At 49.3% G+C, this 60,948-nt stretch overlaps 1 protein-coding gene across 2 annotated transcripts; it reads right to left on the bottom strand.

Annotated features, from left to right (window-relative positions):
* Positions 1-1,827: 1,827 nt before the first annotated feature.
* Positions 1,828-21,932, bottom strand: RHOBTB2 (Rho related BTB domain containing 2). 2 transcript variants are annotated; one of them, XM_081237494.1, is made up of 11 exons: positions 21,377-21,932; positions 17,118-17,319; positions 16,381-16,484; positions 15,688-15,873; positions 14,014-15,032; positions 13,605-13,723; positions 10,848-10,998; positions 7,188-7,276; positions 6,258-6,363; positions 4,826-5,044; positions 1,830-3,242 (listed from the first exon to the last, which is right to left on the bottom strand). In XM_081237494.1, exons 2-10 carry the CDS (start codon positions 17,307-17,309, stop codon positions 4,827-4,829), a joined length of 2,184 nt encoding a protein of 727 aa, XP_081093620.1. In that variant the 5' UTR covers positions 17,310-17,319; positions 21,377-21,932; the 3' UTR covers positions 1,830-3,242; position 4,826. The 2 variants fall into 2 exon arrangements, with proteins under 2 accessions (XP_081093619.1, XP_081093620.1); XM_081237493.1 differs by having other exon boundaries at positions 1,828-5,044.
* Positions 21,933-60,948: the final 39,016 nt, after the last annotated feature.

Genomic DNA, 60,948 nt, shown 5'->3' with positions numbered 1-60,948 from the left:
GGCTGTCCAGAGGCTAGTGAAGGCTTCCTGGAGGGCAGGGCCCATGCCTGCCCACGGGCGGGTGGAGCTGGGTCTTGGCCCTCTGGTGGGCAGTGCCATGTCTGGAGGCACGCCTACAGGTGTCTGTGGGCTCAGGAAGTCTTTAGGCAGCTTGTCTGCTGACGGCTGGGGCTGTGTCCCAGCCCAGTTAACTGTTTGGCCTGAAGCATCCCAGCACTGGTGCCTACAGGCTGTTGGGTGGGGCTGGCCACCCCCACCCAACTCATTAGCTCTTGGGGCTCATGAGCTAGAGGGAGGATCCCACAACGATGCCTATCAGCACCAGTGGCCAGCAGTGGAAGGAGCTTCTAAGTATGGCTGCTACCAGTGTCCATGTCCCCAGGGTGAGCCGCACCCACGCCCTGCCTCTCTGGCATGTGCTCTAAGACCAGCAAGTAGGTCTGGCCCAGGCTCCTATCAAATTACTACTTTTGCCCTAGGTCCCAGTGCATTTTATGAGATTTTATGCGTGCCCTTTAAGAGTGAAGTTTCTATTTCCCCCAGTCCTTTGGGACACCCAAAATTATGGCCCTGCATGCCTTCAAAGCCAAATGCTCTGGGGGCTCATCTTGCTGGTGCAGGACCCCTGGGCTGAAGAGCCCGATGTGGGGCTCAGAACTCTCCTGTGGAAGAACCTCTGCAATATAACTCTCGAGTTTGTGGGTTGCCCACCTAGGAGTATGGGACTTGATTATACTGTGAGTCCGCCCCCTCCAACCCATCTCACTGTGGTTCCTTCTTTATGTCTTTAGTTGCAGAAGATCTATTCTGGTAGGTTCCGATCTTTTTCATCAATGGTTGTTTTGCAAATAGTTGTAATTTGGGGTGCCTGTGAGAGAACACGAGCTCAGGGTCTTTCTACTCTGCTATCTTGGTCAATCTCTATATTGCAATCTTGTTTTGAGAATAAAGGCTTGCAAGCTGGCTTCTCTTTGTGATTCTTCCTCTCCTCCATCTGCCCCTCCCAGCGCTTGGTGGGAGGTTTCCTCACTTGACTACTCTGCCTAAACAAGGAAGATGCACGGCAGCACCCTCAGCTGAGGGGTGGTAGACCACTTTCTCTTACTTTAAAAAATATTTTGGGGCTTCCCTGGTGGCGCAGTGTTTGAGAGTCCGCCTGCCGATGCAGGGGACACGGGTTCGTGCCCCGGTCCGGGAAGATCCCACATGCCGCGGAGCGGCTGGGCCCGTGAGCCATGGCCGCTGAGCCTGCGTGTCCGGAGCCTGTGCTCCACAACGGGAGAGGCCACAGCAGTGAGAGGCCCGCGTACCGCAAAAAAACCCAAAAAACAAACAAACAAACAAAAAAAATATTTTGTAACCACTTCAGCCCTCTTTCCACCCTACCTATCTCTGTAGTATTCCAGTCGTGGCAAGATAATGTTATGGAAGTAATAATTCTCAGGTTTTTGGTCTTTTCCATCTCAGAACGTCGTGTGTCCAAGAGTGGCATGGCTGGGCCCAAACTAGAATTGGCTGAGTATTTAGACATGTTCAGGGCATGGTGTTCTAGTGGAGTTTCGTAGGGGTCCTACCTCGGTGGCATTGGTGCGGCAGCCCTTTCCCTGTTCCTTCCAGAAGTCACACTTTGCTGCCCCTCCCTTTCCTGGAAGTCAGGCGTTTCCTGCCTTTGCTGTTCCATCTGTGTAGGACACTCTGCATTCATCTTCAGAGGGAGAAATAAATGAATTATTGCCAATCACGCTTCACCTCACTTGTTCCTTTCTTGGAGGACTTCCTTAGGTGTCCATCTAAAGTATTAGCCTTGTCAGTGTTTGTCATGTTTATTTATTTAAGGTAAGCTGAATGAGAGCATGAAGTTGTCTTTTTTGTTTTATATCCAGTCCAAATAGCACCTGACCCACGATAGGCACTTAATAAGTGTTCCATTAGTGGTTGGGTATCTTTTCATGCTCCTCTCCATTGGAAGTTCCCACCTTGGAAGAATTTGTTGGAAATATCAAACAATACAAGAAAGGCCATTAGGTACAAAATATTCATGTGTTTATGAATTCATGACCAAATTAAATATGCAATTTTATATAAAAAGAGGCATGTGTGTGTGTGTGTGTGTGTTTCCTTCCCCCATCCTACTGTTCTCTGGAGCAGTGCTGAGTGACCCGGGTGCAGGGGTGTGTGTTCTTGCTGTGTGACCCGCTCCATCCTTCTCCCTTTTATGCCTCGGGCTCAAGCTTGCCCTGCATGGGTGTGTCTCCTGCTCTGACTCATGGATTTCTGGGCGCCAGGTTCCTGGGGGACTGGAGTCCAGCCCCTCCTCCCTCCCTCTCCTCCCTGCCCTTCCCCTGGGGGAGGGACCCCAGCCTGGCCCGGCTTCCCCACAGCCTCCGCAGGTGATGTCTCTGGGCCACACCTGGGCCTGCTGGGCTCCCTTGAGGTGCAGACCGGCTCTGACAGAGCTGCTGGGAAGGGGGGGGGGTGGGGCCCTGCTTGCTGGGGTCATTCTGTGACCCCTCACCTGGGGGCCTCCTGCAGCTCCTGGGCCACCACCCCCCCCCCTTTCTGTCCCCGCTGGCCTTTCTGCATCCTCATCAGTGGGCCCAGTGGCTCAGCCCTGCGACCTCTTGGAGCCCCAATTCCCTTCCCCTGGACCTTAGGGTCTGGCTCTCCCACCCACCTAGAGCTCCCAGGAGGCCCCCCGGCCCCTCCTCTGTCCTCCCCAACAGTGAAGGTGCTGGGGTCAGAGCTGCACCCCCCCCCCCACCTTGGAGGCTCCCCTTCTGCCCCGCCCATTGCTCCTCAGGCTCGCCCCAGCTCAGCGGCAGGGAGCTAACCGGCCACTAGAGGGCAGCACACGTCTGCTTTCCCAGCCCGCCACCAGGAGAAGGACTTGGAGGGGAGGCAGCCATGGCCTCCAAGTCTGGGGCTCCGACAACACGGGGCACAGCCACTCTAGACCCGCTTGACCTGCCACCTCCTGCTCCTTCTCTGGACGAGGACTTAATTTCAAATCCCTAGGTCTTGGCACCAAAAAACTGATGCAGAGTTTCCACTGTTTGTGGGTTTGCTCTATCCCAGACCTAAAGCCAGCCTCTTGGTGGTGGAGCCCACCTAGGGCCCTGGGACCGAAAAACCAGTTCCTCTTCCTAAAGCATCTTTCTTAGACGAGGTGACTCCTGAGCTCTGAGGCCAGGAGCTCAGTCTCTCTGGCTCCACCTTCATCAGAAGGGCTCCGTCTTCTAAATCTACAAAGGGTGTGGGGAGTGAAATACGAATCAGGATTAGAAAATGCGGAGAGGGTCAGTTGCAACCCAGCTTTTCCCCAATGGGGCTGCAAGCTACTGTCTTAATCCTCCAGTCCTCCAGTCTCCTCCCTCCTCTTCTCTGGACTGACCTTGGCTTTGCTCCTGTTCAATTCCCCCATTTTTTCTCCTTCCCTTTTATCACCAGCCAGCACTGAGTAAGGTCATGTGCTACGATCCTTCATTACAGGGTCTCCTATTCTCCATGTCAGTGCCTTTCTCCTGACCTTTGACCCCCACCACACCCCACCCCTCCAACACATTCATATGTTATGGAGTTACCCGATGAAGGTGAGGATAGCCTGATTCTCATGACGGGCGAACACACGGCTCCAACGCCACAGCGATTCCTGAGCCCACCCTCCCCCCACCCCAAACCTCATCCCCAGCATGCTGAAGGCATGCAACGTGCTGCCCAGGGTCAACCAGCAGGGCCGGAGCGTCCTCGGTCACAGCCGGTGACACTGCTTTCCTGAAAAGCACTGGAGTCATCTCTACCGCCTCAACCATTGCCTCATCCACACGGGGAACCCTGTTTGGCTTTATAGAAATGTAAGCCATACAGGGTCTTTTTCTGTTTTTCTTCCTTTGAGGGGATAGAGGCGACAATGTTTTTGTTGGTGGTGAGTCTGTTCATTGTTGTTTGGGGTTTTTTGCTAAATTTACCCCATGAGAAGCCGTGCTAACCAGAGGCAGGGGGAGGAGCCCAAAGGCTCATGGGATTGCTGTACCCAGGCCCCCATCACTGCCTTCCTTCTCTCCCCCTGTTCCAGCTGTTTCCTTTGGTTTCCATCTCCAAATCTGAGCGGTGAAGGAGGGGGGAGGAAGTGTCTCACTGCACCAAGAGGCGCTGCTTCTAGGCCTGCAGCTCTGAGCAACCTCTGCCGCCCTTCTCAGGCCTGGACGCCCACAGCCCTGGGAGGGATACTGGCAGAGGGCCAGCCTTCCACTTGCGGCCTCTGGCAGCTGCACCCCAGGGGTGGAAACCTTGAGTTGGGTTCTGAAGGCTTAATTTCTACCCTGACTTCTCCAGTGAGGATTTGAGTAGGTTCCACGTGCAAATGCCCACAAAACATTTGCAACCCTCCAAGTCCACTGATGCAAACACACGATCAACAGAGGTAGGACCCTGCCTGCTCACGGCCGCTCACGGGGAGAAGGCTGCCTCCGCAGACCAAGACACACGGCCTCACGGCTGGGGGAGTTTCCCTTTGATTCAAGGGCTCTCCGACCCAGAGACCAGAGGCCACAGCCCTCAGCCCTTTCCCCGCTCCCCACCTCCCAGGAGCCGTCTCCTGCCCTGCTGTGGAATCGGGACCTCTGCCCGGGCGCCTGTTCCGACCCACGAGGCCCGGCTCCTTCCTCTCTCTGCTGAGCTATGCTGGCTGGTGAGAGCAGCTCCTCCCCGTAGGGTCCCGGTTATGTGAGTCCTTTGTCCCTGGAAGGTGGAGGGGGCGATGCACAAGAGCAGAGGGGCAAGAACAAGTGGGGGCAACAGCAGCAGGGTCAGAAGAGGGTGGCAGCACCTCAGACCACAGCCGAGGAGGAAGATGGGGATGACGAGGACGTGGCTGAAGAGGACGGTGAGGAAGGACTGTTCCAGAACAGCCAGCGCCGCTTGGGCTGCCGTTTCAGGTGGAGATAGTCCTCCTTCTCACGCTCCTTCCGGGCCCGCTGGTAGTGATCTTCCTCCTTCAGGTACCAGACAGGCGGCCACCGGTGCTTCTCAAAATACTCCTGGTTTTCTGGAGCAGAACGCAGTAGGGCTTGATGAGGAGGGTGTCAGGAGAAGGGGCAGGAGGGACTCCCACCCCTGCCCTGCTGCCAAGGGACCTGCAGACGGCCTTCGGTCCTGCAAGGACCACATCCCTTCACAGAGCCCCCTAAAGAGAGTCAGGTGCCCAGGGAGTGGGGCCGATGGTACGTGCCGGGGAAAGGCATTCCCACTTGTGTGTTATTCTTCAAAGACAGAGGGAAGATCTACACAGGGCTTTAGTGTGTGCGGAGAATAAAGTAGGCTGAGGCAAAGGATGGGGGAGAAAGGGCAAGCAAAGCTGTCGGCGAGAAGATGCTCGGCTTGGCTGGGGCGACAGCAGAGGTGGCTGGCAGAGCTGGGGTTTCCGAGGCAAGTGGGCGTGGGGGTGTTGCAGGAGGTCAGACGGGAGGGGAGGCTGGACTGAGGGCTTTGGACCTATTCTGGAAGGCCGGCGGGGCACCACGGGAGTTTGGAACCGGGGGAGTGGTGCGATTGGAGCTGTGCTTTAGAAAGAAAATGCTAGAAGGGTGAAGAGGAGAGAATGGGGGTGGGAGAACTGGCAGGGTACAGCGAGAAGCTGTCAGCGGGGAGGGGGTCACAGCAGAGTGGAGGGCGCCCAGTGAAGACCTCAAGACGGAGCGGCAGGAACTCGGGGAGGCCAGCGACACCTCTCCCTGGACTCCATATGCTTCCTGTGGGCCCCAGGACCTGAGACATCAATTAAGCAGAGGCCAAGCTGCTGGGACCCCAGAGGATACCCAGACCTGTGCTGTCCAGGCTGTGACTTGTGCCCACTCCTAGGTTATGAAATTAATGTCATGGGTCATGAGCAGCATTAAAAACAATTGAGATATATTTCTATATGTGTACTGGGTCACAAGATAAAATGTATTGCTTATTGGGGAGTCTGATCCAAAAAGGTCTGAAAAATACCAACTCTAGTCTGACTGTTACTTATGAGAAACAGAAGCCCAGAGGGGCAAAGTGAGTTGCCCAAGGTCCCCGAGGGAGCCCTGCCCTCCACGCCAGCACTTTTCCCGGGCCCCCCTCTGCTTGGCTGGATGCACCTCTGCAGGCTGCTCCCCACCCACAAGGTCAAGTTAGGCCCAAGGGTCTTTGGCAGTCTCCGGGTGCCCTGGGGTCAGGTCAGAGATTTGGACCCAAGCAGACGGAGGAGCACAGGTGCAGCCGGGGGTGCTCACCTGGGGACATGGCCTTCATGTCTCGAGGGAACTTGCGACACACGTTGTTGTAGTTGGTGCAGATGTGGTGGAGACACCAGTCAGCCAACTGATACGCGCAGTGGAACTGGGAACAGATGGGAGCGCATCTGTGCTGGGACCCCAGGGGCGGGGTCTGCACACAGACATCTACAGTTGCCTTCGGAGCCAAAGCTTTGGCGCAGGTGGGCAAAGGCCCTGAGTCATAAGGACTCGAGAGGCACCTCGAGAGGCAAGGCCACACAGAACCATAAGGGAATGACGCTGGATTTGCTCCTTGGCACTGCCACGACCACCACCTCACCTCTGACCTGTCCCCGGCAGCCCCAGAAATCCACATTCCTATGTGGCGGCATCCTGCTGTGTCTGCCCTGCTCAGATATGACCCCTCGTCCTCCCCACTGTCAGGGACCAAAGCAGCCTGAACTAAGGTGCTGACAACCAGGCTTAGAAAACTGACTTCCCAGGTGTGTCTGCCATGCTTTAACTTCGTAAACTAACCTTTACTGGTAGAATTTCTGGCACCCTGAGGGCCAGTGTGGGAGATTTTGCTTGCCTGTTTGGGAAAATGGAGGCGGGAAGTTCATTTTAGATGGAGAGTCCACAGTGTGCCTTAACTGACCTCGGCAGGCAGCAACCACGTCTATACATGATTCTGGGCTTCCCTCCCCTGTCCTACGGTTTCCTGAAGTCTCCGTCCCTTCCCCCCATGGCCAGCCTCTCCTCTGGGCGGGGTAGGGTGTATCCTCTGGCCTGGAGGATGAGATGGGCTCTGCCCACTCTGGGCACCAAGTCTGACCATGGGTTCCCTTCCTACCCACCACCTCCCAGCCCCTCCCCATTCGCTGCCAAATGGGCAGACAGAGCCCAAAGCTGAGAATGTTGGAGAGATTCCTCCCCCTGCCATCCTACCTGAGCCAGTTCCAGGAACACAAGGACGTCCCCATCGATGTCTACCATCATCTGAGTTGCTTCCATCAGCCCGGTCACTGTGTATTGCTCTGTGACACACACACAGCCAGGAATGGGCTGAAGAACCACAGGAGTGGACAGGCACTTGCTTATCCCCCCTGGCAGGAGCCCATTGCAGGGCAAAGGGGTAAGTCCAACAGGCCAGGAAAGGCCACAGGAGATATGTCTGCTCCTACCAGTGAGGAAACTGGGATTAGAGCAAGACTTTCCAGGTGGAGTGGAGGTGGGAAGTGAAGGCGATCAGAATCACCTAAAAGGATTTTTCAAGCTACATATGTTGCACCAAGTAGTTACATAGGTGGGGTGAAAGCCTCCACCCGCCAGAGCAGCCACAGAAACTGATGGGCGAGGGTATTAAACCTCAGGTTTGCTGAGAACTATGAATTAGAACTAAGGATTAAACCAAGTTGTTCGTATTGATTTAAATTCGGTAACAAATTGTGTACTAACCTTGCATTTCATGTTAAAACGTTTCTATGGAAGAAGTAAACACTCTTAGTCCTGAATTTTAACTGTATCACTATAAACTCATAAATTATTTTATCTTTAAAAATATATTTCCCAGCTCAGTCCATGGAAAAGACCTAGAAACAAGAGCCATCCCAATAGCAAAAGCATCTCTAATGCACAGAGTGCAGCCTTGAAATCCATTTCCGACTACAAGAAACCAGGACGTCTTAAAGAAATGGCTGATTCCAGGTCTGGGGCAGGAAATGTACAAGAGGAACCTGGAACATCTTGTCATTCCAGATAATCAGAAAGCTCAGAGACTCTGCAGCCAACTTGAAGAGACTCCTACAGGCTAAGGGAGCAGTAGGGTATTTGAGCTTCCATAAAGCTAATTGCAGTTATTTGAAACCAACTGAGCATGTTCAAATCTGAGAGTTCATAAGCATACTTAATAATAAGAAACTAATTGGTCACTCTCAAAGGATGGTAGGAAAACAAATGTATCTTGAAAACTGGTAAATAAAAGAATCAAGCATTCACCTGCCTGTTCTACATGAACTATACCACTGGGTAAATGAACAGTAGGTGAGGGCAAGTTTCTCTCTTTTTAGAAGTATCCCAACAGATAAAGAAAAAAATGACTGAATTGGAATATTACCATTTCACAACACCTAATAAATTAACGGATCCAGGCAATGACATTCAATGGTTGCTAATGTCCCAAAAAGAGAGAAAAGCAGACAATCTATGCTTCTTGATGAAAAACAGAAACAATGTATGAAGTAGTCTTGCCAAAAGAAAACTGAACGTGAATCTGATCTAGCCTCTAGATCCAATGGCCAGTTTACAGGAAATATGGTGTACTATAGAAACGCAGTCAGTAAAAAAAATCTAGATTTCCTAGATCAGTGGGGTTTTTCCAACAAGTTGCAAGGGAAAGTTTTCTTCATGGATAAGGTACTTATAGATTAAAAAAGAAAAAACTTAAAGGATATATAAAAAAGAAAATCATGCTATAGTGTTTAAGGATGCACATTTGGATGATAAAACTATGGGGAAGTGTAAGGAAGTGAGGCCATAAAAAAGAGTAATAGGCAGAGTGGTTCCTCCTGGGGACGGGGGAAGGGCCTGTGGTTGGGAGGGACAGGTGAAGGGCTTCTGGTATGGCCGGCAAGGGTCCCTTTGCTTTGTAATACTTCATTAAGCTGACCATATATTATGTGTATTTGTGTCATATTTAACATTAAAAAAAATTTAAGCTTGGGACTTCCCTGGTGGTGCAGTGATTAAGACTCCATGCTCCCAATGCAGGGGGCCCGGGTTCGATCCCTGGTCAGAGAACTAGATTCCACATGCATGCTGCAGCTAAGAGTTCACATGCCACTGCTAAGCCACAACTAAGGTGCCCATGTGCCATAACTAAGGAGCCCACCTGTCACAACTAAGACCCAGTGCAACCAAATAAATAAATAAATGTTAAAAAAAATTTAAAGCTTGAATTAATAACTTCATAGGAAGCATATATCACTAAACACAAAGCACCACTTATTACACCATACTTGGCATTTTCCACTGATCTTCGACAAGGTACATACACAACACATTTTTAAAATATGTTTCTTGGCACGTATGGAGCATTTCACTGGAAAAGTCATTCAGTGTTATTTTCTATAAGCCTTTCCACGCAGCAGTGATTAACATTTTTAATCGCTACCTTGTGAAAATTACCCATGTGTGCTTAACCCATGGTGCCTATTTGACTTGTTTCTGATCGCCTGCCATGATGAAACAAACTTAAACACCTTTATACGTATTTTTCATGTGGGTCATTTCTTTGTAGATAGCCTTTCAAACGTTGAATTACTCGGTCTAAGAGTTTGGACAGTTTCCTGTGCTCTGGGAAGGCCACAGCACTTTTTCATGGATGGCCATGGATGACATATTGTTGCAGCTCTGATCTTTATTATTTATTTATGTATTTATTTATTTACAGGCCACACTGTGTGGCATGTGGGATCTTAGTTCCCCAACCAGGGATCGAACCCTGGAGTGGAAGTGCGGAGTCCTAACCAACCACTGGTCTGCCAGGGAATTCTGCAGCTGTAAGCATTAGAGGCCTCTCTCTCGCTCCCTGCCCTGAAGCCCTCGGTGCCCCCTGGATTCCCTCTGCAGAGGGAGTTAAGCTCCTGAATGTTAAGGCTCAGCTCTTAACATGTGGTTCTGGTCAATGATTTCTCCCTTCTTCCTGGGACCAAGTCCCACCTTCCAACTCATTTCTCATCATGGGATCACGGCTTCCCTCATAGCTCAGTCCCAGCCTTGATCATCTGCCCAGGGTCCCAGCAGCTCTGACACCGGGTCCTTCCCTGAACCTCAACTCAGTATCTGAGGCCCTGCTCTCTGCCCCCTGACCCGCCCAAGAATACTAACCTCGACATCAACACCAGTACAGGTAACAACGCCGATACCAACACAATGCAAATGTCGACTCCAACGTCAGCAGGCCCCAGACACCCCTCACCGGGATGGCACCATCTCTCCTCCAGCCCTTGGACCCCGAGCTCCTGCACCTTGGTCTCCCTCCTGCCTCAGTCCCTGCTCCAACCCATCTCTGGGGTTGGTCCATCCTGAAAGCTGAGCTCGAGCTCTCAGGATCTACAAGGAATCAAGGAGTTAGGAGCGGCAGGTCAATGTTTGCTGTCTATTTCTAGAAGAAGAAAGGGAAAGTGAAGGTGGAAGAGAAGAAGGAGGAAGAGGGAAAGGAGAAGGAAAAGGAAAAGGAAAAGGAAAGGGAGGAGGAAGGGGAGAGATGAGGAACGTGTTCTTTTCTTTTTGACTTCTTAAGCTTGCGTGAGTGCGGCCAGGCTAATAAGCACACCAGGCCCTGGCATGTGCTGGAGCCACTTTGCTGGGCCAAGATGCCCTCTGGAGAGAGCCTATAAGGTGATCCTACTGAGCATCCCTCTCACACATTTCTTTACATCCATGTCCTCACCCAAACCCCAATACGCACCGACGTATTTCACTTTATGTAAATGTACTCCCTGGGTGCTCGTGGCCTGTCCCCTAGGAGGAGACAGGTGAGAGAAGAAATCATGACTCCTGGGGGTCCCCGGCTCCTCCTCCCGGGAGGCCCCGGAGCTTAGTTACCTGTGAGGGCGACCAAGTGTGGCAGGCAGAGGCGGTTGGCCAGGATGATGAGCTTCATGTCGTCCAGGTCGGGGCTGGAGGTGAACGTGCCGGTGTACAGGTATTCCAGCACGGCCCTCATGCAGCTCTTGCTCGTGTAAGGAAACACCACCTGCGGGTGGGAAGGAACAGAGCAGCTGCGGCGAGGTCCAGCTTTAGGGAAAGAGTAACTCGGTTCCGAGGGACTCAGAAGGCTCTGGCCCACCGAGCTGGGCTACTCCCAACAGGCAGCCACCCCTTCGTGGCCCCTGGACCTGCTCAGAACCCCGCTTCCCCAGAGGCTGGTCTCCCACAGCAACCGCCTGTGCTGAGCCCAGCTGCTGAGCAGCTATGAGCAGGGCTCCAACAGCTTTTGTTGTTGTTGTTGTTGTTGCGGTACGCGGGCCTCTCACTGTTGTGGCCTCTCCCGTTGCGGAGCACAGGCTCCGGATGCGCAGGCCCAGCAGCCATGGCTCACGGGCCCAGCCGCTCCGCGGCATGTGGGATCTTCCCGGACCGGGGCACGAACCCGCGTCCCCTGCATCGGCAGGCGGACCCTCAACCACTGCGCCACCAGGGAAGCCCTCCAACAGCTTTTAAAAGGACCTGGACTCTTGCTAGCATCCTTCCAGCTTGGAGGATGTGTGAAGGAGTCCTTCTGGTCACCTGCACCCAGCCCCTCCCAGCCCTTCAGGGAGCAGTGCAAGTGGGATGCGAACGAGAAAAGCAGACACCATCTGGCGTCCCTGGGCTGCTTGAGGCTGCTGCTCTGGGCCTCTGGGATCTCTTCAGAGCAGCACCAACACAAACACTGCTTTCTCATCGGACGCCGGTCTCTCCAGGCTACACTGGGGATCTGCTGGAGCTTTACAGCTGCTTCTGTGGTAGTGGTGGGCCCCGCAGCTTTGGAGAGTCCCCAGCCTCACACTTTTACACATCCCAACCCAACTCACGCTTCAAGAAGCAGAGACGACTCAAACCTGAACCCCTCCACTTCGCCTACCGGAAGGACGTCCTTCCCAGAAAGTTTAGGACATCCCTCCTCTGTATCATAGGATGCTCCGCTGCACTGTTCTTCGTCTAGCTTTTCATTCAAGTGTTTGCTGAGCACTGACTAAGGGACCAGCGCTGAGGAGGGTACTCAGCAGAAGTAAAAGACCTAGTTGCTACACTCAAGAGAAACCACAAACCACCTGGGGAGACGGGGTGTGGACCCTCAGAACTTGAAGCCACTGCACAAAGAAGGACCTTGTTAATGGCAAGGCTGAGTGATGGACAGTCAATGTTGCAGGAGTTCAGAGAAGATGGAGAACAGGGCCATGGCCTGGGCTGCTCGGCTTGGCTGGGAGAAGGGAAAGGCGAGAACAGACTTGAGAGAATAGACTTAAGAGGATATTTCTAAGGACACACTGATAGGCCCCTTCCAACTCTGTGTTTCCAGTCTAGGTGCCCAAGAAAGCAGCAGTATCAGTGAGAACAGGGGGTTGGAGTGGCCCAGATTAAGGGAAGGGTGATTGCATGAAGTGTTTCTTTCTAGTTTCTGTATTCTGATGCTTTGAAATTGGGGGCCTTGCTGACCCTAGAGGGACTTCCTAGAGATAATAAAGGACTCACCTGAGATCATGCCTTTCATATGCAAACCAAACAATCCAGAGCCCACACGCCCAGTTATCTCCTTTATCTGCTCTCACACTCCAGGCTACTCTCTCCCTGCCCTAATTATCCCAGGGCCAGGTACTAGATGACTCAGGACAGCCCCTATGCCCCAGAGCCTGATGAAATTATTCCAACTAGCCAACCCTTAGCCTGTTTACCCTGCTTCACCTGTTCCTTCCCATGGAAGAGACAATAAAGTCTCTTGCCCACAGTTCCCCTTACTCGCTCTGCCTCGTGACCCAACCTGGTGCTTCCCTGCATGTCCCCACATGCTGTGTGTGCCCCTCCCATTGAGATCTGTGAGTATAACAATCTATCTTTTTTTTTTTTTTGCGGTACGCGGGCCTCTCACTGTTGTGGCCTCTCCCGTTGAGGAGCACAGGCTCCAGACGCGCAGGCTCAGCGGCCATGGCTCATGGGCCCAGTCGCTTCGCGGCATGTGGGATCTTCCCGGACCGGGGCAAGAACCCACGTCACCTGCATCGGCAGGCAGACTCTCTACCACTGCGCCACCAGGGAAGCCCCAACAATCTATCTTTTTAATGGCAGTTTTTTTCCTGATCTGTTGGCTTCACCATACCTCAATTATAATAAAACCTACATTTAAAAACAGTGATGGATTCAGTTTGGGACAAACTGAATATTTTTTCTAGTTATTTCACGTGGGTCCAGGAGAAAGCAAGGTACAATGTATACAGCCAAGGAACTGGAAGTCTTGAGTTCAAGTCCTACCCTCTCCTTTCTACCTACAGAGCTTTGCATGAGTCGCTTAACTTCTCAGGTCCTCACTTTCCTTACGTGTAAAGTGGGAGGCTACGCTATAGGAGTCACATGTGACACAATATAAGACAATGAATCGAAAGTGTCTTCTCAACTGTAGAGTTAAGATGTCACTGTAGTTCCCTAGTCTGGTAAACTGGAAAGCCCTTGGCTGTGGGAACCATCTCATAAACTTCTCTCGGGCCCATCACTCAGCGGCTTGCACATAGTCAAGGCTGAAGAAAGCACCATTAAGTGACAGATGCCTCAGATGGGAAGGGAGTAAGTCTCTCTCTTTCCCAACCATTCCCATCCTAGCCTTACCTCCCTGGTGGAACTCTCCACAAACGGCCCCCCAAACATGGCAGCCATCCAGTCACAGCTGGAAATCAACAGGGGCTTGTGGGCGCTGATGGTGCCATCATCCAGGATGAAGGTCACATCTGTCCAGGTGGAGAAGAGGCATCACGTGAGCACGTGGGGAAAGAATGTGGGACAACCAACCCCAAGGGTCAACAGTGCGCCCAGACAACCTGCTTGCTTCTGAGCCACAGGCTGTGAAGCACTGTGTGACCATGCTCTCAGGCTGGGGACACTGGGCTTCAGGGGCAGAGCCACTGTACCTCCTGGACATCAGCAGCTGAGATGACTTAGAATGCTACTTGGACCTCAGAAGGCTCCTGGAGGGAACTCCCCTGCCTTCTGGACATCAGCTCCTGAGCATGTTCCATACCTGAGAAGGTGCCTTTTGCCAAGCACTCCTTAACCCGGTTGGTCCGGCGGACGTGGAAGGCCTTGGTGATCTCCTGGTTCATGAAGGCTTCATTGTTGAGAATGTTGGCCACCATCATGCGCAGATCGAAGACCTCGAGCAGCTCAGCAATGTGGGCGATGTGCATGAGGTCCCGCTCGTTCTCGTCCAGCTCCCCTGTGTACAGGTACCTGAGAACAGCCCGGAAGGGCCCCGGCTGGATGGAGTTGTCCATTTTCACCACCACCATCAGCCGGGATTTGTAAGTCAGCGGATCCTCTGCCATCTCTTCCTGGATGCTCACAAAAGCTCGGCTCCAGGAAGACAGCACTCGACCCCTCCCAGGCAGGTACCCTGTCCCATTGCCCCGTAAGATCCCATCGCTAGTTGAAGCCCGGAGCCCAGCGGGCCCGGAGCCCCCGCTCTCCTCCACGCTCTCGCACACGTCAAAGCTGGCTGCCCGAAGCAGGAAGTCCCGGCCGTGGTGGTGGTGGTGATGGTGGTGGTGTTGATCAGGGTGACCCCGGTGGTCCTCCGGGCAAGGGCCCCCTGACCCTGAGGGGCCCCCCAGATCCCCCTCACTCAGGTCCATGAGGAACAGGTCGTAGAACTTGGAGGAGGAAGTGGAGAGGTAGATCTTGTGGGCAAAGATGCGCACACGCTCCTGCAGCACCAGGATGACGTCCGCGCACAGCGGGTCCTCCAGGAGGTGGGCGGGGCACTCCTCGCTGCTGGAGGGGGGGGCGGGCACCACAATGATGGGGGGAGGCGGCTTGGGGGGCAGGAAGGGGGCCTGCAGCAGGGGCCGCTGCACGTTGCGGAGGTGGGACTTCCAGAACTGCAGGTGCCGGCGGGAGATGAGCGCTGCCCGGATGGCGTTGTCAAAGACGTCCTTGACGCCGAACTGGGCCACCACGCTGGTCTCGTAGTAGGGGATGCCCAGCTCCTTGGCCACCTCCCGACCCTTCTCCGGGGGAAGGATCTCATTGGGCTTGATGGGCCTGGCAGGTTCAAGAAGGGAAGCCAAAGTCATGTTGGTGGTAGAGAGTCGGGGGCAGGGAAAGGCAGCTCTCCAGAGCCCGTCTGTTTTTCACCAGGCTGGAGGGTCTCTGCTCAGGATCTGTGTCCTAAGACCCATTCCTGCCCTGCTCATTTCCACTCCCTTTCTCCTCTGTCTCGCTAAATCCTACTAGTCCTTCAAGGCTCACTTCCAATCGCCTCTTCTTCCAGGAAGCCCTCCATATCTATGCCAGGCCCTGGTGATCTCCCCAGCTCAAAACAGTGGTAGCGATAACCACCTGTCTGGCAATTAGCGTGCAACATTCCACGTTGGTTTTTAACATGTTCACCTATCAAGTTCATCTTCCAGCAAGATTATAAGCTCCTTTCAAGCAAAGACTCCCTCTCCTTCTCTCCTCATGATGCTTAGCCCAGGATGGCCCACTCAGTGTGTAATAGATGGATAGCTGGATGGATAGATGGATGGATGGATGAATGAAAGAATGAGAACTCCTGTTGTCTCCTTACATGAGCTCGCTTCAAATGGAGGGAGAGATGTAGGCTTAGTGGATTCCCTCAGGACTGAGCAGGAAGCCTAGAGACATGCCCCGCCCCCCATCTGCCACCTTCCCCTCCCTAGGCACCAGCACCCCCTACCTAGCCAAGGGTCTCCTGGCCCTATTGACAGCCTCCAGGTCGGCGTAGCGCAGGTCCAGCTGGCAGCCCACCAAGATGACAGGCGCTCGGGGGCAGAAGTGTTTGATTTCTGGGTACCACATGGTCTTGACATGGTGGAGGGAGTTGGGGTTGGCAATGGAGAAGCACAGAACCACCACATCGGATCTGGCGGTGGGAGAGTGAGGTTACAGGCAAAGAAAGCTAGTGGTAGGTTACCTGCCCCTGGAACGAGCACCTGCACCCCCTACACTACAGTCCCACGTCTGTCATATGGATCTGCTCACACGATCTTACCCAAAACGTATAATAACAGAACCTCTAGTTTATGCACCCCTAACTTAGCATTTTAGAGCTTCCAAAGACTCTTGTTTTGACCTCACAGCTCTCTTGTGAGTTAGAAATGACCACTTTTTATCTCATCTGTGAAAACTCATCTCAGAACAGCTCTGCTAATTGCTCAGAGTTCCAGAGCCACTGCTTAACAGGGTAGGACTCAAACCAGGCATCCTGATCGCAAGCCACCCAGGCTGCCGCCCCCTCGCGGGTCTGCCCGTGCTGCTTTCTCCACTCCTTCCTGCCAGGCTTAGTGTCACAGAGGCGCTTCATACCTCGGGGAAAGCAGGGAAAAGCCATCCACTTGGCTCCCCGCAGGCAGCCAGGGGCCTTCCCTACCTCCCATAAGCAAAGCGACGGTCTTTGTGGTGATCTCCAAAGGTGTCCCAGAGGCGGAGGGACACGCTGACATCATCTACCACGTCTCGGGAACGTTCCAGCACCTGTGGGGGCAGGGAGGGGGACGGGAATCTAGGGCAACGGTTCTTGGAGGCCCTGCGTGCCTGCTCACTCCTGAGGGTCCTGCAACGTGGGGGCTGGAGGGACAGCTAGTGTCTCCAACGTGTGCCTTAAAACACCTTCATCCAGGTGCCATCTCTGCAGACTCACTAACAAGAGCTGGCCAGGAGGTGAGAGACTCTCAGAGGGCAGACTGTTATGGAAGCGGACGGGACCTCTCAGGGAGCCTGCCTTTGTTCCCAACTGTACCTGCCAACTGGACACATCCGAGCCTCTGATCTTTTGGTATCATTAGCTGGCAGCTTCTTTCCTACCGCCAGCTCTCATCTCTCCAAAGCACCACCCCTTTCCCCCCTTCAGGGCTCCCCATTATTGGGGGCTATGATTACACAAGATGCTACGCCCCAGGCACCAGCTCAGCCGTGCAAAACACAAAGGGCCAAGGACCCCTCCCCTGGAGGGGGGGGGGTTCCTCTCAGGCCTCCCTCCCGGGGCTCCTTGCTCTTCAGCTGCCTCCACCCGACCCCTAAGGGGCTTCCGTGAGCTCAGCACAGGCCCCGTTTGGAGTGATCCCTGCGGAAGAAGCCCAGATGCGCGGCGTGGACGCCCAGCCTTACCTCCTGACACACCCGGTACTGGTCGATGGCCCAAACTGTGGGCACGTGGGTGGCGAGCAGCTGGTACTGGGTGAGGGTGGCATTGCAGGCCCGGGCACAGATGAGCCTGGTCTTGCCCACAGCGTTGTCCCCCACTACCACGCACTTGATGGTCTCTACGTTTGGCCTTTCATAATCCATGTCAGAATCCATTAATTGGGACCTGGGGGAGAGGAGAGAAGCAGTGGAGACAGCTCTGCATGCCAGCCCCCGGAGGGCCGGGGCCAGCTGATCTCCTCAGCCAGGGCTGCCCCCTCTCCAAGCATCTGAGCTGAGGGGAAGAGGAAGGAGCAGGCGGCTTTCTGGCCAAGAGCCCTGCAGGGGCCGAGGAGATGGGAGCCCCTTCAGGCTGAGAGGCGCAGCTCCAGCAGGTGAATCTCTGGTCTCCCTCCTGTTGCCGCCATCCTCCGGTGGGGCTTCGGGATGGGGGCGATGCCTGAGAGAGATGCCAAGGCGGAGTCTGCCCAGGGCCAGTCCCCACCCTCCCGGGAAGAGAAGTGTCTGCCTAGGAAGCTCAGTCATCATCCGCTCTCCTTCTCCAGCCAGCAGGGCTGTGGCGGCAGAACAACAAACAGCTGAGAGAAGCGGAGTCACCGCCAGGTCCCCACCCCTTCCCAGCATGCCCTAGGGCAGGGCCGCTTTAAAATTTAATGGACTTGTCAAAGCTGGGCAGCAGCTCTCCTGGCCTCCACCTTTGTCTCTCTCCCTCCCTGGTTGTGGATTTCCAAGTCCCAGCCTGCTCATGGCTATCCTTTAACCCCGGCCCCCTTTATGGAGATGCCAGAGTTTTTCAGCCCAGGCTCTTTGGGCTGAGGGGGCTTCTGGATGCACCTGAGCAGTCCACAGGCCTCCCCTCTCCTCCTCTGGGTCTGTCCCGTTGCCTACGTGGCTCACTCAGCAGCAGGCCCTGTTTTGAGATGGCAGTGGGGGTAACTACGGGCCTGGGATGATACACCCCACGGCTAATAGACCAATGGGCCTTCCCATCCCCTACCCAGGCCTACCCTCCAAGCATCCAGCATCCAGTTTCAGGGGAAGTGAGATACACTCCTTTTCGCACTTCTCCATCCTGGGGAGGAGGATTCTCAGGCTGGAAGCCCCCAGACACTGGCAACCCTGGAAGGATGCTCGCTAACTTGACTGCATGGGTAATGGGGAAGCAGAGAGTCAGAAAGTTGGGCCTGAATTTCTGGGCAAATATTTGCCTTAGTTTCCTTCTGTGTTGGGTAGAGAGGAAGTGGCTTGCCCACCCACAGAGAGGGATTGCTCAAATTAACAAACAGAAGTCTCTTCTGTAGTCAAAATGTCATGTCAGTGTTTAAACAGCTGTCACCAGGAGGGGGCCCTAGGCTTGAAGGGGCTTTTGCTGGCAGCCTCCCAGTTGGCATCTGCCTCCTGGAAGAGTTGAAGAGAGAGGGTAGGGGTAGGTGCAGGCGTCATTCGGAAGCTTGGTTTTGCCAGGGTCACTGGCCTGCCCCTGCTCACGTTCCCTGTGCGCCTGAAGTCAGCCGGGGGTTGGAGCAATTTGGAGGAATCCTTCCTAGGCCAAGGAAGGCTGAGCTCAGAGGAGTCCTGGAGGCTGCCCAGGCACCCTCACTGCTGAGCCATCCAGTCCAAGAGTCAGGCCACCATGCTGGCTGTAACTGGATGCCAGCATGCAGGAATGCAGACCTGAAATATCCAAGTAATGATGGCAACTGGGATTTGCTCGAGTAGATGCATCGCAGCCACCTAAGCAAAAAGTACAGCAAGGGCTTTTCAGTGAGACAAGCGCCTCCCCCTTCTTGGAATTTTACAGGATCTAAACAACAAGGGGTCTCTGTGCAGGTTCCCCCCGCCCCCCCGCCAGTCTCCAGCGCAACCATCTGCCTCATTCCTTCTCCTTCCTCTGCCCCTGCTCGCCCTCCCCAGCAAGCAACCTCGATTCTACCGACCATCTTGCCTCCCCGCTGCTCTCTCTCCTGAACTGAGGACCGGGGACCCCATGTTGACAGCTCCTGGTCTCAAGTCAGGCAGCGGGGAGGATGTGTTGGCGTTAGAAGGAATCTTCTGGGTTGTGGTTTCTGTTTTATCGACTGAAGAACAAAACAGATAGAATCCCAAATACAAATACATGCAGCTGTAGGAGAAAGATAAAAACCTACTAGCCCACAGAACTTCTTTCTCAAATTCAGATTCCAGCAGCATGGAGGTGTGTAGGCAGAAGGGGGGGATGAGGAGGTATGGAGCAGGCATATCAGTCCTTACATCCAGGAGCAGCTGGATGGCGAGGAGGACGTCAAAACACCAGCAGAGCAGTTCAGTGCTGGTCCAAGATCATCGAGTCTATGACTCAAACACTCAGGCACACCTTATGCACCTCTATGGTTAAGTAGCGGGGACAGCTAAGCAACAAGCAGGAGAGAGACACTGTGCTGTGAGTTTAGCCAGCAGACCTGCTGGGTGCAGCTCCAGCTGAGCAGCCCCTCCCCATTCATTCCCCAGCTGCCCCTGAGTCCTTCCCCTGCTTGTCCTTTGACTTCCTCCTGATTTTTATCATTCTCACCCACTCCACCCCTGTGCCAACTACCTGACTGGCAAACTTCATTGTCAGATCTGGGGAAGGGCAAATCACTTCACTTCTCTGGGCCGCAATCTGCCCTTCTGGAAAATGGGTATGAGGGCTCCCGAAGAAAGTCTCCTGAATCTTGGTAAATCCATGCCAAGAGAGCCTGGGCCGAAAGGAGGTATTTGCCTTCTTATGTAATGTGGTATTATATAATGCTGGATTACATATCTATATGTGTAATTATATCTCTCTTTAAGATACACACTGGCCCAATTAAGCCAGCAGAACTCTTAGTCTAATCAGGCCTGTCTTTAAAAGGACCTGTACTGGAGATATGGTGCCATTGCCAACAGTAATGTAATTTTTGCTCAAGAATATTGCTACTTTACTGTATCACTGCTTATGTACAATGGCACAACCCACTCAGTAAGCTTCTCAACTTCCCCTTTCCTTCTGGCACTCTCTCCTTCAATGACTCTAGACTTTTCTGCACAATTGCCTCATCCCCATTCCTTTTCTGAGCCTCCTGACTAACCTCCGTACGCTATGGCTTCCTCGCCACCCTGCTCTGGCTATCACGACCCCCAGGCCACTCCTCCTTTCCCTCAGTGATCCCAGCTTCACGTTGGTGTTCCCTTCCCACCCCATCCCACAATCCCTGTTCCCTTCTCCAAAAACGGCCTCCTGCCCACTGCTCTCCCAGCTCTTTGAACTCAGGACAGGCCAAAATGAAAGGTGTGCTCAGATTAGCTGCAACACTCGTGGGCTCCCAGTCCCACACCCACACACCTACACACACTCTTTGCAGAGCCCAGAAAAGCCCCTCTTTCCCTCCCACAGCTGATAGGAGGCTTGTTCATCTGTAGCTGCCCTAGTCTAGTTGTCAAGGAAACAAGAGAATCTCCCTGGGAGCCTGCTTTGTCTCCTAGCAACCAATATCCCACATCCTGCATCTTACACAAAATACAAAATATCTTGAAAATGAAGGTAAAAATCAAGGAGGATGTATACGACCAGGAAGAGAAAAGCAGAGAGGGTGGCCTTCCAATTAAAAGCGGCTCCCACCCAGGTCACTGACATTGTAACATGGGGGAAGGCAAAGAGATGAACCCCTCCACAGACCCGATGGGCAGCGGGGCCCAAAGGGATCCTGAATGGTCATATTAACAAAAAATACAACCCTAAACACTGAATAAGCCTCTTCAAACATCAACAAACAGCCCTAAGGATTTCTCCCAGTAGTTTGCCAGAACTCAGACGCACAGACTGCAATGGAGTGTGTTGAAAGAAACATCTCCAGAACAGCGAGCAAAACACATTCCACTGGTTTTTAAAGGAAACATTTCCAACACCCTGGACCTTTTTTCCTGCACGCTGTTCTGCACACACATACAAAATAAAATTTTTTCTAAAATTTAAATGGGAAAGGGGGAAGGCCACGACATGCCACGGCAATCAAGTCATCTTCCCTTCCCTAGATAAACCAAGAAAATGTTAGTCCCCCGCCCCCTAAGACCCCAGCAGCCGAAGTTATAGCCCAGGCAAGAGCGGAAGCCCAAGGGAAGTCAGGAGGGGCGCAGAGAGGGCCCGGGAGGACGCAGAAGGGGGTAAGCGGCGCGTTTCCAGAGGCTGCTTGCAACCCAGCCATAACAGAAATTAATCATTTACTTACACCGCTACATGTGACGGGGTAATTTCTAGTGTAAGGAACACATCTCTTCCTGCTAAGCACGCTCATTTTAGTGAAATGGCTGGGGTCACTCCGCGGGTGCAAGTTAGGACGATGCCGGCGCCGTCGCGCTGCTGCCGCTCAGGTTCCGTGCCCGGTTCGCGTTAGATCAAAAACTCTGACAGAGCAGCCCGGGCCGGACGGCGGGCAGGGAGCGGCCACGCGCGCGGCACTGCAGCCATTGCCTCTTCCGGATCAGCATCTCCCCGCGCCCCCGGCGCCCAGTGTCATGGAGGCGCGCCGGAGCCGGGCAGCTGGCGGCCGCTCCGACCTCCGCGGCTGGGCCGCGCCACCGCCAACGGTCCTCTGGCTGCGGAGGCTGGAGGCGGCGAGCAGGAGTGGGCTAGAGTGGCGAGGCCGCCACTGCTACGCGCCCGGGCCCGCTCCGAAGGCGCGGCCACGAAGACGCCTAGCGCCGCAGTCCCAGGGACCGCTCGCGACCTCCTTCTTTCATTCACAAAAAAGAGAAAGGGGAAAAAAAAAAAAAAGAAAGAAAGAAGGCAGGAAAAAAAGGTGGGGCAAAATCGTACCCAGGACGCCAGCCGTGACAGGTGCCGCCCATCTCGGCGCTCTGTTGGTGGAAAGGGGTCGGTGGGCGGGGAAGGGGCGGAGAAAGAAGGGGATTGGGCGTCTCGGAGGCCCCGCCCCCTGCCCCGCCTCGCGACGCCACTCACTCCTTCTCCTCTTCCTCCCATCTCCCCCCATTCCGGGAGGGAAGCGGCGTAGAGGGTCTCGGCTCGGCCCTCGTGCTTGGGCAGCGACCCTCTACCTGGCGAGGATCAAAACCTCACTGGACTCCCACGGGGTTCCCCCCTTTCCTCCGGAAGGCTGAGAAAGAACTCCTAGAGCATCCTAGTCCGCCCTGAAAGGGGTGCGAGTTAGGGAAGGAGAACTCGACATTTTTGCCTTGACCCTTACTTAGCCCCAGGCCTCCACCGCTTCCCATGGGAAAAGGAAGACAGCGTTTCCTCTGCCGGCAGGGGCGTTTTTCTGGCATTGGAGGGCCTTCCTCCCTCCATCACCACCCCTGCAGCTACAGCCTATGTCTCCAATTTCCGTGGCCCTGAATGAGTTTCAGGGTGGGGCCCTGTACCACCTGCACTTGTTTCCCATCTAAGCCTTTTGCCCCCGTCCCTCTTCTCCAGCAGGCTCCACTTCCATCCCACATTCATCCTATTGCCACCTGGCGTTCACCGGTATCTTCTGCCCTCTGAAAGAAATGCCCCGAAGACACTAGCCCTGGAGACATTACCTAAGGAAACTTTGGGCTCTCTGTCTCAAAATTCTGTAAAAATAGATTACAAGGGATGACATCTGTAATGTGAGTGGTCCTCAAAGGAAGTTTCCATGTTCAAGGCTAGTTTGATTATGAGGATCTTGACTGCTAGTAATTACAGTAGTCAGCTCAGTCTGGTTTTATCCATCTTGTCGATTACCTCTGGACAATTTTTAAAGCCCAGATTGACGTGCCTCCCACTTAACCCCCTCCGTCACACCTCCAACTTGTGCTCTGAGAATGCAAATCCACTTTAATACTAGTTTCTGCAACATATAATTGCCAAAAAATAAAGCCAAATAAAAAATGAATTTTGTATTGTCAAGCATGCTTCCCATCTCTGAATGCATATAATTGGAAGTTGCCCACCAAGGTGTTCATGCTTTCCGGCCTGGTCCACGTTCAGTAAGTGCATGATGGGTAAGGGATGCTTCCCCCACCTCCTTCTGAATCTACCTAGAGTTGGAAAAGAGATTAAGCATGATCGAGGGTGCTACTAGTTAGGATCCCCTCTTCATAAAACAGAGTAATGGTTTGAACACAAGCTTAGGAAAGAAACTCAGCTGTGTACAGGTGTGCTCCTCCCACAGGTTTGGTGTTGAAGAGCCTCACCCCATCCTCTGCGCCAAGAGCACAGCATGAGATCTCTGCATGGGCACCATGGCGGGGCCAGGGTGTCTGACATCCTCCTGATCCCTCCACCCACTCCAGAGCGCCAGCCTGTTGGCTTCATGTTTCACACATTCCAGCAACAGGCAGAGCCCCAATGCAGCACAGAGCAGGAAAAGAGAACTGACCTCTCCCCAAAGTCATGGGGCAACAGGGCTTGCAGCTCTGCGCCCTTTCTCTTTTTTGGAGGAAGAGACACCAGATCCCAGCTTTTTCTCCTCATCAGGGCAACTGAAGATTCTCAACTCCAGAGGCAGATCGCTATCAAGACCCAGCCTTCAGCCTCTGCCCCAACTGTGGCCAATGCCAGGCCTTCTTCCCACCCAACCCTGGCCCTCAATTCACGCCTCCCACCTACTCAAGACAGCCTCAAGATCTTGGCTCCCATGTTTGCTTCATCTTTGCCAGCCCTCCAATGGAAAAAGGGCCATTCCCTGAGGCTGGGTCCCTCGCCAGCAACCAAGGAGTTGTCAGTGGCCCGCTCTGAGCCCCCTGTCCCAGGCCCCAGCTCCCAGCCCTCAGCAGCCTCTCATAGTGCAGATGGCCTGCCCCCCTCCCCCTCACCTTGCACCCCGCCCACCCCAGCCCTGGGGCGTCCATTTTCCTCGCTTCAGATTACAGTCATTCCTTGGTATCTGCTAGGGATTGCTTTCGTGAGCCCTCCGGGAATAACAGAATCCTCAAATGCTCAAGTCCCTCATATAAAATGGCAAAGTACAATGCATACAGTTGGTGTTCCCTATTCTCAGGTTTCCCTGCAGATGCAGAAACCTGTGAATACGAAGCACCAACTGTATACATAGTTACTGGAAAAAAATCTGCCTATAAGTGGACCCGCACGGTGGAAACCCTTGTTGTTCAAGGGTCAGCTGTATGTCTCAAGTCAGGCCTGGGTGGGAAGCTTTTCTAGAAAGGCTCCTGGCCTTTCCTCTCTGCCTCCTGCTTCCTTCTGTTACACACACCACACACACACACACACACACACACACACACACACACACACCAGCCCCCTCTTCCCAGTTTCTGCAGCTTGGAACCATTGTGTGTTTCTTTGGGGCACTTCAGGACGGGCTGTTGACTCCTCCGTATCACTGGCTGGCTGGGTGTCCGCACTGCCTTTCTGCTGGTGGCCCAGGCAAGGACCTTCCTCGCCAGGCTTACTTGCCCTGAGGGGACAGCGCCTGGCTGCAGCCTGAGGGGTTCTTTCCCTTCTAGTTTCCCGCCTCCCCCAAAAATCTCTTCCCTTACCACAGTCCTCTTGTGATTCCTCCTGCCCAATGACATAAACCCCTTGAACTTGTCCCCCAAAGTCACCCACCCCCTCCATCTATCCCCATAACCACCCTCCTCCAGGACATCAAGCGCTGCCGTTTTCCTGAAGCCCGTGAGCAGGAGGCTGGTCTGGGGAGAGAACTCTCCACCTGGTTCTCAGGAATGCACCCATGCAACAGGCTCTCAGCCAGTGCCACCAAGCCCTCCTCTCCCTGTGGCTCTGAAAGTCCCTCCCTGGTACCAGCCCAAGCTATGCAGACCCCTCCCGCTGTGCCTTCCTCCAACCTGCACACTCCATTTGCTTCCCAAGCAGCTTCAGCCCTTCAACTATTTGTGGGCTGCTAGGCTGTCTTCTCTCCGCCCCTCTCCTGGAACGCTCGAGCCTCTGTGAAGCCCACCCCAGAGGCCTTCTGACGTGGGCTGACCCTATCTCCAGCAATGCGTAGAGTCAGAGGCTTCTCAAGATGCAGAGCCCCTGCAGGGTGAAGGAGCCGAATCTGGAAGCCTGGAGTCTCTCAGCCTCCTTGCCCAGGGCTCGGGGGGAATTTCAGGTCTCTGCGAGGAGACAGGAATCTTCTGGGCCTTTGCTCAAGGGACTCCCTCAGCCTGAACACCCTTCCTCTTTCCACCCCCTTCACTTGGATAATGCTTACTCCTCCTTCACATCTCAGCCTAGATGTCACTTCCTCCAGGAAGTCTTCCATGAGTATCCCCTGCAAAGTCTAGGTTCCCTGCCCTTCCTCTACACTCCCCTAAGAACATCAGTCACCCTGCTGTATCATTGGGACTCTCTGTCCCCCACAGTACTGAGGACGCTTTAGGGAAGGGACTGTGCTTATTCAAAAGAGTACCATCCGTGCTGGTCTAGCGCCTGGCAACGGACACTCAAGAGGGACTCAATCAACCCTGGACGCGTGGATAAATGTTGGGGGTACAGAACTTGATGGCGAAGGAGTGGATGTCACCCAGTGGCTACTCACATGCTGTCCAGAGAGGGCTTCCACACGCTGTATTGGCCTCTTCTTCGGGCTGCCATTGCTGTGCTCCCTCCAGGCTCCCGGTTGGGCTGGATGGAAGGGAAGGGGGCAGGGCAGGGGAAGAGAGCGGGAGAAGGAATGAGCACACCGTGAGTAATGCCAAGAGGCGCCACCAGGTCGATCAGCCCAAACAGAGGGTCCTCCTCAAGGTAAGAGCATGGCTTCTGCTGTCCAGGCCCGGTGGGCTGAGACACTCAGCCCCGGGGCCAAGAGAGAGGCCATCAAAGGGAGACAAGGGGCTCCTTGAGGGGCGAGAACTGGGGTCATGGGCCATCCCATGCTGCAGGCATCTGCACACTCTGAACTGGTTTGGTAATTTGGAAAGGTCGGTCTGCTGTTCATCAGGAGGCCTGGATTCCATCCTCACGCAGCTGTGTGACGCTGGACAATTCCCAGACCTCTCTGGGCCTCCGCTTTCTCATGTACAAGGGTTGGGTCAGGTGACCTTTGAGGCTCATTCCAGCACTGACGTGGGATATGAGTTCCTAACATGGAAGGCCTATATATAATTGGCTGTCCTTTTCATTGGAGCAGCTCCTGACCCAAATTGGGACTCAGTAAACTATCAGCTGATGGCTGCCAAGGCTGAGCACAGAAGGAAGCATTTTGGGCTGGAGGATGGAGGGATTAGACACATGGCAAGAGGCAGAGAGAGAACCTCATTCCGCCATCCTCCCTGCTTTCAGCTTCCTTAAGTGGTCAGTCACAATTTGGGGACCAATTCAGCCAAAGAAAATTTTAGAACTTCCAGAGAAATAGGGAATGATGAAGAAAAGGCTTGGAGAGGCCAGCCATAGACCTCTGGAAACAGATGACACTGTGTCATTTCAGGGTAATGGAAGGGTATCTCTGTGACAACCCCCTAGGGGCAGGGTGGTGACAAGACAGAAGGAAACGAAGGGAAGAGGAGGCCCCCCAAGCCCAGTGAGGGCAGAGATGTGGACCACAGCAGCCCCAAGAGCCCAGAGTGAAGGAAACCAAAACAGAGGAGGAGCCGATCTCAGTTCTAGTAGCCCCTCCATCAGACACTGGCTATGGGACTTTGGTCAAGGAACTTCATCTCTCTGGTCTTCCATTGAGGATAACAATATTCCTTGCCCGAAGTCAGGGGGTGGCTAGATGATTTTCTCATCTTCCCGGGCTGAGATCAGAGATTGTGTGGTCCCTTGAACGCTTCCTCCACTTCCGTCTTCTCTCCATCACAGACCTACACTGGAATGGAGGACCAGTGCCATGTGTTCCTGTGCACCCCAGGGCTGCCTATGGAAAGCAGACAGCACAGAGGGCATGGGGCGAGGATCGGGGGGTGGAATTCTGACAGTCTGACCTACCAGGGTTGGAAAATTTCGGGTCCACCTTGGCCCAGCACCTGGGGGGTAGCGGGGATGGGGGGCGGTCCTGAGAAAATGAACAAACCAAGTGAGGCAGTGAATTCTGCTTGAGATCCTCCAAGCCCAGCTGGTCCTTGCAGCCTTCCTACAGCCACACTGTGGGCCTGGCAGGGCTGCTTCCAGCAGGAACTGAAGAATCCATTCCCATTCAGGTCTGGCCAGGCTACCGCCAGCCCTTGCTAGGAGAGCCCTGAGCATGTAGACCCCTCTGCCTACCCACCCAAGCCCCTCTACCCGGGCCCTGCACAGCTGGCTGAGGCCTCCATGAAACAGATATCGCAGCTTTGAAACAGCGCTTCTTTCAGTAGAAAAATTGGAGCACTTGTTGGCTTATGCCTTTAAAGAGCTGCAAGTGCCATCACCACGAATGCCATGGGGGAAAGACGTGATCCACTCCGAGTCTCCTGGGATGCTCACTTCTCAGGAGAGTGCACCGGAAGCCACTGCCAGGCCAGCTGGAAGCAGAAAGAAGCTAGATGGTGTTTCTTCTGCCCTGCTTTCTAGGCAGGAAAATGACAAGAGGGGGACAAAAATGCATCCCCTAGCCAGTGCATCTGGGCCCGAGATCCTGAACTTCAGGCAAGCTGCAGAACTTCTGAGAGAGGGCAGGCCCATTCCTGGAGCCTGCAGAGCTACAAGTGAGAAGCTCTGAGGAGGCCGATCACCCCAAAATAGACTTGTTTTTTTTCACAACATTTTCATGAGGCATTGGCATCACTTGCAGCATGAAAAAAAATAGGCTGAACTGTTAACAAATAAAATTATAAAAAGCCCCAACTGTTCCCCACAGGTTTCCATGTGGCTGCAGTGTTCGCGAGGGGGGAGGGAGGGGTCTAGGAGAGAGGGGCAGGGGAGGTGTGTGTCCAGGAGCCCCCAATCTCCCCTCTTCTGACCCAATTTTCTCCCTCGGTAGCTGGTTGTGCTAGAGCTCACAGAGATAATGTGTCAGGGATGGCAAAGTTTTCTGTTGTCCCTCAGAAGTGGTCCACTGCATGTATTACTGCTTCCTGCTTCCAGATAAAGGAATGGAGCATCTTAAAAACATAATCGCATGGCAATGAGGCTGGGTTAAATTTGGCTGCCCTACTCAGAGGACAGGGTTTGTTTAGTAAACACTTAGAGGGCTCAGTGTTCTTGTCAAGGTCAGCTTAGCCTGAACAGACATCCCCTTGGGCATTGCTGCATGTCAGTAGTCAGACCTGAGCTTGGGGTTGGAGCTGCTCTTGACCCAGGTTAAAGGGTTGTGCGGGGCTATCCAGGAAAGGACCTGGTCCTCCTCTGCGCCCTGAGTTCCCTGAAGAGCCACCCTGCACCCTTTGCCCTGGTCCTGGCACCTTCTTGGTGCTCGGATTCCAACAACACAAGAAAGAGAACGGTGTGAAAGGCACTGGAGGTCAAAGCTGGATTCCCATGCCCTCGGGGTTCTCAGTAAAATTGGGTGTTGACCTGGAAGATCAACTCTGACCCTGCCTTTTTGTAACCAGAGACAGAGAATTCCCCAGCTCCCCGGAGCTCTGTCCCCACAAAGTCTGGGATCTGTCAAGGACCCACTCCATCCACACTTACCCCTTCTTTTCTCCTTCTCTCTCTTCTTTGTCTCCCCATCTGCTCCTCTCCCTCCCCACACCTCCTGGCAGAGATTTCTATAAGAATACACTCACGTGGCTCTGGCTTGGTCAAAGAGGAGGAGGACAACTGGCCAGTGAACCACCAGGTATTATTGGACATTATTATAATGCCATATGGTCATTATTCAACCCTGCACGGTCCTCCGGGGCGGGTGGCCAGGGAATGCTGACCAGAAGTTTCCTGAGGTGGTGACAGAGGTGAGGGACCAACCAGGCAATTGCATTGTCTCTGGGCTTCTCTGGACCCGAAAGCCCTCTCTTAGGCTCCAAACAGTCAGGGTTAGCAGCCAGCTACCCCGGGAAGTTGCAGCCCCTCCCAGGATCATGGTTGAGAAGGAGGTCAATGGCTAAGAAGGGGGAAGGTGGGCGTGGAGAGTCCAATGTGACTTGTCCCAGCCAGAGCATTGCTCTGCAGGGCATGGTCATTCCCGTGTACTGGACCCCCAGGGCAAGACATGGAGCGAGTTGGGGAGAAGGGTGGCGGACCAGGGCACAGTGGGGCTGACAGGAGGACACAGAGGGTAAAGGAGCGTGGTGCTCAGAGTTGGAAGCTTCCCAGAGAACAGGTCAGCCCATTACAGCCTGTGACACAGTCCCCTGGGCAGAGTGGCAGGGATGGTGGTTGCTGCTATGTGGCCACTTGGAACCACAGTCCAGGCACTTCAGAGGCCACTGAACATGTGCCTCAGCTTAGTCTGGTAGTCTGGGGCTTACCACTTTCTCTGGAATGTTCAGCCCTGGTCACCCTACCTTTCTGCCAACCCATCCCTCTTCTTCCTCTTAGGGGAGGCCCACAGAAAGCTCCTGGGGAGCTGGAGCTCTGGGTAGAATCCTAGCCCCAAAAGAAGACCCTGCACCGCCATCTCCACGCTCTGACAGGGAATCCCTGGGGAGGCAGGGTGGCTTCAGCAGACCTCACTTACATCCTCCCCAGCCACCATTTGATACACACAGCACTGAGGGCTGGGGAGCCCTGGTGCTGGGGGGCATCAGTCAGAGCCCAGACCGCATGCTGCCTCTGCAGGGCCCGTGTGGTGGCCGTTTGGCAGGCAGAGGCCACGTGGGTCACTAACAGCCCTGCCAGGCTGAAGGCACAGGACCTGCCGTGCAACCCAAGTCCCATCATATATCCTGGGTGTCTGGAAAAAAATGAGACCTCTTTGCTCATTCGTTCATGTAGCCTTTCTTTCAATTATCACATGCATGTTAAGTGCCTATTAGAGCCAGACACTGCTGGAGATTGTGAGGATTATAAAATGATAGTGATGCCATCCAGGGATTTAAGTTTAATTATAATGATAATAATTTTTATTAATTAATTTATTTTTGAATTTTTATTTATTTATTTACTGGCTGCACCACGTGGCACATGGGATCTTAGTTCCCCAACCAGGGATTGAACCTGTGCCCCCTGCAGTGGAAGCTCAGAGTCTTAACCACTGGACCACCAGAGAAGTCCCAATAATAGTTTATGGAGAGTTTATTACATGCCCATTATTGGGCTACAGGTACTACTTTATTTAAACTTCAAAACCATCCTGTAAGGAGGTAACTATTATTATCTCCACTGGGGAGATGAGGAAATTGAAGCTTCAAGAAGTGATGTGACTTGTCAAGGCAGACCGCACAGCCCCTGAGCCCCTTCCAACCTCATGCCCTGATTTTAGAGCATTAACATGTTCTTAATTCATTTAAAAATAACCCTCTTCCTCTTACAGATGAGAAAACTGAGGCCCAGAGCAGAAAACGGCCTGGGAAAGCCACCCAGGGAGTTTGTGGCCCCACCAGGCTATTAGCCCCTGCACCATGTTTTAATCTCTGGGCTTCAGTTTCCTCCTGCGGGAGACCAGACAGGGCTGTTAGGTGATGTTCCCCCAGTTTAGAAATTCTGACTGTGTGATGTTATCATATGATGTTTTTAGGGAAACAGAAAGCACAGAAGCAGGAATGGACCAGCTGAAACTTGCCTCAAAGTCCCCCTCCAGCCCATACTTACTCCAGCTTGCCCCACAGGGAGTCAAGAATGTGGAAATGTTTTCATGCCTCAAGGCATGGGTTTTTAACTTAGCTGATGGGATGTGTGTGTGCGTGTGTATATAATGTATATATATTAAATATAATCTCCAACAGTGGAACTGACAGGTCTTAACAGGTAGAAATGAGGAAATAGGCCCTAGAGTCCTAGAGGTCTGATGACAAAGAGAAGACCTAAAATTACTGGACCTTAGAGCTTGGGGCAAAGGCTAACTGTAAACATGATCACCCGGACCCTTAAATGGTGACCTCACATGGCCCCTCAGCCAAGCTGTGCTCACCTCCACTTTTGCCAAGGCCCATGGCCGCCCACCTGTGAGCTCCACACACCCTCGAGTCCCAAGAAGCCTTGTTCTCAGCCTGGTTCCTAAAACAAAAGGACTCCCTCACTCTGCTGCGCAAAGCTTTGCAAGGAAGTAACAGCAGGCTGGCCTGGCATCTCGGCTGCCCTGGAAGGAATTCCTAGAGCAAGCCTGAGATTTCTTGGCCAGGTGTGACTAGAAAAAAAAGAACGAAATTGGGTGAGCCGGGAGTGTGAGAGGGTGAAAAGTTGGGTTAGGGATGCGCTCAGTTTCTTTTTGGAGAAATGGATCCCACTGCCTGAAAAATCAGGGAGCTCCCAGAGTGGGGAGGGGGTCATTAAGGGACCACAAGGGCCTGGGGGGTAGGACTGAAGGAAAGGCCAGGCTCAGGGTAACTGGCAGAGTGGAGGCATCCCTGGTATGGGCAGCGGCCCTTCAGACTGCAGGGCAGAAGATAGAGTAAGCCTGAGGGCCAGGGTGACCCCAGAATCACAGGCTGTTACTGGGTTCCATCCTGGCCAGTGGCCACTTTGATTGATCAGGATGAAACAGGCTATTGCGGGAGCTTTCTTCCCCCGCCTCCCCTCCCTCCTGTCTAGGTTCACAAGGAGAAAGTGGGATCCAGGCCAGATGCTTGCACATGGCACCTGTAGACACTCCCCCCGCCCTCCCCGCCCGCCACCGCCCTGCTTCCTGCCCTGAGTCTGGCTGCCTCTGGTTGCTGGGCCACCGTCAGGGGGCTGCTGCACCTTGATAGGGAAGACACCTGATGCCTAACCCACCTGCCTCTCTTGCTGACTTCACGCCTCCCTCCTTCTGAGAGATCACATTTTGAGAACCCTGCGTTGTACTGCGTGCTAGGAGTAACCAGGTGAGGACAGATGAGCACAGGTGGGGACAGGTGGGGCAGCCAGGGCTCGCCGCAGCTCCTGTCTTTTCCCCAGGCACAGAGAAAGGGCCCAGGGTGGTCTCGGGACTGGTGGGACATGAGTGATGGACTTACCTGCTATCTCTCCTCTGGGGCCCGGCTGGCCTGTCACCATTCCCTGTCCGGAAGCAGTGTCCGGGGCCAGGTCAGTGAGAGGGAATGCATGAAGAAACAACCACAGGGATTTTTAGGGGCTGGGATCCAAAGACCAGCCTATGGGGAGCCAGGTGAAGGGCATGGTTACTGTATCCAGGGGTGGAACCAGCAGGCAGGCCTCCTGGTCAGTTCCTGCCCCACCCAGGGCTGTGCAGAGCTCAGAGATAAGCCACCTGGGTAGGAGTCCTATAACCCATCTTTGGGCAGGTGAGCATTCCTGATGCCTCGCCCAGCCCCTGGTCCCCAGGGCCCTGCTTTGGTCTGCCCTCAGGCTCTCATTGTGACTTCTGTCCTGGTCTCGCTTCCTCCCCAGTGACTCAAATTGCTTTGGAATTTCACCCACCAGCTTTTTTCTGACGCACATCCTGGGAGCCTGGCTTGGAGCCAAGGAACAACGCTGTTGCTCCAACCCCACCAGTGATTAATTTTGGCTCCCCGAGCTAAAGGCTATATAGAGTTGTGGTAAAGGAAGCCAGGCTGGAGAAGCAAGGAGGGATGCAGGGTTGGGGGGGGACCCGGGGTTTGGGGTGGGGCTGGACAGGAAGGCTTTCTTCCTGCTTCTGCTCACCTGCACACAGGTGGAAAACAAACAGCAGGAAAGCTATTGGCTTGTCGTGATTAGACATACCTGGCTGGCCAGCCAGGAAACTCAAGAAGATGGAGCAAGGAAGTTCAAAAACCTAGGCCGACCTCTGTGCTTCTTGGATTTCTGGATCTCGGTTTACCCTTTTGTGAGTCTTAAAGGTTTGACAGCCCCTAATTTTAAATGCTAAGAACAACAGCCTGGTTACTTCTTTGATGAAGCATCCATATCACTCCCAATGGCTTGAACTCTGTTACCTCCCCATTTTGAATATTATGTAAGGGACTGCCCGTGGGTGGGATCGTGGAGAAGAAAAGGGAGGGTTGTCATGACAGTGCCCTGGGCTGGGAATTGAAGAGCTAGATTCATTTCCAGGTCAGCCATCACCCCATTAAGTGTCTCATCAGGGAAAAGGGAGAGGATTCCCACGGTCCTGACAGTACTCACCTCGTGGGGTCTCTGATGTGTGCCGCAGTAGCTTGCAGTGGCTGCTTGGCTTAGTGTGTCTCCCTTACCTCCCCGTCCTCCAGAAGGCAATTGCTTTTCCCATCCCCTCACCAGACTGCCCCTGACCTCTGATCTCCCCCAGCTGCCCAGGACTCACAGTCCCACCCTGTCCCTACCAGCAGTTCTGTTGAGAAAGAAAGGATTCTGTGGTCTATCCCCCCAAATGAATTCAGGTCAAGAGGGTTGGCCTGTCAGCGAAGGTGATGCCCAGAGGTCTGGCCAGTACCCTATTCTCTGGTAGGGTAGGTCTCATCGGCAGGGGGCCCTAGAGAAGCGTGCTGTCAGCCTTCATCCCACCTCCTCCCGCTTAGGTACCCTCGAGGGACCATGATCATTTGGGAAGATGTTGAGAAGTAAAGCGTGGGGATAAGGGAATGAGTCTGTGCCTCCATACCCATACCAATGATTATAATCAGGAAATTTTTTCAAATTAAATCACCTTTCATAAGGCAACAATATATCATGGCCAGATAGGTTTAAGAGTTTGGAATCCCGAGTCAAGACTGAGTTCATATCAAAGGAGTTCCCCTTACAGGCTTTGGACATGCTGCATGTTTCCTTCTGTAGTTGTTACATTTCTAAGTGATGTGATATATGATATATTAAAGTGTTACCCATATCCAAGCTATAAAACACAAGGACCCAAACAACTGTGAACCCCTTACTCAATTTAAAAAGTATAACACAACCAACACACTGCATGGTTGAAGCTACAAATGTGTAACTCCCCATTCCCACTGCCCGCCTCTCCAACAGAGGGACCCCTGATCTCCATTTCGTATCTGTCATTTCCTTGATGACTTAAAAATGTTTATAGCATATTGTGTGGGCATCTCTAAATAATATACTGTTCAGGTTTGCTTGTTTCAAAGTTTTGAGAAGTGTTGTTGTACTGTATGTACATCATCTTGTTGGACTTGTGTTTTTCTCAGCCTTATGTTACTAAGATACAGCCACAGTGATGTGTGCAGCTGGGTTCCATCAATTTCCCTGCAGTGTCATTTCCAGGGCTACAGCATATTATTCTGCTGTCCAGTTTTTTGCTATTATAAAAACCGCTTCTTTGAATCTTCTTGAACTTGTTTTCAGGTGCACACATTCAAGCATTTCTCACTGGGTAGATACGTAGAACTGGGATTGCTGGGTTACAGTGTACGCACACGCTGAACTTGACAAGATCACACCAAAGTGTTTTCTTAAGGGGCTGTAACACCAGCAGTGTAGGAGAGTTCTAGTTGCTCACCTTCTCATCACCACTTGTCTTTTCAGACCTCAGCTTTGCCTCTTCTCTGTTGGATGCATGATGGTATCTCTGTCTTTCTCTGATTACTTACAAGGTTGAGTGGTTATCTTCATACGTTTTGGTACATTTGTGTTTCTTCTTCTATGAGGTGCCCACTCATGTCCTTTGCCCATTCTTTGGACACCATCACTTTGTTATCATGAGTGATTTGTATGAGTTATTTATATATTCTGGCACTAATATTTTTTAGTAATATAAACATTATATATCATAAAACATTATATATTTTAATATAGAAAAAATATTTCTAACTTTTTCAGCTGTATGTGTGACAAATATTTTCTCCAGAGTATGTCTTGTGCTATGACTCTCTCTCTTTTTTTCAATTAATTAATTTATTTTTGATTGCATTGGGTCTTTGTTGCTGCGCCCGGGCTTTCTCTAGTTGCGGCGAGCGGGGGCTAATCTTCGTCGTGGTGCGCGGGCTTCTCATTGCGGTGTCTTCTCTTGTTGCAGAGCACAGGCTCTAGGCACGCGGGCTTCAGTAGTTGTGGCTCGCGGGCTCTAGAGCGCAGGCTCAGTAGTCGTGGTGCAATAGCTTAGCTGCTCTGCGGCATGTGGGTTCTTCCCGGACCAGGGCTCGAACCCGTGTCCCCTGCATTGGCAGGCGGATTCTTAACCACTGCGCCACCAGGGAAACACTATGACTCCTTTTATGGTGGCTTTTGATAAACATGCATTCTTAATTACATTGCAGTTGAAATTATCAAGTTTTCTTTCCTGGCTAGTGTATGTTATGTCTTGATTAAGAAACCCTTTCCTATCCTAAGGTAATAAATATAGTTTTCTGTATTTTTTTCTCAAACACGTTAAGCTTCCTTTCCTGTTAAGATCTCCATCTGATTTCATTTTTATCAATTAGGTTTTCTGCTTGTTTTCATTAAGAAAAACACGAGTATTTTATTTCTAAAATATTTCTCTGGTTCTATAACAAGTGCTCATTAATAAATATTAATAATTGCAGAAAACTTGGAAAATATGAAAAATTAAAAGCCACTAAAATTTTCACTACCAGTAGATATAGCTGTAAAAAATACATAGTATAACTCCAGGTATATAACATTACATTCCTTTTTATATCTTATTTTTTCTGATTATACAGGCTCATTTAGAAAGTAGAAAATAAAGGAAAATAGTGTGTATTTATGCTACTTTGAAAGTATTCAATGTGCCTCTCAACATTCCAGCTGGTTATTCAGAAGCAGAGTTCTCCACTGCTGAGAAAATTCCAGATCATGGTCATTACCCCCACCAGTGCAAAGACTTTGTAACCTTTCCTTGGTCAGCAAGAGACTCATGTGCACCCCATGGAATAAGCATATTGTGAGGGGGACCCTCAGCAACCCAACGTAATTTGAAATGGGCCCAAGCAAATCCCACAAAAACCAATTGGATTATTGAATACTTTATGGAACCATCCAAAGTACATGAAATCGGTTATTTATTTATTTATTTATTTACTTACTTACTTATTTTTAATCTGTAATTTTTTAACATCTTTATTGGAGTATAATTGCTTTACAATGTGGTGTTAGTTTCTGCTGTATAACAGAAATCAGTTATTTAAATGAGAAATAAGTCCTACCTCTACCAAAAACATTTTATCCTTAAGGTAGAAAATAAAAACGTGGGTTATGATCATCATCACCAAAACCAAATACTTTCCCCCCACATTTTACTCACACTTTGCTATGGCCAAACTGTGAACCTCAGACTTTCAGCCCTTTTTGGCGAAACTCTCTGAGCTCTATTTCACTGGATTGGTGTAAAAGTAGGGTCCATATTGGTGCAAACATGTTACATGTCACCTTTATTCCCACTTAGGCATGTGGCCGGCAGAGCTAATCAACCAGATACCCACTATGCGGCTGGAAGCTGCCTCACAATCCCCAAGAAAGACTATCTGTAACAATGAGTTGGACTTGGCCCAAAAATCTGAAGTCTGGTTTGCTAGATAGTTCCACCTTGGTACACTAGAAAGACTTGAGAATGAGTGAGCAGAAAGAGGAAGCAGCAGACAGCTGGGAGGACAGCCGAGCCACCCCTGGCAGGTGGAAAGGCCAGGGCACTGGGGGAGCAGTTCCAAACAGACATTGCCATGTCGCCTAGACACTGCCCTGGGCCTGCGTGATGGAAACAGTGGTGATGGCCTCAGGCCAGTAGCCTCTGAGTTTTCCTGCATGTGGGCTGGGTGGAATGGTGAGAGGACAGAGCTGGGAGCAGTGGAAGGCTTCTCTCTTCTAGTTCTGCTGCAGAAATGCCTGGGCAGGTCCTGATGCTTGAGCCTCTCCAGTGACAGACATCAACATTTATAGATTGGGGCCTTTGAGATCCCAGGGGGGAGGCCAGGGGTTGGGGGTGTGGGGGGAGGGGCGCCAGCTGCACCGGAGTGTGAAGTGGTCCAGCTAGTGGGCTGCCTGGGCTGAACAGTGTGGTGCTGCGGCAGCTAGAGCTCAGCTGACTGGGCTTGGGGCCAAGCCTGGGCCCTACACTCCCCTGCAGAAGCCAGCACTGCGCCGTTAAGAGCAGTCCAGCTAGAGTGGGCCCACTGCTCATTCTGCACCCCGCTGGAGAGCAGGTGGAGTTGCTCCAGGGGCAGGTAGGTGGAGGAAGGGGCTGCGGACGGTACAGATGGTACCTCACTTCTGTCTCCTTTCACCCTTGACATCCCCTCCACACCCCCCACCCCGCTCCCACCCCAATGCGACAGGAAGAACCTGTACCAGCTGCAGCTGTGAATTCCTGGCAGGGACGTGGCGGCTTATTCACGTGAATCTGGTTGGCAGAAGGCTCTGCTCTGGAAACCAGCCTACTTGGAACCATCTCGAGGGGGCTGCCCTAGTGAGGAGAGCATCTCACGGCTCCAGTGAAGCAAAGAAGAGTGAGGCTGGGGGAAGGGTGGCCACCACAGCTCGGGAGGCTGCCACGGCTGGGAATGAGCTGGGGGCAACTCCACCAGATTGGCTCCAAGCGCCCTATCTTTCTGTCAGCGATATAATTCAGCATAGGTTGGAAAATCATTGTCACCACAAGCAGAGTTACAAAGCCGTTTCACTTTTACCAGTGGTTGAATCAACTCCAGTCAACATAATCATTTATGGAACTGGTTACTTACGGCAGGCACTTTGCCAAGCACTGACAACTTGCTTTTGTGATAGAAGATGAGATTGTAAGGAAAAAATATATTCTGACAAGCAGACCTTTTGTATATACTGCAGTAGAATTCTAGAAAATACATTTATAAATCTCAGAGGAAAATCAGTAGGTGGTTTAGAACTGGAAAAATTGTGACCAAATTCTTTTGCTTTAATCTCAACAAACAGATAATGGATCACACTTGAAAGAAGCAGCTTAGAGTGATGCAGTGTTTTCTTTTGATTGGCTACGGCTAAAAAAGAAAGTTAAATATAGGAAATTTGAGCAAATTAAAAAACATTGTTTTGGGGTCAGAGCTATGGAGTGAACTGAACTTAATGCAATCAAGTTGAAACACAAATTTGTAATTTGGGATTGCTAAAGTATTTGGGACATCACACAAAGCTGTTAGAAAATTCGCTTCCATGGAATTTGGAGCACTAATTTGAAATATCCACAGAGTTTGTTTTTTAAAAAAACTTGGTGTTGGACTTTAGTCCAGACTTTCACTTTGAAGATGGTTAGGATAACAATCAAAATTGTCCTGATTAAATGAACTGACCCTTCTGTTTTTCAAAATTATTAAGGAATTTGACGATTAAATGAATTCTTATTTCTCTTCACACTGGTAAGATAAATACACATTTTTCAGTCTGTCCTCATAAATATTCTAGCGTACCAACTGAGTATTTAAAATCTGAAGGATTTTAATTTAGTAGTAAATTCTTTTAGCAAATAAAAATAGGTAAAGAGCATACAAATATAATTCATTTCAAAAGGAAATAAATATAGAAGCAAACATTTTTTTCAAAGGCTTATCCTCAGTTATTTCTAAAAATTGAAAATTAGATCAATTTTAATTTATCAAATCAGTAAGGATTTTTTTTTTTAATGATACTACTCAACTCCATTTGCTTGGTGAAAGCATAAATTAGTAAAACAGTCCTGGAAAATAATCAGATGATACATGTGAGGACCCACTCAAAGTCCAGGAGTTGGTATAAAGATTATTTTAAGCTGAAGACATTTAAGATGCAACAGATGCAGAAAGAAGCCTCTTAGAGCTTCCCTTATCTGACTAAAAGCAGAAATCTCTAGGAACTAAGTCTGCCATAAATTATTTCTTCAGGGTGGACCTACTCCTCAAATAGATCAAATAAAACTTACCCCACATCCGTTTTCTGGGGAATTTGTATGAACCTGAAGGAAACAGAAATACATCTAATGAAATAAAATTTATACTTTAAGGCAGGACAAGAAAAATTAAACATAAAATTCTCTTTCTGTGTCTGTTTGGGCCTCCTCCTTCCCGGATATGCCCTGTGCATCTGCATTACACATTAACCAGAGCCCCTCAAAGATGGGAGTGCCTGCTCAACCCTAATGATCTTTTTTTTTTCTTTCTTCTGATGCTATCAATGTAACTTCTTAAAATGTAACTTTCCCAGCCCCGAAGGGGGTCATGATGACTTGCTGCTTGCTTGCTTTGTGCTTTGTACATGTTTACCTGGACTATGTATCCTTGGCAACCTTTATGTAAAATACCAGTATATCATTTTGATGTTTGATCCTTTGTCTCAAAAATGTATATGACTGTACCTTCGACTTCCAACGGGCAGAACAGTTCTTAATCTGCTTCCTGGGTTCTAATCCTCAGTTTGGCTCTAATAGAATTCCCTTTTTTTTCTTCTTGATAGTTAATTGAATTTTCATTGACACACCTCATACCTGTATAGACAAATATCATCACAAACTTTATCTCTTGTTTGTTCTGAAAATCCATTTCTCTTACCCAAAGAAACCTATTTATTCTTCCCAGAGAAGCATTTTACTCCTCCCACCCTTTCCCCTACTAAGTAAGGTACATAAGCCTTTAACTCTAACCATTTAATGAGCCAGCTACTTCATTTGTTGGCAGTCACGTGTACCCAAATAAACGTTTTCCCCTGTTAATCTGTCTTGTTGATTTAATTCACAGGCCTCAGTTACTAAACTTAAGAAGGTAGAGGAAAAGCTGTATTTTTCCTCTCCTACATATATACTAAGAGAAAAGAATTCATATACTTCGATCCAAGAAAATTCTAAGCACAAAAGAAGTGAGGAAAAGATGTACATATAGGATGTTCACAACACTAGAAATAGGGAAAAAATGAAGAAAAAAAATAAACTAACTATCTTAGTCCATTCAGGCTGCTATAACAGATCATAAACGGATGGCTTATAAACAACAGAAAAATATTTCTCACAGTTCTGGAGGCTGGGACCTCAAGGTGCTGGCATATTCAGTACCTGGTGAGAGCCCATATCCTGGTTTATAGACAGCTGTCTTCTCCTTGTGTCCTCACATGGCAAAAGGGGGAAGGAAGAGCTCTGGGGTCTCTTTTATAAGGCCACTAATCCCATTCATGGGGGCTTTACCCTCATGACCTAGTCATTGCCCCAAAGGCCCCAACTTCACATACCATCACACTGGGGATTAGGTTTCAACATGAATTAGGGGGGAAGACAAACATTCAGTCTATTGCACTAAGTGCCCTACAATAGTGGAAGGATTAAATAAATGATGCTATGTCCATAAGATGGAATGTGTGTAGCATGCTCTCTCTCTCTGTCACATACACACACACACACACACACAAGATACATGATTGCTTATCAGTATGATCTCAGTTAAGAGAAACTCATACATGAGAAAAAGGATAGAAAGAAATATCATAAAATGTAAACTGTTTTTTTCTAGAGGTTGAAATGAAGGGTCTTGAAATTTTCTTTCTGTATATTTTGATACCTTCCAGATTTTTAAAGTCAGTCTGTAGTATCTTCTGATGGGGGAAGGGGGGAAGAGAAGCACAGAAGGTAATTATTTACCAAAACAGTAAACAAATTAATTTGCAAGGAAGAAAGGAAGGAAAGAAAGAAGGAAGGAAATGTTTTGCCAGGTCTTTTCTTTCACTTGTAAAATGTCACTAAAGCAATAAATTTGGGTGGATTATTTTCTTAAGGTACAATCAGTATTTTATTTTATTTTATTTATTTATATATATTTTTTGTGGTACGCGGGCCTCTCACTGTTGCGGCCTCTCCCATTGCGTAGCACAGGCTTCGGACGCGCAGGCTCAGCGGCCATGGCTCACGGGCCCAGCCGCTCTGCGGCATGTGGGATCTTCCCGGACCGGGGCACGAACCCGTGTCCCCTGCATCGGCAGGCGGACTCTCAACCACTGCGCCACCAGGGAAGCCCCAATCAGTATTTTAATTGTTTTATTGCATCCCATCAGTCAGTGATAAAAGAAAATGTAATGTAACTCAAGTTGAAACATAAAGTTTCAACTTGGTATGTTAAATAACTTGGTATAAAAGACTCTAATAAAGATATAAACATATATATTTATATATCATGACAATATACAAAAGATGTAAGAAGTTAAGCAGTGAATTGCTTATTATAAATAGCTTTTAAACTTGCTTTTCAAAGATAAGAAGACATACAGGAAGTTAAGGAAAAGATATCTTCCATGGCTTCAACATCAGATTGACAGTTCTTTTCAGTTCTTCTACCTCCGTGTTATACATTTATATATATTTTTTGCATTTTATTTATCAATCATAAAAAATATTACATTTTCTTATTTTTCTTTTAGCCTCATGTTGTAAGGTGTCCTTTATGTTTATAAACTTTTTAATTATAAATATTTGAAAACATACAGAAAAATTGAAAAAAAAAAGTGCAATGAATACTCATATTCCCATTACCTAGACTTAACAATTGTTAACATTTTTCCTTTGTGCTTCTTCTAAAACTTTTCAAAATAACTTGTAGACATCTTAACAAAAGTTTCCTAATATCATCTACTACCCAGTTGATATTCGTATTTCCCAAATTGTCCCCAATAACTTTTTTTTAAATTTATTTATTTTATTATTTTAATTTTTGGCTGTGTTGGGTCTTCGTTGCTGCACACGGGCTTTTCTCTAGTTGTGGCGAGTGCGGGCTACTCTTGTGTGGTGGCTTCTCTTGTTGCAGAGCATGGGTTCTAGGCACACAGAGTTCAGTAGTTGTGGCACACTGGCTCAGTTGTTGTGGCACACGGGCTTAGTTGCTCTGCGGCACGTGGGATCTTCCCAGACCAGGGCTCGAACCCATGTCCCCTGAATTGGCAGGCGGATTCTTAACCAATGCGCCACCAGGGAAGCCCCACTCCCCCAATATCTTTTATAGTTATTTTCTTACTCAGACCTTTTGAACAGTTGCCTAATATTACCATCACTGGATGAAATTAACCAATTCTTCTAAAGTTGACCTGCAATTATCAAGGAGCTTCTTTTTTTGCAAATTTGTTCTTTAAATGAGTGTTTATTGAGCACCTACCATGTTCCAGCAAAGTGCTGAGTGCTGGAATGACGGGGTGAAAGTCATTTTCCTGCCTTTGTGTAGCATATGGTCAGTGGACAAGGAGCCTTTTTTTCATCGGAACATTTCTAAATTAGTAGAAAGGGGGGATACTGAGTCAAACAGTGGGAGCTTGCATCTTGATATGTATATTGTTATTCCCTTCCCCCCTCAAAATGTGTTCTACCCATCATGCTGTATCAACAGAAACAATGCTTTTGACATTTACCAACTGAAAATGACAATATCCCCTCTTTCGGAATTTCTCCCTTTTTAAAAAAATTGTGTTCCTTTTTGGTATTTCCCTGAGCAGAAAATAACATGGACTTTTCTTTATTCCTTGATGATCAAAGCAGATTATTCTTCCCAAGTCCCTCTGTTGCCTCGATTTGGCTCTGCTTCCACCGTCCTTTCCTTTGATCCTTTGGTCCCAGTGTTCCCACCTCCAGAGCATTCCTGCCCCCAGGGCAGAGATGGGCCTTTCACCTCTTGCTGGCTGCCTGCGACCCGCTAGGTTGTCTGCAGCCTGGCCTGCACCGTCTCAATCTCATCCTGCAGAAAGTGTTTTACAGCTTTCATCCCCCCACCCCAACCCCAGGAGTCCCCTCAGGGTGAGGGGCAGCCAGGACTTGTTACACTGCAGGGAGTGGGAAGGACAGGAAACCAGGGGAGGAAAGGGGCCACCAAACGGGAAGGCTCTCCTTAAGCTGGTTCCATCTTTTTCTCCTAACCCACTCTTCACCATATTCTCAAGAGCAGCCCACATGGTACAGCGGGATGGCCGTACTTTGCTTGGCCCCGCTCTGCTCTTTCTCAGGGCTGTGTCCCTGCCTAGAATGCACTACACATCCTCTCTTCCAACCAGACCTCAGAGCCACTCCTCAAGGAGTGGCTCCTCAAGGCCAAACTCAAGTTTTTAAAATCTGCCATCACTTCTGCTCTTCACTCACACCCAGCTCTCTCCATCCCCCCCGCTTCTCACTAACTCGCGCATCAACTCTCCCAGGGGAGCCCCCTCCCACTTCCCCAGGTGCTTCCAGCCAGCTCTGAGTCAGCTGTGAAGGCCAAACCCAGTGTCTTGAGGGGAGCCCTCCACTAACTCGATTACAAGGGGTTGGGGCAGGAACCCTGCTGTCTGCTTCACACTGCAAAGCCAGGACTCCTTTCCAGCAGTTTTGAGGGGATGCAACATCAGCATCTCCCAGCTGGCTGGACGTGTCCCTGTCAGGTCAGTGTCCATTCTGTCCTTCTAAGGTAGAAACAGCGTGCAGCACGTGGCAAGGCGGACCCGGCAGCATCCCAGGGGCGGGGCTGATTTGGATGTGAGGGAGGCGTGAGGTTTTGCTTTGAGATTTTTGATTGTGACGTCTCAGTGGGACAATTGTTTGGAGATATTGGCTTGACTCCCAGGAGGCACGAAGCACAGAGCTGTACGTTTGGGGGTCAGCAGCTTGGGGCCCAGTTTTAGACCCTGGAACCAGACCTCTGCTCCCAGGGAGACAATGAGAAGAGGCTCAAGGGAGAAAATGGTGATCCAAGAAATACCCCCATTGAAAATGGGCAAATGGGGTGCTTAGTGGGTGAATCACTTCTGTTGTCATTTTGTCCACGGGCCCTCAGAGTGGTGGGAACTCCAAGTAATACCTGTTTGTGCTCAGTACCTGGGCCAGTGGTTCCCAGCAACCCTTTCTCTCCCCCTGCTGGTCATGTGATTTAATCATTAACTCAGGAAAGAGAATTCCCCATGGAGGCACTTGATGGCCCATGAAAACTCTACTAACTGCCTTTCACAGGCCTAGGCTGGGACTCATCCTGGCCTGGCCTGGTAGATTCTAGGCCTGCAGGGAACCTGAATTCCTCCCTGACCAGTGCTGCAGTGACTCAGGTATTCTCTGTCAGCAGGGCCTCAGGGGGAGGCAAATCAAAATTGTGAAGTGGGATGGCGGCTTGGGCCTGCACTAGTTACAGGTAGGCTGTCCGAGTCTAGAGCTTTCTGTAGCTTGCTGCCCTGGGGAGGCCCATGAGCCACTTGAGTCTCAGCTTCCAATCTATGGGCATCAGCTTGTCTGCTTCCCTCACCCGTGACACTAAAAAAGCACAAAGAGCAAGCAGGCCACCCTGCACCCCGCGACTTGCCTCTGCCTTGTGACTGTGCTTAATATAGGTCAAATGGAAACAGCTCCCAAAATAGACCTTCTCTGAGAAGCAGCTGCACTTGTGAAATGCTCCACAGAAAGGGAAAGGTGTGGGTGACAGGGGAGCGTAGTTCTCCGCAGGTCTTATGTAACCTGGGCTTGAAAACTGGGGCTAAATATCTATGGAGAAAAAGCAGTCTGCCCCTGCCCCTGCCTCCCCTCCCTCCCATGCCCTCAGGCCCAGAAAGCAGCCCAGCTGTACATCAGCAAACTCGACAGGGGCTCTCCTGGACGGCAAGGTCACCCCTCAAAGCATCACTGTGGGGAGCTTGTCACGCATACCAAAGCCATCACAAGACTCCCACCAGGGGTGGGGAGGTGACTCCCCTGGGAGAGCTGGTGCAAGATGTGGGGCTCATCTGGCCCAAGCGGAGAGGTTTGGGAGGGACAGAGAGAGGTGGGGGGGCTGCAGGGGCTGAGGAGAGCAGGACAAGAGTACTAGTCAAGGGGGCACGTGCTGTCCTAGGCTTGGAGCCAGAGGAAGTGCCCCTCGTCCTGCAGACGCAGCCTCTTCCCCTTTGTCTCCAGGAGCTGCCAGTGGGCCCAGCTCACCCCATCAGGGCCTCTTCTTTTGCCATTTGGCTGCAGCCAGGAGGAGGGGTCTCTATGATTAGAGACCTCTCTAATTGTCTCCCCCATTGTTCATTTCCCCATTCACTCTGTGATGGCTTAGTGAGGGCAGGCAGGGAGAGGGTCAAGACTTCCTGAGGAAGTGACTTGAGAAGAGACAGGGGAACCGCTAGGTGGCATCTCGGGCGGGGGGGGGGGGGGCTCCAAGGCACTCCGGTCCTTTATGGCTCAGCAAGGAAAGAATTCAGAGACAGGCAAAGTGATAGATAAGAAGTGATTTATTAATGGGAGGGAGACGCAAGTGGGAGGAGATATGGGGATATATGTATACATATAGCTGGTTTACCTTGTTATACAGCAGAAACGAACACACCATTGTAAAACAATTATACTCCAATAAAGATGTTTATTAAAAAACCCCAAAATACAGAAACTAACACACCATTGTAAAGCAATTATACTCCAATAAAGATGTAAAAAAACAAAAAAATCCCCAAAATAACCAAATTGGGCCACATGTTATAAGGTATTAGGTTCACCTACTGTGCTAAGCTGCAAAAAGAGAATTTATAAAAACAACAAATTGTACCTTTAGTCCAAAAAAAAAAAAGTGATGTATTAGAATAGGTTGCTCGTGAGGCTTACAAATGGGTGGGAGAGAAGGTGCCGCGCCCCGAGAACTTAGTGGGCTAGAGTTTTATAATCAGAGGAAAAGTGGGGAGGGGGAAAAGACCACCTTCCTCCTCATTCTTGAGTAGACGTCATGCTTTCATCATCAGCTCATCCTCCAGGTTGGGCAGGGGAGTTTTCTTGCCCCTACATGGTCAAGCCACGACTGTCATGGCGCTATGGAAAAATTATTTTAGGTTTCAGTACAGTGAGAGTCTTTCACTTTGAAATGTCACCTTTCCATAAATTATTATTTTTGAATGCGTGCAGAGAGCATGTCCTAGGGGTCATTAACTTACTGAACTCACTGCGCAGGATGTGAGTCTCATGCCACCATTGTTTTATTGTTTTGGGGCATATCTCAGGTTTCTTCTTCTTTTTTTTTTTTTTTTTTTTTGCGGTACGCGGGCCTCTCACTGTTGTGGCCTCTCCCGTTGCGGAGCACAGGCTCCGGACGCACAGGCTCAGCGGCCATGGCTCACGGGCTCAGCCGCTCCGCGGCATGTGGGATCTTCCCGGACCGGGACACGAACCCGCGTCCCCTGCATCGGCAGGTGGACTTTCAACCACTGCGCCACCAGGGAAGCCCTAGCTCACGCTTCTGTTGCATGGTTTTGTTGCTAAGCAAGCCTGCTTGGTTTTGTGGTTAAGTGAACCTGCTTTCTTGAGTGATAATTAACTTACTGGGGTCTCCCATCCTTTTTCTTTACTTACAATTCCCTAATGGGATTAACTATTTAATTACCTACTTTGTCCCTTTACTCTGTCCCTATCAACCAGAAATTGAAAAGGGGCTACCCAGGCAGGGGAAAGACGTGAGGAGTGTCAAGGTGCAAATAAAATATGTGCAAAGGCCCAGAGGCAAGAGGAGAGCCTATGTCCATGAGAAACCACAGCTACTGCAGAGTCACAGGAAGGTAAATTCAGAAATGCATGAGGGGGGACTTCCCTGGTGGTCCAGTGGTTAAGACTGCACTTCCACTGCAGGGGGCTCAGGTTCGATCCCTGGTCAGGGAGCTAAGATCCTGCAAGCTGTGCAGTGAGACCAAAAGAAAAAGAAAAACAAAAACCCCAGAAACACACAAGGGGAGACAAGGCTGTTGGGGAAACAGAGGCCACACTGTGAAGGGCCCTGAGAGGAAGCTTGGACTTCGTCCTGACAGAATAGGGGACCGTGAAAGCAGGGGTTCTCTCACGTGGGAGCAAATTAGGAAAGTGGATTGTTGGGTCTTGCCTCAGATCTACAAAATCAGGAACTCAGAGCTGGAGGTCTGCGGTCTGTGGTTTAACAAGCCCTCCACATGATTCTGAGTCATGCTGAAGTTTGAGAACTGCGGAGCAAAAGCTGTGCAAGTGGATTTGTGCAAGTGGAGACAATGAGGAGAGGTTGCTCTTTCAGGAAGCTTGGCTGTGAAGGAACGGAGAACAATGGATGAGGGTTAGTGGGGCTCAGAGAGGGTCTTAAGTCAGTTCCCTGGAAAACAGATGATGCGATGGAGGTTTGCAGGCAGGAAGTTTCTTGGGGAGTCCTCCAGAGAGTGGGGGCTGAGTGGGGAAGCAGAGGGAGAGTTGAACTGTGATGCAGCGATCCAGGCATTGGCAGAGCCCTCTGGGAGCTGTGGAGCTAGGGTGGCCCTTCCTAGATGTCCCTGAACCAAGTTAAGGGGGCTTGGCATTTTACCCCATGTATTAATCATGCCATTTTATTTTCTGTATTTTCTGTTGTTTTGACATCTGGAGCCTTGCTGATTCTGGAGAGACTGCCCCTCCCAGGACTAGCTGATTCTAGAGACAGAAAATGACTCCTCTGCGAGCATGGCTTTCCTATGCAAATCAGCCAATCCAGAGTCCATACCCGCCAACCATCTCCTTTATCAAGATCGTACACCTGGGCCACTATATACCTGCCCTAATCATCTCAGGATCAGACACCAGAGCCATCCATATGCCCTAGAGCCCATGAAATTATCCAAACTGACCAATCCTAAACCCGCTTACACTGTCTTACCTTGCCTTCCTCATGGAAACCATACTAAAAGTTCTCACATTTTCCCCTATTTTCCCCTCTCTCCCTCTGCCTCCTGACCAACTCTGGTGCTTCCCCATGTGGCCCTGCATGGTGTGCCATGCCTCCTGTTTCTAGGGATCTATGAGTATAAACCTATTCCTTCATGACAGTCATCTCCATGCCTGCATGTCTTACTATACCCGCTTAAAACAAATCCCAAGTACCCTTAAAATGCCCCAGCACTAACCAGCCATAGGCTGTGGCCTGCCCTGGAGAATGGGTGTCACCTTGGGCAAGGCAGCTCCCTGTGGCAATTCCCAGAGGGGGCTTGAGCTGCAAGCTGTCAACAGCCAACACTCCTGGCAGCTGGAAGAATGAATGTCTCAGTGCAGAAAGGGGCATCTGGATTATGCATCACAGCATTCACTACAGAGGGACCTTTTAAAGATGGAAGAGGGGCTTCCCTGTTGGTACAATGGTTGAGAATCTACCTGCCAGTGCAGGGAACATGGTTGAGATCCCTGGTCTTGGAAGATCCCACACGCCGTGGAGCAACTAAACCCGTGCACCACAACTACTGAGCCTGCACTCTAGAGCCCGCGTGCAACGACTGAGCCCGTGTGCTGCAACTACTGAAACCTGCGTGCCTAGAGCCTGTGCTCTGCAACAGGAGAGGCCACCGCAATGAGAAGCCCACGCACCGCAATGAAGAGTAACCCCCCCCTCGCCGCAACTAGAGAGAGCCTGTGTGCAGCAATGAAGACCCAACACAGCCAAAAATAAATAAATAAATTTATAAAAACAAAAAAGATGGAAGAAGCATAAGTATACTTAAGTGCTGGTAGGAAGAATCGAGTTGAAGGAGAGGGATTAAAGATACAGGAAAGGAACAACTGACGGGCTGAATGAGGAGGAGAGGGGGAGGATTAAAATATAGTAAGAGGGGTAAGTCTTTGACCTAGGGAGGGACACCTTTCCCATTATGTTGGGAGGAAAGTAGAGGAATTCAGGTAGTCCTTGTCTCATAACTTCTGTTTTTGTTTTGGGGGGTTTTGTTTGCTTGTTTTCCTGTAAAATCAGTCTATGGGACTGACGTGTTTCATGAGGTTGAGAAACAGTTTTAGTGGGAGTGAAACAGGAGGAAAGGGGGCAGGGCACAACCTTTAAAACAATGACATAGCCCAAGGATACAACATAAACTGATTAGAGCCAAATAAGTACAAGATGGCGGACAAGTCAGACAAGTCGACTTCCACTAGATCTTGAGCTTCAGTATAGCTCATTGTAACACATCAGCATGCTAAATGACACACCCACAGGCTCCATGATGGTTCCAAGGATGACCCTAAAGGTCAAAAAGTGGGCAATGGCCCAATTTTTGGAAATCCCCCTCCTTTGCCAAAATAGCTGGAATATTCCTCCTACTCATTAGCCTATGAAATTGCCCACCCTTATAAAAACTGACAACCCGAAACCCTGGTGCCTTTCTCACCTTCTGAGATGGCCCACACTCTGTCTGTGGAGTGTGTTTCTAAATAAATCCACTTCTTACTTATCACTTTGTCTCTCACTGAATTCTTTCTGTGACAAGACATCAAGAACCTGAGCTTCATTAAGTCCTGAGACCCGGTGTGTGATCTCAGTTAAAAGACTTTGGGTTCAAGTCCCAATCTGAGTTGCACAGTTTCAGGAGGAAGTCAATGAATGAGAGAGCTGGAAGGATGGGGCTGAAAAGGAGTGTGAGATTTCAGATAGCAGAAGTGGAGCAGTGTGCCCTGGGGAGAGGGTGGCAAAGACAACATGGATGCAAAGCTCTTAGGAGGTGAGGTAGTAAGGAACTAAGAAGCCATCATGTTGGATCACTCAGACTTGGGATGATGAACTGACTTAGATGATGTTAAGACCTGAGTAGAGAAGACAGTGAGCTGGGTTTCAGAGTCCTTGGGGAGTGAAGAATTGTGATTAGGAGGTCAGCACATGGCCTCCATAGGGAAGCAGAGAGGGCAGTATGTCTTGGAGCTGGAACAGAACCCTTAGAAGTCAGTTGTGATGCTCTGCAGAGAAATGACATTCCCAACTCCTCCTGCATGTCTGTACTTTACTTATTTAAGCCATACTTTTGTCTGTCTTGTCTTGTTACTGAGCTGAGGTTTGCCTGCTCACTGCTCGAAAGCCAATACTAGAGAGACAAGTGTTGGTTGGAAAGGAGAGGTTGTTTTATTCAGGAGGTGGCAACCTGGGGAGAAGGTGGACTTGTGTCCAAAAACCAACTCCTGGGAATTCCCTGGCGGTCCAGCCATTAGGACTCCATGCTTCTACTGCAGGGGGCATGGGTTTGATCCCTGGTGGGGGAACTAAGATCCTGCAAGCACAGCCGAAACAAACGACTCCTAAGATTCTGCTCAACCACGAAAGTTTTTAAAGGGAGAATCATTTGGGGAGGGGATAAAAGTCTTCATTATCTTCCACTTTGTGCAGACTTTCTCTTATTGGTTTGAGGTGAGGTAACAGGGTACTGTTCAGGAATCTTGGGCTCAGCCTGAAGTTACCATCCTCTACCTGGGTGGGGGCCTTAGTTCCTGCAAAAGACTTAAGGGTATTGTTATGTATATTCCTTGAGGAGGAACCAGGACCCTGCTTTATCTCTGCACTGTTGTTCCTTGACTGCTTCTCTTTTGTTTCTGCATTCCTTCTTCCTGCTTCCCTGATTAACAACTGCTTGAATCTGCCCTTTGGCATTTAGGGAAGGTCTCAGAGGTGAATGAAGCCTATTTCCTGCAAACAAGAAACAGGGAAGCTGAAAAAAAATGTTAAAAAAAAAAAAGAAACAGGGCACGTGGAAAGGATTTGTACCTGGGAGGGCCCCACAGGGTCCTGCTCAGTTTCAGTTTCATGACTATTACTGCAGGTTGTGAGGTCTGTTAGATAAGAATTGTGTTTCTTCTTTAAAGGGAATTTTAGAGAAAAGGATCTTGTGGAATCATAATGTGATTTTACACATTTGAATAACATCTTCAGATATACCTAGTTGGGCTGAGAATGTCAACCCCCATGAAGGACAGTGTGACCATTTAGGGATATTCTTATTATCTATTCTCTCTCTTCTCTCCATCACGTACCTATCTATTCTCCTCTCTCCCAACCTACTTACTGAATATCTTCTGGATTTATCACAGCAAAACATATGTTCACTTTATAACATTTTGAAGGAAAGAAAAATTAAGATGCAAACACAAAAACAAAACTACAGCACTTGGGCTTCCCTGGTGGCACAGTGGTTAAGAATCTGCCTGCCAGTGCAGGGCACATGGGTTCGAGCCCTGGTCTGGGAAGATCCCACATGCTGCGGAGCAACTAAGCCCGTGCGCCACAACTACTGAGCCCAAGTGCCACAACTATTGCAGCCCGCATGCCTAGAGCCCATGCTCTGCAAAAAGAGAAGCCACCACAGTGAGAAGCCTGTGCACAACAATGAAGAGTAGTCCCCACTTGCCACAACTAGAGAAAGCCCGTGCACAGCAACAAAGACCCAACACAGCCAAAATAAATAAATTAATTAAATTAAATTTAAAAAAAACTGCAACACTTGCCCCTAGAAATAAACACTTTTTAACTCTATAAACATACATATTCATAACCCAAAAGCAACCCCTGTAAATATTTTAACTTTTTTTTTCCCATCCAAGCTTTTTACTTCATCTTAAGGCCATAACTTATATGTAATTTTTGGAATTCTTCTTTTCTTTTTTTAAAAGACATACATTCTATTAAATTTAACAAATATAAAGGCAAAAACTATTTAGAAATCAACCATAATGTGATATTACACCCCAGGTATACTACTATATAATATTCATGTAAAAATAGGTATCAGATATTATTGATAGATACTGCTTTGGAACTTGCTTCTTTCGCTTAGCTGTGTTGTTCCATGGATGTCTCTGTGCCCCTTGAATCCACTCATTCTTTCTCTGCCCTGCTGTCTGTCCCAGAAGCTGGGACAGACTGTGGAGTAGCCTTGCCCTCTGGCTTCCAGAGAGGTCTGGTGAGAGGAGGCCTTGCAGGAGATTAGAGGATGGGAGGAGAGTAAGAACAGGGTATTTATCTCAGGAAGCCTTTCTGAGGGGTCACCTTGGGCTGCCTTTGGTACCCTATTAAAAGTCACTGCTCTCTCCAGGCAGGCTTCTCTGCAGGATTCCCCTCCCAGGTTCCTTTAATAGCTTCCTCCTCCAGGGTCAACCCTAGGATGGGATGAAGGAGGTGCCTAGTATGCAAAAATATAAAAAGGCACTCACTTTCACTTGCACAACCCTGAAGGTGAATGTGTCCTTAGGTTTTTCATTCTAGGTGTCTCACTTATCTCACCCTAGCCTCTGCCTTGCCTTCCTTGAATGCCTGGAAGTCTAGAAATATTTTGCTGTGACTAGTCCCATTTTATTGCACCACCCGTAATGTTTCTCCCTACACCCTGCCCTCATCTTTGTAAGTAGCCCTTTTATTGATTCCTGCTCAGTTTATCCTAATTTGAGTGTACCATCAAGCTCCTTCAGGAATGCTGACTGCTATAATTGTGTACATCTTTCGATGGCACTTAGTATTTTTACATTATTTTGAACAGTGTATTTCCTACATTTTAGTGGTGGTTTCCCCTGTATAAAATACTATCATTTAAAAAAACCGAATTCCTCCTTGTTAGACTTACATGGTTTCCAGGCCTATTACTATTATAAATAACACTGCAAAGAAGTGGGCATTTCCTTAAGGTAAATTCCTAGTAGAATTTCTGGTTTAAACTGCACAAACATTTTTAAAGCTTTGATATGCATTATGTATCAGAATGTACCTGGTTTCAATTTCCATTCTTCGATTGCTAATGAGATGGAACATTGTTTTAGTCATATATTTATTTCTTCTTTTGTGAATTGTTCATGATCCTTTCTCATTTTTCAGTGGAATGATACTTTTGTATTGATTTATAATGGTTCTTTATATATTAAGAATATTAGTCTTTTGTCATCTGTTACAAATATTATTTCCTAGTTTGTTGCTTGACTTTTATCTTGTTTGTTGGCATTTAATCATTTTATGCTGTGTATATACATTCAAAAATTTCAGATTTTTATCTCTTAAGAAACATCCATTTTTAAAAATTTTTTTCTTTGCTTTTAATCTTAGCAAGGCCTTTCCCTCCCCAACGTTATATAAATATTTTATATTATTTTCTCATTCTTTTATAGCTTTGTATTTCATGTTTAACTAATTGAATTGTCTGGAAATTTTTTTTCTGAATAGTCAATTGTCCTAGCCTCTGTACTTCCCTCATTTAAATCCCAATTTTATCATATATTAAATCTTCACTCACACTTGGATTTGTTCCTAGACTTTCAATTCTGTTTCACTGAGCTGTTTCTTCTTGTGACAGAACCATAATGTTTTAATTCTTGTAGCTTTATGGAAAAATTAAATAGGACATGCTCTTCTCCACTCCACATCCCAATAAATTCCTCTTTCAAAAAAATTCCTGACCTATTCTGCTACATTGATTCTTCCAAATGAAGTTTAGACTTTTTAAAAACTTGCACTAAAAATGAAACAATTTTATTTGAATTACTTTATATGTATAAATTCATTTAAAGATAACTGATTTTAAAAAATATTAAACTGTCCCAACTAGATATACAGGTAACTGTCCCAACTAGATATACAGGTATATCTCCATTGATTCAATTTTTTTAAATCGACTGCTTATATATTTTTTATATGTATACATATATCCCCTCTTTTTTGGATTTACTTTCCATTTAGGTCACCACAGATCATTGAGTAGAGTTTCCTGTGCTATACAGTAGGTTCTTATTAGTTATCTATTTTATACATAGTAGTGTATATGTGTCAATCCCAATCTCCCTAATCATCCCACTCCTACCCCCCTTTCCCTCTTGGTATCCATACATTTCTTTTCTATGTCTGTGTCTCGATTTCTGCTTTGCAAATAAGGTCATCTATACCATTTTTCTAGATTTCACATATAATATATGTGTTAATATATTTGTTTTTCTCTTTCTGACTTACTTCACTCTGTATGACAGTCTCTAGGTCCATCCACATCTCTGCATATGACACAGGTTTGTTCCTTTTTATGGCTAATATTCCATTGTACATATGTACCACATCTTCTTTATCCATCCTCTGTTGATGGATATTTAGATTGCTTCCATGCCCTGGCTATTGTAAATAATGCTGCAATTAATATTGGGGTGCATGTGTCTTTTTGAATTATGGTTTTCTCTGGGTATGTGCCCAGTAGTGGGATTGCTGGCTCATATGGTAATTCTATTTTTAGTTTTTTAATGAACATCCATAATGTTCTCCATAGTGGCTGTATCAATTTTCTCCATTATATATTCTTGCCTCCTTTGTTGTAGATTAATTGACCATAGGTGCATGGGTTTATTTCTGGGATTTCTATCCTGTTCCACTGATCTATATTTCTGTTTTTGTGCCAGGACCATACTGTTTTGATGACTGTAGCTTTGTAGTATAGTCTGAGGTCAGGAAGCCTGATTCCTCCAGCTCCATTTTTCTTTCTCAAGATTGCTTTGGCTATTCAGGGTCTTTGGTGTTTCCATACAAATTTAAAAGTTTTTTTATTCCAGTTCTGTGAAAAATGCCATTGGTAATTTGACAGGAATTGCATTGAATCTGTAGATTTCCTTGGGTAGTATAGTCATTTAGACAATATTGATTCTTCCAATCCAAGAACATGGTATATCTTTCCATACGCTTGTGTCATGAAGGTAGCTTTTTCTTAACTGAGCATTCGCTTGGTTGCTCTCAACCTTTGACTGTTTTCCAGAGTCTCTCATAAAGTTAGCTCAGCCAGTTGGGGAATTTTGTTCGTTTGGTTGGTTTGTTGATTTTGGGGTGTGTGTGTTGTTTTTGTGTGCCTGTGTGTGTGTGTTGAAGCTTCTATGGAGGAATTAGAGCTTGGAGCTTCCTAGTCCATCATTTTGCTTATGTTACCTGGATTGTTTTTATTTATTTATTTTTTGTTTGTTTGTTTTGGCTGCTCCAGGTCTTAGTTGTGGCATGCAGGATCTTCGTTGAGACATGCAGAATCTTTAGTTGCAGCATGCAGACTTCTTTGTTGTGGCCTGCAGACTTCTTAGTTGCAGCATGCATGCAGGATCTAGTTCCCTGACCAGAGATCAAACCCAGGCCCCCTGCATTGCAAGCGTGGAGTCTTATCAAATGGACCACCAGGAAAGTCCCTGAATTTTTTTTTTTAAGATTTATTTATTTATTTATTTGTTATTTTATTTTTGGTTGCGTTGGGTCTTAGTTGTGGTACGCGGGATCTTCACTGAGGCACTTAGGATCTTTCTTTGTGGCACACGGGCTTCTCTCTAGTTGCGGCGTGCAGGTTTTCTGTTCTCTAGTTGTGGCACGCAGGCTCCAGGGCATGTGGGCTCTGTCATTGTGGCACACAGGGTGAGAGCACATGGGCTCTGTAGTTTGTGACACGTGGGCTCTCTCACTGAGGTGCGTGAGCTCAGTAGTTTTGGCACGTGGGCTTAGTTGCCCCACGGCATGTGGGATCTTAGTTCCCTGACCAGGGATCGAACCCACATCCCCTGCATTGTAAGGTGGATTCTTTACCATTGGACCCCCAGGGAAGTCCCACTTGGATTGTTTTTTAAACGGCTTTATTGAGACATGTTTCACATACTACACAATTCACCAAATTGTATGTATGTATAATTTAAATGTGTATAATTTAATGGTTTTTAAAGTGTATAATTCAACAGTTTTTAGTATATTTACAGATGTGTGCAACCATCACCACAGTCCATTTTAGAACACTTTCATCACCTCCAAAAGACACTCATACCCTTTAGTTATCACCCCTATCTTCCCCATAACCCCCCCCCCCCAGATTTAAGCTAATCAACTTTCTCTCCCTATATATTTCCCTACTCTGGATATTTCATATAAATGGAATCATGCAATATGTAGTCTTTTGTGACTGGCTTCTTTCACTTAGCACAGTGTTTTTCCTCATCCCCCTGCACCAGGCTCTGTAGGAGGTATAATGTACCAAAAAGATAAGTGGGAGTGGGGAGCAGCAAGGGTGCAGAGTGGAGCAGGTAGACCCTTGGACTGGTCCAAAACTGGAGTTACACTCAACAGCCACAACATGAGGATAAGGAGGTAGCAATATAGATGTTGGCAAGTGAATAGTAGAAATGAACGTTCCCAGGACCCAGGCACCAGCATAGATAAGGAGAAAAGAGAGTGGTTAAAAGATTGAAGTTCAGAATGAGATGAAAGACTAGATGCAGTGGGAGTAACAAAATGAGTGACTAGGAAGGAGAAGAGGTTGTCATCAGAATGGCTGCTTGAATTTAAGATTTTCGGCATGGAATGGTTTCTGTGATGACAGTGTCTAAGAAATCACCATGGGAAGAGAGTCTGGAGGGGAGGGGGGAGGTGTTGGAAGAGGTGACCCCTAGATATAGATGTCACCCAGGGTCGATAGCAAGGCTTGGAGCAGGAAACAAAGTCCCCATGCCAAGTAGCAATGTCTTCAGTGAGCAAGGAGTGGTAGGAAGGCAGATGACACTGATTAGAACTATTTCAGATGGAATAAGCCCCATGAAGTTTAGATCTTGACAAGAAGCCTGAGAGATCATGGTCTAGAAGCACCAAAGGGGAGGGGGGGCTGCTCATTGACCTTACCTCCCAAACCTGAGATACATGGAGAAGCAGCTTCTCAAGGGGACAGGGAGGCTCTGGTTATGGCAGGAGGTGGAGGTAAAGGGGTTTCAGTGGGGAAAGCAAAGTCCTTTCAGCAAACGGTGTTGGAACAACTGGATAGCTACATGCAAAAGAATGAAATTGGAACTTTACCTAACACCAGATGCAAAAATTAAGTCAATGGATCAATGATGTAAATGTAAGAGCCAAGACTGTAAAACTCTTAGAAGAAAACATAGGAGGAAAGTTTCATGACACTGGCTTTGGCAATGATTTGTTGCATATGACCCCAAAAGCATAGAGAACAAAAGAAAAAATAGATAAATTGGACTTCATCAAAATTTAAAAACTTTGTGTATCAAACTACACTATAAAGAAAATAAAAAGACAACCCACAGAATTGGAGAAAATATTTACAAATCAAATATCCAATGAGGGTCCACAGTTCTGACACCAGTTCTAATGTGTGAGTTTTTCCCCCACACCAAGCAATTCTCTGACACCATCTGGGTAGCCTACAGTTCAACTCAATTCTGACACTACTTACCTGAAGATAGCATCAGCTCTCACAGGTTAAAGGCACAGTTCTACAAGACTTCACCCCAACTTCTGGTGCCAATCAAAATCCAGGTTGTCACCTGGGCTTCTGACCTACAGGATATAGGTTAGAGGTTCCAACGACCCCTTCCTTGGGTTTAATTAATTTGCTAGGGCGGCTCACAAAACTCAGAGAAACATTTTACTTACTAGATTACAAGTTTATCACAAAAGGATATAACTCAGGAACAGCCTCAGATACAAGAGATGTGTAATGTGAGGTATGCAGGAAGGGGCGTGGAGGTTCCATGCTCTCTGAGTGTGCCACTTTCCCCAAATCTCCACAAGTTTACCAACCCAGAAGCTCTCTGAATCCCATCCTTTTGGGTTTTTATGGAAGTTTCATAATATAGATATGCTCGATTAAATTATTGGCCACTGGTGACTGCTTCAATCTCCAGCCCCTCTCTCCTCCATGGAGGTGAGGGGGTGGGAGGAACTGGAAGTTCCAACCCTCCAATCATGTGGTTGGTTCCCCTGGCAACCAGCTTAGGTGCTTTCCAAAAGTCACCTCATTAACATAAACTCAGGGGTGGTTAAAAGGTGTTTGCTATAAATATCAAAACACTTTTATCAGTGTCTAACATCCAGAATATATAAAGAACCCATATTACACAATAAAAAGACAACCCATTTTTAAAATGGGCAAAGGATTTGAATGGACATTTCTCTAAAGAAGATATACAAATAGCCAAAAGTTCATGAAAAGATGTTCCACATCATTAATCATTATTAAAATGCAAATCAAAATGACAGAAAATACCACTTCATGCTCACTAGGCCAGCGATAATTAAAAAAGAAACAATAAGCACTACTGAGGATGTGGAGAAATTAGAACCCTCACTGCTGGTAGGAATGTAAAATGTAACCACCACTTTGGAAAACAGACTGGCAGTTCCTCAAACTATTAACCATGGAATTATCATATGACCCAACAATTCTACTCCTAGGCATAACCCAAGAGAATTGAAAATATAGGTTCACAAGCAAAACAAAGCAAAATGTACACAAATGTTTTTAAAGCCATTACTAGTAATAGCCAAAAAGTGGAAACAACCCAAATGTCTATCAACTGAGTGGATAAATAAAATGTGGTATATCCATACAGTGGAAGATTATTCAGCCATAAAAAGGAATGAAATACTGATACATGGTACAACATGATGGACCTTAAAAACACTATGCTAAGTGAAAGAAACCAGTCACAAAAGAACCCATATAGTATAATTCCATCTATATGAAATGTCCAGAATAAGCACATCTACAAAGATAGAAAGATGTAGTGGTTCCCAGGTTCTGGGTGAGGAAGGAATGGGCAGCAACTGCTAATGAGTTATTTGGGCTCCTCTGGGGTGAATGAAAAATTTCTGGACTTAGTGATGATGGTTGCACATCCTTTAGTAATTTTTATACTAAAACCCACTGAATTGTACACGTTAAAGGAGTGAATTTTATGGTATGTGAATTATATTTCAAGTTTTTTTTAAATGAGGAATAAAAGAAAAGGATGAGGGGGAATTTGGTCACTGCAGCACAGCGATTCCAGAAGGCATAAATGGAAAGGTTGAGGAGAGAGGGAAAGCATGAGGGTCTGTGTCTGGGTAGAGAAAGGAGGTGACACTTGGGCAGTGATAGGGGGGTGTCAGGCACAGGAGGCCTGGAGGGACGGGAGGGGGGTAAAGTGCTCCAGGAGCACTGGTCCAGTAGAGCCGGGTGTCTGGAGGGACGAGGACATCTCAGGAAGCCAACCGATTTGGCCTTATTGATGGTGTTGGGAGGTGGTCTCAGCCCAGGTGCCTGAAGGAAGAGAAGGCAGCTTCAGGGGTGGGCACCAGGGGTCTGGAGATGGTGCCTCTAGAGTGAAGCAATTGAGCAAAACAGGCTGGTGATGGAAATGGGGAGCTGTGCTCCCCAGGCTTGAATGTGGCTCTCCAATCTTGGACTCTTGAGTTCAAAGCCAAGTCCTGTAACTCCCCAAGGAAAGGATCAGATTCAAAAACACCGAGAACCACTGCATTCTGTCAGCTCTCTCCGTACAAAAACAAGCCGAAGAAAGATAAATAAGCAAGAGGGATCCAGGGCCCGAGGCCAACCCGAGTGGTTAGCTTCCTTCTGATATTTATACAGAGTTAGGAGCTATTAAGTGAAATAAGGACGATCAGAAACAGAAGTGGCAAGTCTATCAGGCGTTCAAACAAGAATTTATTTAGCATCTAGGCCCACCAGGGAAAGCTGGACACAGACTAGGTACTGCCTCTGAGAAGCTGGTAGGCTGGGGGATGGGGAGACGATGAGCAAATCACTAAAGTAAATAACTACAAAACGATTTTACGAACATATAAGAACAATAAGAAAAGGAGTAAATTGCTCTGATTCTGCACAACGGGAATCTAACGGAGTCTCAGTGTCAGGGTAAGTTTCTCTGAAGACATGACCCTTCGGGATCCCCCAGGAGGGACTGGGAAGTGAGGGCGGAGCATAGGAAGGCCCTGGGGCAGGAAATAGTTTGAGGACAGGCGGAGAGTAGAGACACGTGGCTAGAGAGGCAGGAAGAGCCAGATCTTGCAGGGCATTGTGGGACACCTGGAGGATTCGGGGCTTTATTCCAAGAACAAAGGGCATAGAGGGGGAGTAAGTGGAGGCACAGCAGAGCCGCAAGAGGGGGCAGTAGAGCAAAATGGTTAAGGAGCATGGAGTCAGCCAGGAAGGGTTCAAATCCCAGGTCGGCCACTTACTACCGATGTGACCCAGGTCAGCTAACCTCGCCGTGCCTCAGGCTCACCCTCTGTAAAATGGGATCATAATAGTACCTACCTCAGAAAATCATCATCATGAGGATTCAGTACTAAAAGCCTGGTGCTCACTGAGTAGGGAGGAATTGCTGACGTGAGTGGGCTCCACAGGAACAAGCCTGCACCATGGACTGGCCCCCACCTCCCGACAGACATTCGTCACTGGGGCTAAGAGCTGTTGGCACCCACGAAAGTTCTGGCATCTCTAGTGGCTGCCACTTTGAAGACAGGAGTCTCTTGGCCTTGGATGACCATTCTGGCACCATCATCCTCTGGCTCCAGCTGTCCTGTGAGCTCCATGAGGACCATGGTCAGCCTGTGCCCGGGGACCAGCACAGGGCTCAGCACATAGGAGGTGCTTCTACCTGCTAGTGAGATGGATTGTGTGGGAATGAATGAAGGGATGGATGGATCTGTGGAAGAATATTTACACTATCCATTAATTACTGAGCATTCTCTATGTGCCAGGCACCTTACTAAGTGCCTTACATAATTCATTTCATTTCATTTTCAGAAATATCTTGTGGGGAGGCTGCTAGGAGACACTCTCCAGTAGGGGAGACCTTGGGAAGGATCTATGGGGGAGCCCTGGTCATACTTCAGGGAGTCTGATTATTGAGAAATGTGTTTCATTTGTAACCTCAAGGAAGGGCTTTTTGCTGGAAGTTGGGATCCTGGAAGCAGGAACTCAAGCGGAAAGCAAGCTCAGCTGAAAACGGTTTCTCTAAAGATCTAGCTGCATGGACTGCAGAGCTACGATCTCATCTTCCTTAGCCAAGCCCAAGGGCGACGGGATCACTTGTTTTTGAAGGAGGAATGTGGTGTGTTCTAGAGAGGCATGGGGCCCTCCAGCCCTGTGGCGGAGCTCAGAGCAGAACCCAGGAGTCCTCAGTCCCTCCCACCCCATCCCCCCAAGGTGGGAGAACTGTCTTTGATCTCCCCCCCATCGCACCCACTCCCACCCGCTCTGGATGCAGTCAGAGCTCCACACACTCCTGCCTCCTGCTGGCCTGTTCCCTAGCGAATGCAGGCCGCCCTGCGGTCCCAGCCAAGTGGTTCGGGGTGCGGCTCAGCCCCGAGGCACCCCCCCCCTCCCAGCGCAGCGCTGTGCACGCGGCCCCCTTCCCGAGCAGCCCTGCTGGCCTTCTTCTCCAGGGACTATTATTTTGGGAGAGTGCTGAGTTCAGCACCACGGCAAGGTGTAGCCGGACGCGCCCGTCTGTCCTCAGCTGGCCCTCCGGAGCTGGCCCGGGGCCCGGCGGCCCTACCCCTCGTGCAGCAGACCTTCCTACGCAGGGTCACCGCGTCCAACCAC

This window comes from Mesoplodon bidens (assembly GCF_964165515.1).
Source record: "Mesoplodon bidens genome assembly, chromosome: 6".
Classification (NCBI taxonomy): domain Eukaryota; kingdom Metazoa; phylum Chordata; class Mammalia; order Artiodactyla; family Ziphiidae; genus Mesoplodon; species Mesoplodon bidens.
The sequence above is the reverse complement of the archived record's forward strand: the minus strand, read 5'-3'. Positions and strand labels throughout refer to the sequence as shown.

Excerpts from the sequence above, each read along its gene's own strand:
- RHOBTB2 (XM_081237493.1), bottom strand. The coding sequence starts at position 17,309 with ATGGATTCTGACATGGATTATGAAAGGCCAAACGTAGAGACCATCAAG. Across the intron at positions 15,874-16,380 it reads CGTCGCTTTGCTTATGGGAG|ATCCGATGTGGTGGTTCTGT; the intron begins GTAGGGAAGGCC and ends TCCCACCGCCAG. Across the intron at positions 7,277-10,847 it reads ACACTTGGTCGCCCTCACAG|AGCAATACACAGTGACCGGG; the intron begins GTAACTAAGCTC and ends TGTGTGTCACAG.